The 72,089-nt window shown below is 38.5% G+C and overlaps 1 protein-coding gene across 1 annotated transcript; it reads right to left on the bottom strand.

Moving 5' to 3' along the window:
• Positions 1-39,478: 39,478 nt before the first annotated feature.
• Positions 39,479-41,375, bottom strand: LOC133793809 (putative pectinesterase 63). The gene is made up of 4 exons (XM_062231081.1): positions 40,821-41,375; positions 40,085-40,291; positions 39,751-39,995; positions 39,479-39,644 (listed from the first exon to the last, which is right to left on the bottom strand). The coding sequence occupies exons 1-4, from the start codon at positions 41,331-41,333 to the stop codon at positions 39,479-39,481; spliced, it is 1,131 nt and encodes a 376-aa protein (XP_062087065.1). The 5' UTR covers positions 41,334-41,375.
• Between the last annotated feature and the right edge of the window lie 30,714 nt (positions 41,376-72,089).

Here is a 72,089-nt window from a genome sequence, read left to right as displayed (position 1 = left end):
TGTTTCATAGTCCAGTAGACAAGAAAGTGTTTGGCTCTACAAATGCAACTTTTCTGGATAACGACTACATAATGAATTTCAAGTCTCATAAAAAAATAGTATTAGATGGAAAAATGATAAACTATTGTTCCATCCTTACTGACGCAAGTCGATGATAACAAGGTACATTCAGAAACCACTAATCCAAGTCAGAAAGTTACGATGCCTCGTCATAGTGGGAGGATTTCTCGGAACCCGGTACCTATGATATGGATAGTGAAACCCACAAGTTGGTTGGGGACACAAGTAACAATGATTCGTTGGCCTTTAAATAGGCAATGGGTAAGTCTGAAAGGGATTTTTGACTCGAAGCCAAGTACCAGGTAATAAAGTCTAAGTACTCTTAATTTGTCTGAGATCTTGTAGATGTGCCATTGGACTTTAGGCCCATGGGGTGCAAGAGGATCTATAAAAAGAAGAGAGGAGCTGATAGAAAGGTCGAGACATTAAAGGATCGACTTTGTGTTCCACCATTGAAGAGGATCCTAATCTGAGCTTGAGGTAAGTTTCTAGCCATTGAAACTCTAGCTTTGCCTTATTTTTGTTTTAGTTTTCAGCTTGGTTTTCTAATTTGGTTAAGGGGAATTGATGAGAGTTTGTGGCTAGCGTTCTTGGGGTTGTGATGCCTAGGACATGTGGGGATGGTTTTTGAGTTCATTTGAGACTTAAAATGAGGTTTGGAAGCATTTGATTCAGGTTGGAAATGAAGGAATCAAAGGGGAAAGTTTCAGGGCCATTTCTGGCTGGGTGTAGCGCCATAGCACCCACTAGGGGGCACTCCAACGCTACTCAGTGTAGCTTTGGGTGGTTTTGGCTCTGCTTAGGGCACTGGGGCGCTAGTGGGGTAGCGCTGGGGCTCTACCCTATTCCATCAGATTCCAGTTTTGGGCATTTTTAAGGGTTTTTGGCTCGGGGATTCAATCCTTAAGGCTCGGGATCGAATCTAGGGAGTGAGGTCTAGGTCAAAACCCTTTCTTTGTTGATTTTCTTTAATGGAGGTTATAATTGGTTATGACTAGGTAACCTCTAAGGAATCAAAAGGTCGATCGTTCTCAAGGGTCGAACTGTTACTATCCCTCGCTCGAACTAGGGGTAAGAAAACTGCATCCTATATGTGACATGCATGGTTGTTCTTGAGGCATATTGAATGTTTAAATGTGGACATTAATTGTATATCAAAAGCTTAGCAATCCTTGCTCACTTGTGCATGAGACTAACTATATAGTCAAAATTGGCAATGGTGTCAGTATTAACTGTAAAGCTGTGACTCATTAGTTAAGTTCGGCAGTAGTACTGAGCACTGGTCACGTGGTATTGACTCATAAGTCAAGAATGGTTTTTGCGTGTTTAACGCAAGCTGACAAAGATTAGAGCATTGAATGACTCAAATGAGTATTAATGCCGGACTGACCTTAAGTTTGATGAAAACCAAAAAGCGCTTGTCTAGCCTAAGGCTAGTCACTTAGAGCCAGGGCCAGAGAGCCCCAATGACGGTTTAGTCACATGGCCTTGGGTGTTGAGCCCGAGTGACTTACCCAACAGTCACTCATTTGATTGGAGCCAGGTCCAGAAGGTCCAAGTGACTGAATTGTCACATGGCTATGTTTGCCGAGCCCCGTAGTGACTTGCTCGTCAGTCACTCAATATGGTTTACTAGAACCTCAAGTGTTAAATCACTCATCTGATTAGAGCTATATGCTCTTTCATGGTTAATGTAACCACTAAGTGATATTCACTCATCTGTTCAGGGCTATAAGCTCTGTATGATTATATTGATAATCATTTGCTAATATTTATATGCAGTATTAAGTTTTCTTGCTGGGCTTTGGCTCATGGGTGCTATGTGGTGCAGGTAAAGGGAAATAAAAACTCACCCAGCCTTGAGTGGAGAGCTTAGGTGGTGATGTGTACATATGCGGACGCTTGACCACCACGACCAATGAGTTCTCGGAGGAACTAGGGGGTTTACCCTATTTTTTCCGCTTAGGTCGGGGGGTTGTAAATTTCAAACTGAACTGACCATTTTGGATTGTAAATAACTTGTAAATGCTTTTATGGGCCCATGAACAGTTTTATGTTTTAAATAAAATATATCATTTCCTTTTGATTGGTTTTACACCTTATCCTATTAATGACACCTAGATGCACGTTTATAACCAAAGAACTCGATTAGCGAGTTAAGCACGGTTCAAAGTTCACAGTAACAGTCTTGGAGTAATCAGGGCATTACAACATTACTCTTAAAATTAAGTTAAAATTAAAATAATAAAACTTTATTGTTGTTTTTAAAAAATAAAAAGTGGAAATTATATTAAGAATTTGATAATTATTAAATAACATAATAATAATTATAATTAAATATTTGATTATAAAACGAAACTTTATAATACATTCATAACTAACAATAATATGTTGGCTTTTATTGATCAAATAAGAGATTATACGCAGTGGAACAACAATCAAATTGTTAATTTAATCCCATAAGATTTCTAGATCTACTTCTTCACATGCATGTATATATTGAATCCAAGACATGAATAGAAAAAAATACCTCAGGTCCTTTCTTGCTGCTATCTTTTTGTATGGCAAAATCCTTGAGATCTCACACCAAGATCTTCCAAAATGTTCTCAGCACACAAAGAACGAGTGTAGGCTCGCTATACAAAATAATAGGCAAAATCTATTTATCAGATGTTCTCAACACATGAGATCTGATAAAATTTGGACCTAGGTTTTGTGAAGAACAATCACTTTTGTTTGTATCACTGTTCTCTTTCTCTGAGAGAGATTTCAAGATATTTTTCTATCCCTGAAAAGTTATGTTCTGGAAAAAACAGATATCCTATATTTAATATATCCAATATATTAAAATAAAATCTTAGTTATTTTAAACAATTTGAAAATCACTAATCAGTTATCAGATTTTTGTTTAAATAATAATATTTTAATCATATTACAATATCTCATTATTTATTTAATATTTAAATAACTAAAATTGTGGAACCAAGAAACTGTTCTGAGTCTCTTATGCGTGTAGCACATGCCAGTGATGGCATGTGATTTTTCCCAATTTTTATTATTATTTAAATACCAAAAATCCCAAAAATAAATTAATTCAAAATTAATTATATTTTTGTTAAATCAAATAATTAATTAATTCTTAATTAATTAATTACACATAATTATACAATAATTATGTTTGATACATAGAAAAATATTTTACTTATCAAATAAGTCCTTTTTGCCCATTTTTGTATTTACCTTTGTGAGTGTTTGTTTGAGCCATTTCGGGGACCATGGACCTATAACATTAAGCTCCAATAAATTGAAACTAAATAATTAAACTCTTTAATTATAATAGTTAATTTATTAATTCTGATATTTCTCCACTATAAATTCAGAATTGCACTCTTTATGTTATAAATATAATTTTATAAAAATCTTATCTTAAATCGTCCATTGATATAACCATCTTACAATAGTTCAACCCATAATTAATTAGTTCATAAATTAGAATGGAAGAATTACCATTTTACCTTTCTAATTTACTTCTTATTCCTTAAGTATCATCAATTCACTAGTGAATAATTAATCTATAATATAATTATAGATTTGAGCTCAAAATCATTCAGTTTCAGAATTAACTCTTAAGGGAGCTAATATACGATCCATTAGGAAAGATTAGATTCCGTATTGTTGATACATGGTCCCAGCCATCCATGATATTAAATCTCTAAAACAAAAGTCATTAGCCTCATTCTTTGAAGAGACCTTAACGAATAAATCAAAATATTTAATAAACATGAACAAGAGTTCATGAACACTCAGGATTTAGGTTGATCTATAAATGATCATTAGTTATGATATGAATTACAAGTCTTTATTGTTAAATGGTTTTTGTATAAAGACTTTAATTCATATCTATCCATGTCATATATAATCATATTATATAAAACACATTTACCGAGATGTCTTACCACATCAATAGTCCGAATCTAGATTATTTGTATCATTATGATACTCAGTAAACCGTACTTACAACTTTGATTAAAGAATTCCATAACTTTAATTTGTTGTTGTTAACTATTTTTATTCATTCATGTGATCTTAATTCTCTCGTACTAATACAATATCACATCCTCAATAATGAATATGAAAATTTTCTGATATTTACAAAATTATTCAAACAATAATTTAACAATCTAAATATAACAATAATAATAAACCATTGTATTTATTTATTCACAAAAAAAAATAAATGTCTTTTACATGCTTTTAGGACACACTCCTAACATAATATATATTTGTAACGTCCTTCAAATAAGGACTGCAACACTGTGTAGTTTAAATAGTGCTTAATTCGTTAATCGAGTCATTTGAGTTTAAATCGTGTAATTAAACTAACTGCAGGTTTAGGTACTAAAAATTTCGATCAAAGTAAACAATTTATTAAAAATGTTTAACTTCCATGCATGGAATTCCATTGTAATTAAAAATGGTTACAAATCCAAAAACAAATACAACAGCCGACCTATGCGGCAAAATCAGGGTTCAATTCTAGTTCCAATTGTCAACCTCGGCCGTGGCGGACGAGCAGGCCGCATATGTACACTCCATCCCTGAAGCTCTCCAACTCATGACTGATCCAACCTTTTCTTTTGTTTACCTGAACCAACTAGCACTCATGAGCCAAGGCTCAGCAAGGAAACATAATCATACTTATAAGTAGTACATTAGCACATCATAGATTTACAACTAACATGCCCAGTAACAATAATCCTAATAACACATGCAATTTAACTTAGCTGAGAGGCTACAAAGCCACACTAAAGCACATCTCCATCTTTCATACAATTGGCCCTAAAGCTGGCCAAGAGAGTGTGATGTTAACATTTTCGGTGACCTTAGAAGCATTCAGGTGTGTGTCTCGCTTCTGGATTGGCTTAACCCAATCGGTCAACGTTTGGCACGTTACCACCACCCTCAACTCCTGGGTGAAGCCTTTAAACTCTCAACTAATAAGCTGAGTGCATCAACCCTTTGGCTAGTAAGTCAATTCCTTTAGAGTTCAACTGGTAAATTGAGTCCTTTAACTTTCAACTGATAAATCGAGTGCTTTACCTTTGACTAATAAGTCAAGTCTTTGTTTTTTACTGATAAACCGCATTTGCATCGTCAGACTAATGAGTCGGATTCGTAATCTTCGTCTGATAAGTCGAGTCTTTAAACTTTCGACTGATAAGTCAAATCCTTTCATCCTTTGACTGATAAGTCAAGTCTTTCAATCTTCCACTGATAAGTCGAATCCTTAAACCTTCGACTGATAAGTCGAATCTGTAGTAAAACCTTGACTATTGAGCCAGGCCCTTTATCAAATAACACAAACAAATCTTCAGCTTATAAGCTGAACTTTCCTAACCCGATATACAAATTAACAACCACAGGGTTACACAAGTGTGTGTCGCACTCCTTCTTGTTTGTATGGCATCCGAGCCAGTCAAGTGCATGTCGCACTCCCTTTCTATTTGTTTGGCATCCGAGCCAGTCAAGTGCATGTTGCACTCCCAGGGTGGCCCAGCCATGGGGGCCCACAATCCATGTGTATAATCTCAACTCATAAGTCGAGTCTTACTGATCCTCGACTCATAAGCCGAGCCTTACAAGCCTTCGACTTATAAGTCCAAGCTTTAGGACCCTCGACTTATAAGACGAGTCTTTCGAAGTCCATTGTGCCCTTGACTAATAAGTTGGTCCCCATTTAACATCCTAATAACCCTCTGGTTTATAAACCGAGCTTCCCAGTCACAACAGACAATAACATATCTCATATAAGATACATATCAACATTTACAATGCATTATAATACATTCAAACATCAGTCTTAGGCATAATCATAATTATGCGCATTTCAGTGTACTTAACCAGATATTCACAACATAATTATAATCATGTTCATTAACAGGGCCAAAGCCTTAATCATATCTATAGTCAGCATTGACTAAGCTCCAATCACGCATTCACATAATGGGTGCATTTTTCTTACCTTCGATCCAAATGCAAGTTACTAGCGACACCCTTTGAGTACGATTCCTGATCTGAGCCCTTAGCGATGACCTAGTCACAACCATAATAAGTAATTCCATCAAAAACGAGTGATTAAAGGCTTTCAGTCTGAGTCCCAGCTTCCGGAACATCGAATTCTACCCAGCACGGAAGTAGTTACGATCCCGAGCCCAAAAGGTTAAGTTTCCGACCTAAAAACACCCCTAGGGCCAGAAATCCCCTTAAGGGTCGCGGCCCTACGGACCCATGCCGCGGCCCGCCTCTAAATCAGAGGCTCGGCCTCCCTGGAAAACCAACACGCGCCGCGACGCTCCCCTGAGGTGCCGCGGCCCTCCTCTGCCTCCGAGCCCACCTGACTCCTTCTTGCTGTTAGGAACGAGTTTCCTAATACGCAGCGGAATGGTGGTGTGGTTGGCCCAGTGTACAACAAAAATTTTGTAACATATTTAAACTACCTTTAAATATGCGGATCCATTAATATACATACATTAATCATAAACAAGATAAGGATAGAATTCATACCTCTTGATGCCTATCAAGTATCCTTGCTATCTTTTCGTATTTAGAACGATCTTCCTATCCAAGCCGCTCCCACGTACTCACACCAAGATCTTCCAACGCGTTCTCTACACCTCAAGAAATGTGTGGGCACTTAGAGAATGAAGGATAGTTTATTTGTGATTCTACTTGATGTAGTCAACTCATGAGATCAAGATAATAGGCCTGAGAATTGGTTATTTATTTTCAGGGAGAAAAAAAACTATCGTTCTATTTTTCACAGAGCGAATGTTCAGAGTTGTCTCACACATCACTCAATATTTTTTTGATTAGTCATACTTAAAAGAAAATATTCAAATTTTAAAAAATAAATCTGTAACCATTTTACAATTTACTTTTTAATTAATTAATTATTCTATTAATGAAAAAAATCCAAAAACCAAATTTTGAATTATCCATTAATTAATTAATTAAATAAATAAAAATAAAAATCTCATCCCTGAAAATTTCCCTACACGCCACACACAATCCATTGATTGTGTGTGCACGTGTAGCTTCCCTAATTTTAGGGATGTTGGTTTTTCAATTTTTATTTAATTATTTATTCAAACTACTTTCTCAGATAAGATCCAACAACCTGGTAACTAATTCAAATTAATTATCTTTTTTATTAATTATCAAATATAATTAATTATTTGAATAAATATTAATCTTTTAAATTCAAATCCAATTTGAACTTATCAGATTAATATCTCTCACTCAAATAAAGATATTTAATTAATTCTACCAATTAATTAAATCCCAAATTTTCGAAAATAAATATTTAATTTATTATAATTTCAAAAATCATAATTGATTAATTATTTAATTAAATTTCGAAATTAATTTAATTATTTAATATAATTTAAAAAATTATGCAATAATTAAATATTAATTAATTTTGTTAACTACAACTAATTTGTAATTAATTAATTAATCACTATTATCATATAATTGCATTTTTGGCCTGAAGAACAAATTTCTTCTTAAATATGTCTTTAAACTATTTTCTATTCATATCAACTCTTACCTTGAACAGTGTTGATAGAGCCGCTATGGGGACCTATGGACCTATAATTGTAAGCTCCAATAAATTTGAGATTATTAATTAAACTCTTTAATTAAATAATCTCATGATTATTCCACTATAAATATGAGACTCCACTCTTATAATTATAGACATTTCATTTACTGAGTACTTTATAATCATAAAGCATCCATTGATATAATCACTTCATACAACTTGACCCTCTAATAATGGTTCATAATTAATCGGGAATAAAATTACTGTTTTACCCTTTTAATTATCTATTGTTTCCTTGAGTACCATTGAATCTACTAGTGAAGGTTAATTCATAACTAAATTATGAATTTGAGCTCAATAACCTTTCAGTCCCAAAAGTCAACCCTTAAGAAAACCATCATTCAATCTCTTGCGAGAAGGCATAGATTCCATATCTGTATACTATGTCCCCAGCCATCTACATTAATGAGTTCCCAAAACAAAATTTTCTAGCCTGATCATTCTGACAGACCCTGACAAGTGAATCAAAGAACTCATATAACATAAACAGGAGTTCATAGTAACTTCAGGATTGAGATCTATTTGTATATGATCATCGGTTGATATATTTAATTAATACTTCGAAACGGTATTTAACTAAGTATTAATAAACAAATCTGGTCTAGTTCTATATATTCTCTAATATATAAAGCACCTCCACTAAAGTGTCCTACCACACTAGTGATCCGGATCTAGATCACATGTATTCATTATACTAGTGGACCGTACTTGCAGTAATTAATCTAAAGATTCCATAACTTTATTTTACTCCGAACTATTCAAGTTCATTTATCTCAAACACAATCCTCCCGTACCAATACGTGTTTGAGATCACATATATGAACTTAGGAATTTTCCTTATATTTACTTAATATTATCACAGAATAATATAGTCCATAAAATATATGCATAACAAATTCAATTAATTTATTTATTTCATAAAACAATGTCTACTACATATGCTTTTAGGGCACATTTCCAACACTTGCTCCATAGGGTCGCGTCACTCCAAGAACAAAGCTGCGGCCCAGCCCTTCGAACCCAGATTTTCTGAGTTTTTCCCTTAGTCGAACCCAACTAGAAACCATGTAATTATACCCCAATCTTCCAATTAAATCCCCAAAGTCAATATAGTTCTTTCCAGCAGCAAAACCTAGCAATTACTATACTAAAAACTCATCAACAGCTTAGAGTTCACCCTTCAAACTACTAGGCATACAAACACTTAAACTTCAAACAAAACTATAGAATTTCCAAGAACCAAGCCAGGTTTTAAGCTCTTACCTCAAAGATAAAATCACCCTGAATTGAATCCCCAACTCAGCCAATCACCCCCTTCAATTTCCTAAGCTTGGCTCTCCAATTTTCCTCAAAAATTCTTCCCAAGCTCCATGAAATAGAGAGAAAACGAGAGAGAGAAAGAATGATGCTGTTGAGAGCTTCCTTTTGGTTTCCTAAGTCCTCTCAAAGGTTCCCAGCCAACCAAGACACATATGTGCCTAGAAATGAACAAATTGCCCCTTGCCATTAGCCTATTCTTCACATGCTCCCAAGGGTAATTTTGTCCTTTGTCTCATACCCCGCTACTCACAATTTACGTCCTATAATTCCCGTTACTTCCCATGTTCCCACATGTTTACCAATAATTTCCCATTACCCTCTAATTCCCGGTAATGTACTAAATTACTAAAATACCTCCAAGCTCACCCCGAGCCGGGTATTAAACCCCGTTGTGACTCTTCCGCTAACTTGCTCATCAGGATTGCCTCACGTCGAGTAACCCAAATATATCCACATAATAATGTGGTCTCAATCACACAAACACATATTTACATTTATACCTTGAACATGTCAAATGACTAAAATACCCTTCTTATAAGAAACGGACCCCATGCACATATTTAATATTCCTAACATGCAAGCATGATTATATTATAATATTATTATCATAATAATACAATTATTGCCTCCCGACCCCCTAATCCAGGCATTAAGCCACATTAGGAAATTTGGGATGTTACAATATTCATAAAATTTGATAATATATATTCCTAAAATTTAATAATTTATTCATAAGATTTCACAATTTACTTAAAAAAAATTAGTGTTTTGGTGATAAAAAAATTATTAACAAATAAAGGTAGTTTTTTTATGATTATCACATTGTGATAATTTATTTTCCACTTGAATTAGTTATGACGATTGACAAGAGTTTGATAACTAATAGACGATATAACTCTGATGTATTTTGAATGGTGTATTCAAGCATTTATACAAATGGCCAAGAATCATGTGAATGCTTTGGGAGAAGTCAAATGCCCATGCGTTCAATGTGTCAATATACTGAATCAGAAACTGGATGTGGTGGAGGCTCAAATACATAGATTGACATACTCGAACAATTAGCGCATATTCTAGTTCGTTTGCTGGGTAAATAAGTCAGTTTCGGGGGTGTGAAAAGAAAGCGAGATCCAAAAGAGCTTAATTGGAGTAAAAAGAGTATTTTCTTTAAACTTGATTATTGGTTTGGACTTGAATTGAAACACAATTTAGATGTGATGCATGTAGAGAACAATGTTTGCGACATTTTACTTGGTACTTTTCTTATGAATGAGAAATCTAAAGACACCATCAACGCACGAGTATACTTGAAAAATTGGGGTATCCGAGAAGAGTTTCATCTCAAGGAAGACGGTACGAAGTTGATCAAACCATATCCTATGTTCTCTTTCACACCGAATGATATACAATTTTTTTGTCAGTTCGTAAAAGAAGTTAGACTTCCTGATGGCTTCGGCTTAAATTTCTCTAAGAAAGTAACTGACAATGATGGCAACATTGTTGGGTTGAAATCTCATGATTGTCACATTCTTATGCAATGTCTGTCACCGATAGGAGTTCGAGCCTACTTGGATAAGTTTATTTCTAAGACAATCATTGAGCTTTGCAATTTCTTTAAGCAAATTTGTGCTCGTACATTGGCTGTGAAGAACATGGAGAATGCAGAAGATCAAGTGATACAAATTTTGTGCAAGTTGGAGTTAATATTTCCTCCAACTTTTTTTGACATAATGATTCATTTAATTCTACATTTACCGCAAGACGCTATCATTGAATGACCAGTTTGCATTAGGTGGATGTATCCGCTTGAGCGATATATAAAGAAGTTGAAAAATTATGTCAGGAATATGGCGTGTCTTGAAGGTTCTATAGCGGAGGGTTATGTTGTCGATGAAGCTTTGACTTTTTGTTTGCAATACCTTCAGGGCGTAGAGACTAAATTCAATCGGCTGGAAAGAAATGCGAATATTGTTATTCCTAAAAGACAGTTGTTAGTTTTTGAATCACAATGTCGTCCAAGTAGCAAAAAGAAAATCATACCCTTTGACTATCTTCATCGGAAAGAAGTGGAGTGGTTTGTACTCAATAATTGCCCTGAAATCCAACCATATACGAAGCAGAGTGGTCATACTCTATAGATGGGTTGTTTGCGACAAGTGCAGTCAACTGAGTGTACTGATGAATTATGTGCTTTCGCAAACGGGTCCAATCCGAATGCATAGTCCAACACTGCTTGCATTGTTTACAGTGTAAAGTTTTCGGTACATAGTCATGACGAAAGACGTACTACTCAAAATAGTGGAGTTTCAGTGTCAGGAACCGATGATTTCACTTTCTATGGCCAACTTGAGGAGATTGTAGGGTTATGGTATTCCTATGGTTACTCGGTAGTATTGTTTCGATGCAAATGGTTCAACACCAATGCAAGCAAGGGTCGAAATATGACTGAGAAGAGCATAACTAGTATCATGATTAATTCTTAATGGTACAAGAACGAGAAGTTTATTCTCGCCACTCAAGCAAAAAAAGTTTTCTACTTGGAAGATCCTTCAAGAAACAAAAATTGGAAGGTAGTAGAAGAAGTCAATCATCGAAAGATGTGGGATCATCCAAGTATCGATGATGATAACGAGATTGATGTCGTGCATGATAGTACTTCATCAAATTTTGTACTCACTATGGAATTATGAGAGTTGGAGATTAGGCATTTAGATTGAACTGGTCACACCAGCATAATTGGGGAAACGTCTCGATCTGTTTCGGAAATGGATGATGTTTTCATCAATGACGATGATGATGAAGAAATTAGTGAAGATGATTTAGAAAGTAAAGATGATGATGTAGGAATCAACATTGATGAGGAATAATATTTTCTTATGCATATTCTTATTGTATGTTTAATGTGTACGTTTTAATTTCAAGACTTTTCCATCAATATATGACTTTTCTCAAGAATGTTAGTTTTTCAATAGTTTCAAATGCATTACCGAAATTATTTAAGTTATGTAATTAACCTCCAACTATAACCGATTTTAAGTTAATAATTATTTAAACTACAAAGATATGTCTGTTGCTGTTGCTCGTTCTCATGGCGGTGATGGAGCGGGTGATCCTCCTCCAAATCCTACACGAGTTCCTACTTCCTGTGAGATAGGTAATATACTATAATTATTCTATGTTATTATTTTTGCAGCGGCTGCCACAAAAAGAAGAGGTCGTTCTTAATCCAAAAATTTGCAGTAGCTCGTCAACGACAATAAAAGTCCATTGGCTCTACAATTCAATTTGGAGGAGGGAATCTACAAAGCAGTTTGTGATTTTGGGACCTTGTTTATGAGACTTATTGGTAACTTTATTGGTCACCATGTCCCGTTATATTATGACTCGTGACAGAGTCTTCCAGATGAGCACAAGATTAGATTGATGCAAAAGATTGAGGTAAATTTATCAACTTATTCACATGTAATGTTTTTTTTTTATATAATTTCAAAATTCTAACCATTTTTTTTAAGGAATTTTTCATTATTCCCCGAGATCTACCTGAGTGGCGACTGATGGAGACTGGGATTGAGCGGGAGTTTCATGATTGCTACAAGGATAGAAAAGGTCGCAAGAAAAAAACACTTTGATGAATATGGGGGGTATGATGATATCAAGACAACTATAAAGAATCCGCCGGAGGACATGGACAACGAGAGTTGGCAGAAGTTGTTTGACCTTTTCACCACTCCACAGTTCATGGCAAGCTCAAAGGAAAATGCTGCCAACATAGCAAAACATAAGTATCCAAGTCTCCATGAATCGACCTTTTATGCTTCTGCTCGATTTAAGAAGGTAAATAAAAATATATAGATAATTTGAAATATTTTAAGTTATCTTAATAATAATTTCAATACTTAACTGATATTTTGTTAAATTTTGTTTTCTAAAGATGAATCTTTAGACTAAGGAACTGCCCAACATTATCGATACGTTCCATGACATGCACAATCATCTGACACGTGGATGTGTGAATATGAATGCTAATGATGTATATGTAAGTAACTTTCTATGTTTTGAATATATGTATATTATTCGATTATATTATGTATTAATTGTCTTGTTTATAATCTGTAGGATGCCTTGCAGCAAGAAGTCCAGACCCAATCCCAATCTGAATCTTCAGCAGGAAGTGCCACTGTCAATGAGACACAAGTCGTCTCAAAGGTACTTGGTCAACGCCGTGGCCATAACCGAGGTATTGGACTAAAATTTACGGGCACTAGTATCTTTGCCTCAGGCGCCACCAGATCCTCTTCATAATCAGAGGCATCACCATTTCCGTCCACCACAGTCGGCCCTCCAATGGTACCACCCGAGGCTTTCCAGTCCATGGTTCAACACTTCAGTCAAGCCATTATAACACAGAACAACAAATTCCAGCAAATGCAACAATTTTTGCAAGCAACGAATCCGAACATCCAAGCTCCACAATTTCAGCTTGTCAACTTGGACATTAATATGATATAGTCCATGATGACGAACTTTCAACCATAACAACCACAACCACCACAACATCGCGACGATGATGATGACTTTGGAATTGATTTACATGACATTTAGTTTGATTATATTATTATTTTGAACTTATTATTATTTTGTGTTGTTTTTTATTTTATTTTGGAGACTATACTATTTATGTTTTGTTTTGTACATTTTGGAAGCTATGGATATTGTTAAATTAGTTTTATTATTTAGTTAATAAATTGGTTTTATTATTTAATTAAATAAATAAATTTGATTTATTTAATTAATATTTAATATATTTTATTAAATATAATTTAATTAATTTTTTTAATAAAAATTATATACCTACAGTGACGACATGTCGTTGCAGTAGGGTGCTCGCTGAACACGAAAATATGAGATTTCTTATAAACCCACACACTCTATAGCGACGACATATCATCGTTGTAGATGTTGGCGGTCGATGGACCTACAACGACGACATGTGGTCGCTGTAGGAGATTTTGAAATTCAAATTTTTAAATTTTGCAACCACATACAGCGATGACATGTCGTCGCAATATCGTAGTCCAACCGAAAAAAAAGATTTCCTACTGCGACCAACATGTCGTCGCTGTAGTAAAATACTACTGCGACGATTGCGTTTTTTCGGTGCTATATTTTTCTTGTAGTGTTATACGTGAATTTTAAATTTAAGTTTGTTGGTAGGTTTTTTTTTTTAGAAGAAATTTGTTGCTAGTTGATAGTTGATAGTAGATTATATATATTATATGTTGAATATGATATTATTCTAATACGTGAAGTTTAAGTTGAATTAAACTTTATTTAAGTTATAAAACATATATAGTTTTATTATTTTTAAATAATTATTATTGTAAAATATCTCAAAAATATCATATCTTAATTTGTTTAATTAAGTTTGTTGCTAATTTTTTTTGAAAAAAAATTTGTTGCCAGTTGATAGTAGATTATATATATTATATATTTAATATGATATTATTATTATAATACGTGAAGTTTAAATTTAAATTTAATTAAACTTTATTTAATTTATAAAACGTATGGTTTTATTATTTTTAAATAATTATCATTGTAAAATATCTTAAAAATATTATATTTGAATTTATTTATTAATTTAATTTAATTTATGTTTACTAGATTAAATATAAAAATATTCTATTAAAATAAAAATATAAAAAACTCTTAAAACTAAAAATTATCCTTATCTATATGTGAGTACTTAATTAATTAATTATATACATTAACAACTATATATATATAGCATATGTGCAGACAAGCATCTCTGATGACGAGTATACTGATCGACATGCGATAATATATATGCTATAATGTGTAAAAGTTTGTCATCACACAAAATATTAATTAATTAAAGTTTGGATTTATACTAGCTTCTATGTTAAGCACTTATAGTTATAGATCGAGAATTTTTGTGTACATTTTAATGTGACATAAAGTTTACGAAATCTCACACAAATCTCATCATATGATTTATTCTTAGAAATTTTGTTCATTGCAATATTTGTGGGGTCTGCCCTGTCCGCATATTATTATATCCATCTATTTTATAATGTCAAATGTAGCATTATTGTTTTTTTTTATTATTTAGTTTCATATATTATAGCATTTGTATATATACTAAACTTTTTATTTTATTCTATTATTTATATAAAAACAAGCTAGAGAGACCGGCCGAACGTTGTCTCAATATTTATAACAATTAATTAGTATTTGTTTTGGCGGTTACATATAATAATATTAAAGCAATAACACTAGTTGGTAAGTTATTTTAGGAAAGCATTAAAATCCAAAATCTCACAAACGAAAGGCATGGCCTGCGAATCTGTTAATAATGAACCATACATTATCCTATTATTGCCATTAATTTGAAACAGTAGTTCGCTGGTACTACATGTATGTTTTCATTCTCTTTTCCCTTTATACAATTATTTGGGTATATATAATTATACATAGGATAGTAGACTAGGGTTTCCGCCGAGATCATCGGGGAAGAGAGAGAGAAGATCAATCATAAATGAAAGCGGCATATATGCATGTATATACATGCATGTGTTGACGATCATGTATGTATATATTAATTGCTTGTATAGTAGTGTATATAGGTGGATAATGTAAGAAAGTTTCAATTTTGACACTTTTTAAGCGGTTCAATTTGACGAAGGCACATCTCATAATTAATTAGTGATATTCATAATATTTATTAAATTCAAATAAAAAAGATTTGATAGGTAGAATTAGATTAATAGCAATACACTACGTATATATCACACTGATGAGAAGTAAACAACCAATAATATATAGTCTGAAAAAACTTTGAATATAATATATATATAGCTCATGCATGGTGGCGGTAACATGGCATATTAGAGTTGATCATTTTTCGGTTTGAAATATTCTTCCCTTGTCTAGATAAAAATGAATGGAAAATAAGTTTGTAACTTCGCACACAGACTATTTTATTGTATAAAATGGTGGAAATTAGATCCTATACTTATTTTAAATGATTCATTTTAATTTTTATCCACTATTTTTAATTCTTATTTTAGTACTCAAATTTTTAATTAATGTACCCATTATACTCTTTCAATTACATATTTTTTTTTCTCTTTAAACACACTACAATTAGAATGTATTTCTAATTTAACTATAATATGACACATATAATACACATTACAACAATATTTAGAATCATGTACTCAAATAAAGATAATTTGGGAAATCTCATAATAATAATAGATAAAATTCAACTAAATATATTTAGTGTCTAATTTTAGTTAACTACTCCTAAAAAAAAGGATAGTTCTCAACTTTTCCCTATAAAATGAGATAAAAGAGCGCTTGGAATAATTATAAGCAATGTGAGGCCCATATATAAGGAGGGACTGGCCCGGGACCATATATACTTATGGCCTCTATGTCTACATCTTCTGAAGGCATCTAGCTAGGTTCCAGAGATATTCAATTGATCATGATCTGGTTCTGGTCAGTGCTAGATAATATTGATCAATTAGTAAAACCTGAGGTCTACGGTTTTTTTTTAATTGACAATTTTTTATGGTTAATTATTATTGTGTAACTTGAGATATATATGAATCCTTTTTTAGTGTACTCTCAATCACCATATCTTCTTTTATCATTTTAAATTTCAAAATATATCATCAAAATGCTATTTTTTCTATTTTAAACAATTTTTTATTTTACACCATTCATAACTTTCTCTATTTCTTCTATAATTATTTAAGTATTCTATTTTTTAATAAATTTCATGCATTTTAAATATATAATATCAACATATGCACATATAAAAAAAATTAAAAACTAATTAATAAAATAAATTTAGAGTAATGAATATTGTTCCACATGTGAAGGAGTTACTATTCACTGCGGTAAAAGAAAAAGTTAAATAAAGCGTATGATGTATGCTTACATTTGACTTATTTTAATACTTCTCTTTCCTTGAGAATTTGATTATTTTTTTGGAGGAAAACTACGATAATTTTTTCCCCGTATTAGCAATTTATTGATATATATATTTTATTTAATGTATAACATGTTTTATACTTACCTCTTTATTTTAAATGACATAAAAAAGCCACGTCATTAGTTAAAATGAAGAAGTATAAGATAAGTGTGTTTTTACTTTTTGGTGATGATTGTTGCTACAAGGAATATCTTGTTTATATGTCTGGGGCCTTGGGCAGCCAATTGCTGCCCAGTATGGACGTATGGTCAGTTTCTGAACCCAACTTCACTCGTTTAGCAATAGCTTAGCTAGCCTCATCTTGTTTTGTCGGACCAAGTATGTACTGGCTACATCATTCGACAGATCCTACTTGCTAGACTTCAATGGCCCCGGCCCATAATTAAGCTACAGATCTTAAAAAAAGAAAGGAAAGGAACTAGAGGATATAAGGTCAAGACTCATTCCTCTAGATTCATTTTAAAAATTTGATTGGTTGTAGCAGCTATGATATCTTATCAATGACTAATTTGGTTTTTTAGAGCAATCCATCCAATTATCTTATCAAAACTTTACTTTTTTTCTATTTTACCTCACAATTTTACATTACATCCTACATTACATTATTTATATTTTCTTTTACATCATTTAAATATTATATTTACAATTATTATTTAATAGTTAAAGTTAAGCAAATAAAATTAAAAAAAAATTAATAATACAAAATTAGCTAATAAGAGAGAAAAGGAAAAAAAGATAAAAAAAATGTTTACATATTGATTGAAGCTTAGCTACATTTTAGTGTAGAAACCATTGGTTTTAGTGCAAATCTATTATAGATAAATATTTAAAGGAGCCAATGGAGACAACAATAAGCCATTTAGCTAATTTTTTTTTTTTAATTTTTAGACTAATTTATTTGTTTTGTGATATATATCTCTTTGCTAGATTAATTTAAAGAGAAATTATAGGAAATGGCTCAAAATAAAGCCATCAATAAGTTAATGTCATCATTTTTAAAATTGTAGATAAATGACCCTTTTACATTGTTGATTATCTAAATTGCCATTTTTTTTATAATTTATTTAAGATTGTATGACTTTAATATAGTGGTATATGTATATTAGTTTTGTTTAATTAGTTTTTATTTTAAAGTTATATTGATTTTTTTTAAGTTTTTTTATAGGTTGTTGGTATATTATTTTTCAATTAGTGTATATGTTTTTTGTAGTATGATATATAATTTTTTTTTTGTGATATTTAATTTCTATTTTATTATACATAGTGGTAGTATATAATTTTGTATCATGATATATATATATATTTTAATGGTAGTATATAGCTTTGTTAGCATAGTATATACATTTTTGAGTATTAATTTTGTAAGTTTTGATGGTATATTATTTTTCAACTCAGTATATATATTTTGTGGTATAGTATATCATTCAACAACCCATAAAAAACGAAAAAAAATCTAAATAATTTTTAAATAAAAACTAATTAAACAAAACTAATATACATATACCATAATATTAAAATATTTAGAATAAAATAGTAATTTGTTAAATGGTGTATTTGGTAATATGTGATATTAAATAGATGATTAGGCTATTTTACTACAAAATAAAAAATATTGACATTTACTTACTTTCACACAACATCAAGAGTCATTTTGCACCATGCCTCTTTAATTGTTCCTTTCTATGAGTTTGTTTGGTTAAGCTTATGCTTTTGACTTTGGGCTTCTCAAAAACTCTTTCTCAAAAAGCAACAAAGATTAGCTTTCCCTCAAAGAGTTTGTTAGAGACAAAATTTAAAGTACATTGGATATCTAACCAAGTACTTAAAGTGCTTTTAAGCTTTAAAAGCGAAAAGGTCACTTTTAAAAATCTAGTCAACCAAGTCCTATAAAATAGGGAGTGGTTGGACCTTCACTTTTCAAGACACACTTCCTGTTTTGGCTGTTGGACCTTCACTTGGCTAGAGTACTAAGTGTGTTTGGAGTTACTCTTATAATAGATAATCCTGTATGAATTTCAATGATAAATTAAAATATTTAAAAACTAAGAAACATATCATACACAAAACAGTGTAAAATAGAGTTTAAAAGAGAATTTCTTTTTTGCACCCAAAAATAGTTAAAAATGGGGCCTATCGTAATTGATTAGTGCATATTTTGAGTATCAATTGAATTTTTTTTAAAGTTAATTTTTTGATTTATTTTAATTAAATATATATGTACTCTAAAGAATGTTGGCAATCCTTCCAAATGAAAAAAATAGATTTAAAAACTCAAAGATATAACAAATTATTTAATGGAAGTCTCATCCAATTTTACAATAATTTATATGTGTTTCACCCATTAACTATTTTTTTTCTCATTTTGAATAGATTTTACCTACCATAGGAATTTTTATAAGCCTAAAAATTTTCAATGATATTAAATAGATCCAACATTATTCTGGTGATTAAATTTAGTTTGAATGCAAAATCAAATAGTGTGGGAATGAAAAAAAATAACCTTATCATATATATATATTAGGTGCAAGCAATGTGTGCAATGCACGCTTACTTAGTTTTAAAATTGTAAACAATATCTACAATTTTAATAAAAGCTAGTTTACTGTTTTTAAAAAATATATATAAATATAATAGAATGAATTATAGTCATATAGTGTATATAAATATTTATATCAATAATCTCTACAACATTTAAACACGTCGTTGACATAAATATATATATATTTACATGGCTACATGACATATATATATAAAATACAATAATATTTAAAAAGAAATTAATAATAGAAATAAAATAAGAATAGAAAAAGTCATAGTGTAAATAGTAGTATACATGTGTAATGCCCTGGTTACCCTAGAACAGTTACGGTGAACGGTGAACGGTGAACTGGAAATTTAACTCGCTACTCGAGTCATTTGGTTAAAAATGTGCTTCTAGTGTTATTAACAGGCTAAGGTGGAAAACCAATAAAAAAGAAATGATATATTTTATTTAATGCATAAAACTATTCATGGGCCCATAAAATAATTTACAAGTTATTTACAATTCAAAATGGCCATTACTGTTTCAAATTTACAACCCACTGACCTAAGCGGCAAAAATAGGGTAAACCCCCTAGTTCCTCTGAGAATTCCTTGGCTGCGGTGGTCAAGCGGCCGCATATGTACACATCACCATCTAAGCTCTCCACTCAAGGCTGAGTGAGCTTTTCTTTCCCTTTACTTGCACCACATAGCAACCATGAGCCAAAGCCCAGCAAGAAAACACAATATATCATGAATATAGTATCAACAATGATCATAACAATCATTCAGGACTTCCAGTCAAAAATAAATGAGTGACAGTCGCAAGAGTCACCAAAGTGGGTTTCGTTCCCTCCAGCCATGTGACAATAGGGCCATCGGGGCTTTACAAATAAGTGATCCTTTCACTAGCTTAAACATGATAGGTGCTTGACGACTAGTCACCAACATAACCTACCTCGTGACCATGGAGTCACAGCCATGGGATTCCGCTCCCTAGCCATGTGACGAGCTGTCACCTAGGCTTTTGACCCTGGCTCTGAGTAACTAGTCATAGACTAGACAAGCACTTATAAGTTTCATCGACCTTGGGTTTGGTCCAGCATTAATTCTCCTAGAGTCATTCAACGCTCATATCGATTAGATCTAATCTTTAATCGACCCTGCGTTCATGACGCTTATGCCGTTTCTGACTCTCAGGTCAGTAATACGCGACCAGTGCCGATTCTGAATAATCAGTGCCATACACAAGTAAACAAACTCTGCTAGCATTTAATATGAAATCAATGTCCACATTTAGTAACCAACATGCCTTAACAAGAACCACGCATGTCATATACACAGGGTGCAGTTTTCTTACCTCTGGCTCGAGCGAGAAATAGAACAAGAACGACTCCTGAGAACGATCGAACTTTTGATTCCTTAGAGGTTACCTAATCATAACCAATTATAACCTACATTAATGAAAATCAACAATGAAAGGGTCTTGACCTAATCCCACTCTCGGGACCTCGAAACGTACCCACACTGTGAGTAGATTCGATCCCGGGCCTTAAGGATTGAAACACCGAGCCAAAAACCCTTAAAAACACTTAAAACGAGATTATGAAGGAACAGAGTAGCGCCCCATCGCTATTCTTAGAACCCCAAACAGCCCCAACAGAGCACTGGGTAGCGCTATAGCGCCCCCTGGTGGGCACTGTAGCACTACACCTAGCCAGATCCTCCCTTGAAACCTCTTCCTTCGACTCCTTAAATTCCAACTCAATTCCAATGCTTCCTGTTACACCCAGATTTCGAGCTGTGTTAAATATGACCTCGAAAGTTGGATTCGTAAATAAGCGGACTCATAAGGATGGAAACATGCTCCAGGATTGTATGTCGAGCCTACAGGATGTAGACGACCTCGAGTATGGTGACCTCGAAGTATTCATGATCTCGAAAGATAGCTCCGGGAACACACTCATCTTCAAGGACGCCCTCGGATCAGGGGTCCCGAGCTCGACGCACGTACGATCTCGAAAGCCATGTGGCCTCGGGAGATGTTTCTAGCTCGGTAGACGACGGGAAACCTGGGAAGCTAAAGCCTTAAAGATACGCGATAACCACCTTGAATATCTACAAGTGTTATAAATATGAGATGTAATCCTCATTTATTATTGTAAATCCCCTAGAATCGTGGGATATTATTTGGTCAGTTATACGTCTCCTGGTCTTCAGGGGACGTTTCCTTTTATATCTGATTATAGGCATTTAAATCCATTTATTTTATTTATACAAAAAGAGTAACTACCCAAAATATGTGGGATAGTATTCTGCAGCCTTCTCTATAAATAGAGAAGCCATGCACCATTGTAAAGGACCGAAATTCTGATCCTTGAGAGAAAACTCTGAAGAATTCATTCTTGAAGAATTCCTAGAGATAATCTTGAGTTTAATAACAAAGACTCGTGGACTAGGCAGATTTAACTGCTGAACCACGTAAAAATCGTGTGTTTACATTGTTTATTTCAATTGGCCATTTTCAGTTATTGTTTACGTGCTCTTCTTTCACTGTTTGACGAAAAACGGCGTCAACAGTTTGGTGCTTTCATTGAGAGCCTTAAGCATTCATCCCTAAGAAAATCATGGCCACAAACAATCAGAACACCCTTGAAGAAAATTACCCAAGACGTCCTGGAAAACAACCAATGGGGAACCCGGACGTTGAGGAGAGGAGTGGGTCTTCTGATTCCCGGGGACCACCGCCTCCACCAAGGGATGAGGATATGTACTACAATCCTGAGCGTTACGTTCCTATTGTAGAACTGGAAAACCAGCAGTTGAAACAGCTGTTGGCAGAGGCCAACAAACGGAATGAGAAGTTAACTAGGATAGCCGCAGAGGCGCAGGTGGCTCAGCCCCCGCCTCCGCGCGAAAACCAAGTACCTCCTCCAAGGGACGTGCATGTTCCTCCCCGGAGGCCCTGTGGGCGTCCAGGAAAGGATGCTGCCACAAGGAGGCCGACTCAACCTCTGGCGCCAGCAGAGCCATCTGCTCCTCCTAGGCCCCAGAGGAGTACCCGAGCTCGGGTCCCGCCTAACCCGTCTGTGGAAGTACCTGCGGGAACTGAGAATAACCGAACCCCTGCAGAGGCTCGGACTCAGGTACCTGGGAGCGCACTGAACGCGACTGACCCATCTCGGGCAAATTCTGGACCCTCTAGGCCGCGACAAGGGTGGCAGCCACCGTCGCCTATACGGTTCCCTCCGTCACCCATAAGATATCCTTTGCCACCCCGCAGAAACGCTCAACCTGTTCGAGATCAGGATCAAGGGCGTACGGGGGAAAGACAAGGAAACAGGGAGACTAACCAAGAGCGGAGAGGCGCACCATCTGAGAGAAGTCAGACGTCTCGGTCTCGCGCTGCAGAGACGAGGCGACGTGGGAAGAACCCATCACGAAATAACCGAGCAACAAGTTTCACAAGTGATGAATCCGGAGAGACCAAGTCCGTCAGTAAACACGATCGAGGTCGTAAAAATACTGGGAGTCGCAAGAATCGTCCCGACCTGCGAAATCATCTGAATCAGAGCAGGGGGAATGGAGATCAAACAAATCCGGATCTGAGGGATCGCTTGAATAGGCATAGAGATCCCTCGCGGAGACGTGAACCTGGAATCACGATCAATGACAGTCAATTCCAGACAGCACCTCCTACTGACCCAGTCCAAGAAAGAATTGATCAGCTCGAAAAAGCCTTTAGGCTTTTGAAGAATGAACGAGGATTGGGTCGATATGAGGACTCTGATGAGGAGCTCGAGCCGTTTGCTCCCCATATTTTCAACACTTAATTTCCTCAAGGGTTCCGGATTCCTCATGTCCCAGCGTTCGAAGGAAAGACCGACCCATGTAGTCACCTGAGTACGTTCAACACTATTATGAGAGCCAGTAACGTGGGTTACGAGCTCAAGTGCATGTTGTTTCCAATATCATTGGCAGGACCTGCCAAGAGTTGGTTCGAAAAGTATAAAAGACACTCAATAACTTCGTGGGAGCAGTTGTCTAAAGACTTTAAGAAGCAGTTCCGAGCTATGATGGGAGTCAGACCAGAGGCATCCACCATAACTAACGTCCGACAACAGCCGGGCGAAACACTGAAAAGTTACCTGACAAGATTTAATCTGGAAGTCGCCCGAGCTCGGGACGTGGATGACAGTGGGCACCTAATGGCCATCCGAGCTGGTGTTTTACCCGGAAGTGCCCTTTGGGATGACATGCAAGGGAAACTGGTGAGGTTAATAACCAAGTTTAACAGACGAGCGCAGAGATTTGTCAATGTAGAGGAGGCGAGGTCAACGCTCAAAACAACCTCGCAGGTCGAAACTACAACGATAAACGTCAACTCTGCCTCAACCTCGGCTGACCCAGCAGCTCCACAGCCTACCTCGGAGAACCCATCCAAGAGGAAAAAGAACGAAGGAAGTAATCCCGAAGCTGAGGGAGGAAAGAAAAAGAAAGGAGAGAGGTATTTCTCCGTGTATAAAGTGCACACCGAGCTCAACGAGTCTCGGAAAAATATATACCTGGCTAATGAAAACCAGGTCCCCTTCAGGCGTCCGGACCCAATGAGAAATAAAAAATCCAAGAGGGATTCCAGTAAGTATTGCCGGTTCCACAGAGACACCGGCACACAACTGATGAATGTCGACAACTGAAGGACGAGATCGAAGGGTTGATCTCGAGAGGTTACTTCCGGCAGTATGTCAAAAACTAGAATACTGGTCAGACGGCCGCGAGCCAGAGAGTAGTCGCGCCTCCGACGACACAAAATAATAACTCCCGATCTCGGGAAGAGGACAGTCCCCCCCCGATAGATGGAGAGGACGTAATAACCATCTCGGGAGGGCCTCATCTCGCAGGAGGGGGCAGGAATGCCCAAAAGAGATATGTTAACGAGCTTAAGACAGGGGACGAATCTCCTTATGAACCCGAACCTAGGGCACCTAAAAGCCAGAGGATTGAAACACAACCCATAACCTTCACTGAGGAGGACGCCTCCCATGTTCAGTTCCCACATCATGATCCGTTGGTTATTACTCTTCAGCTCGCCAACAAAAGAGTCCACCGAGTTCTCATAGATAATGGGAGCTCAGTCAACATCCTCTATAGAGCAACCCTCGAGAAAATGGGACTCTCCCTTCGCGACCTGAAGGCATGTGCAACTACTTTGTACGACTTTTCAGGAGAAGGAACTGCCTGCATGGGATCCATTGAGCTCCCCATGACCTTGGGAGACTATCCAGTCTCGGTGACCAAGATAATGGAGTTCATGGTGGTAGACTTGCCATCTGCCTACAATGTGCTGCTCGGGAGACCCGCCTTGGTCGGGCTGGGGGTAGTTTCATCAGTGAGGCATCTGGCCTTTAAGTTCCCGACCCCTAGCGGAGTCGGGATATTAAAAGGGGACCAACTGGCAGGGAGGGAGTGCTATAGCATCTCTTTGAGGAGAAAGAAGCAAACGAGCGCTCAGGGACTCGTTATCATACAAAATAAAGATGGAACGGTCTTAGAAATCGACGAGGAGATTGATCCGAGGATTGAGGAGAAAGTTGACCTCGAACCTCTAGAGGAGCTCGAAGAAATTCAGCTCGAGGAAGCTGAACCCTTGAGAAAGGTGAAGGTCGGGAAACACCTCCCAGATGAGACAAAATAGCAATTAATTTGCTTTCTGAAGAAGAACCAGGATGTCTTTGCATGGTCACACTCAGACATGGTGGGGATAAGCCCGAATGTAGCGAGCCACACACTAAACATAGATAAAAGCTTCCCCTCGAAACAACAAAAGCGAAGACAGCTGGACGAAGACAGAAAGAGAGCATTAAAGGAGGAAGTTGACAGGTTAAAAGCAAACCATTTCATTAGGGATGCTTTTTACCCTGACTGGGTGGGCAATCCGGTGTTGGTCCCAAAGCCCAATGGGACGTGGAGAACCTGTATTGACTACTCAGATCTCAACAAAGCTTGCCCAAAAGATTGTTTTCCACTTCCAAGGATTGACCAGCTCGTGGATGCCACGGCGGGGCATGGCCTGATGTCATTCATGGATGCCTATTCTGGATATAACCAGATTCCCATGCATGCCCCTGACCAAGAACATACGAGCTTCATCACAGATAAAGGGCTTTACTGCTATAATGTCATGCCGTTCGGGTTCAAGAATGCTGGAGCCACGTACCAGCGGCTCGTAAACATGATGTTTTCAGAACAAATAGGGAACAACATGGAGGTTTATGTTGATGACATGCTTGTAAAGTCTCAACTCAACAAGAACCATGTTGATGATCTCGAAGAGTACTTCGACGTGCTCAGGAAGTATAACATGAAGCTGAATCCTCAAAAGTGCACTTTTGGGGTATCTTCGGGAAAATTTCTGGGCTTTATTGTGAACTCCCGTGGAATCGAGGCTAATCCCGACAAAATAAAGGCCCTGATCGACATGCCATCACCTCGGAAGCACAAAGATGTCCAAAGCTTGACTGGCAGGATGGCAGCCCTAAGCAGTTTCATCTCGAAGTCAACAGATCGTGGCCTCCCTTTCTTCAACTTATTGAGAGGAGGTAAGAAGTTTGAATGGACAAAGGAGTGCGAGCTGGCCTTTCAGGAGCTCAAAAAACACCTAGCAGAACCGCCCATCCTATCAAAACTTGAAACGGGAGAAGTATTGTACCTATACCTCTCAACCACCGAACACGCAATAAGCGCAGTGCTCATTCGAGAAGAAGAGAGGGTGCAGAGACCCGTTTACTACATCAATAAAAGATTACTGGGGGCAGAGTCAAGGTATCCACTGATGGAGAAACTCGCGCTCAGTTTAGTTCATTCATCCCGTAAACTCCGCCCCTACTTTCAGACACATCCCATCCATGTACTGACAGATCAACCACTTAGGCAGGTCCTGTCTAAACCAGAAGCTTCAGGTCGACTTCTTAAATGGGCTGTTGAGCTCGGACAGTTCGAGATCACCTACCATCCAAGAACGACCATTAAGGCACATGCGTTGGCAGACTTTATAGTGGAATGTACTGGTATAGCCGACGACGAGGTAATAACCACGTCCCACGAGCTGTGGAAACTTTACGTCGATGGCTCGTCAAATGAAAATGGAGCGGGGGCAGGGGTTATTCTGACCACCTCCACAGGGAGCAAATTTCACTCCGCTTTAAGATTTGGCTTTAAATCATCAAATAATGAGGCCGAGTACGAGGCTCTACTCGCGGGACTACGAATAGCAAACGAGCTTAAGGCTAATGCTATACATTGCTATAGTGACTCCCAGCTCGTAGTTAATCATATTTTGGGAGAATACCAGGCTCGTGGCACAAGAATGGCAGCTTATTTGGAGAAGGCAAAATCTGCATTAGAGTATTTCGAGTTTTATGCAATCGAACAGGTTCCCCGAGAACGAAACTCAAATGCAGATGCCTTAGCTTGACTCGCCACCTCCGCCGAAAATGAAGAGCTGAATGTTATACCCATAGAACACCTATCAACACCCAGCATTAGTGAGCCGGAAGAGGAAGATGTGTGTATGATCGAAACAGAGCCGACCTGGATGACCCCGATATTTGATTACCTCGAAAACGGAATTCTTCCAAAAGATCAGAATCAGGCTCGAAAGTTGATGTATCAACTTCCTCGGTACACCATTTTAGACGGAAAACTATACAGAAGGGGATATTCCATGCCATTGCTTAGATGTGTAACCCCCCCCCCCCGAAGCTAAGAAAATCATCGAAGAAATTCATGAAGGGTTCGGCGGAGACCACACCGGGGGGCATAGCCTGTCCAAGAAGATCATACGCCAGGGATATTTCTGGCCAACCATTAAAATGAATTCTTTCGAGTATGTGAAGAAGTGCGACAAATGCCAGAGATTCGCCACGATACCCCGAGCTCCACCATCCGAACTGACCATGTTGACATCCCCATGGCCTTTTGCGGTATGGGGCATCGACCTCATAGGCTCTCTCTCGACTGGCAAAGGCGGAGTAAAATATGTTGTAGTCGCCGTTGATTACTTCACGAAATGGACGGAGGCTGAACCATTGGCGACCATAACTTCGAAAAAGATCCTTGATTTCGTGGTAAAGAACATCGTATGCCGATACGGAGTACCAAGGAAGATCGTTTCCGATAACGAACCCAGTTCGATTGCGATTTGTTCACCAACTTTTGTGAAAAGAACAGCATAATAAAAAGTTTTTCGTCGGTGGCTCACCCTCAAGCGAATGGTCAGGTCAAAACCGTTAACAAAACTCTCAAGAGTTCTCTAAAGAAAAAGTTGGAGGAAGCAAAGGGACGATGGCCCGAGGAATTGCCTCAAGTCATTTGGGGGTATAGGACCACATCTCGGACATCAACATGACATACCCCGTTCTCTCTAGCATACAGCTGCGAGGCAATGTTGCCCATCGAGGTCGAAATCCCAACGATCCGAACTCAAATTTACGATCAGAATTCAAATCACACTCAGCTCGAAGAAAACCTAGACTTGATCGAAGAAAAAAGAGAAGAGGCTCAGCTGAGAAATGCTGCTTACCAGCAACGCACTATCAGATATTTCAACAAGAGGGTTCGAGATCGAATGTTCGGAATGGGAGATCTGGTGTTGAGACGCATATTCTTAGCAACCCGAGATCCAGCAGCTGGAGTGCTCGGGCCGAACTGGGAAGGACCATACCAGATAGAGTCAGTCATTCGACCTGGCATATACAAACTTGCGAGATTGGACGGGAGCCTAGTACCGCGAGCATGGAATGGCGAACACCTTAGACCTTACTATCAGTAGTGTAGGAAGTGTGTTGCCTGTAACCATGATTTTCTATATGTATTAGCTATATGTCTGTTTTTGAATTACATCAAATAAAAGATCTATTTTGTTCAATATGTATTCTCTTTTTGTTTTTTATTTTTGCAATCTTTCTTAATTTAATAACCTATGGTCACACTCATAGGATATTAAGGGCATCATTGGTATATATACCACCAGCTTAAAAAATAAAAAATATATATAAAGTATTTGGATGTAACCAAGTACGCGAGCTTAGATAGTTCGGACATAACCGAATTATAAAAAATTATTTGGATATAACCAAGTACGCAAGCTTAGATAGTTCAGACATAACCAAATTATCAAAAAGTATTTGGATGTAACCAAGTACGCGAGCTTAGATAGTTCGGACATAACTGAATTATCAAAAAGTATTTGGATATAACCAAGTACGCAAGCTTAGATAGTTCGGACATAACCGAATTATCAAAAAGTATTTGGATATAACCAAGTACGCGAGCTTAGATAGTTCGGACATAACCGAATTATCAAAAACCTAAAACATTTGGAGTTAACCAAGTACGCGAGCTTAGATAGTTCGGACATAACCGAATTATCAAAAACATAAAGTATTTGGATGTAACTAAATACGCGAGCTTAGATAGTTCGGACATAACCGAACCATCAAAAACCTAAAACATTTGGAGTTAACCAGATGTGCAAACTTAACAGGTTTGGAACAAACCGGCCAAAAAATTAATCGATGATAAGTAGGAACCTAAACCTACTTCGAGATGAGTCGAGATCGAGGCTGGAATATCTTAAAGAAAAATGTTTTGAACTCTTAACCTCGGAGCAAAAACTGAGGATGAGGAAAAGTGACTAAACAAAAAAGATATAACCAAATCATATACGTTACATACCATATAAGTACTTCTGGGTTCATGGTTAAAGTAATATCCGACCTTGATAAATAACGAGGTCGGAAGCGGATAATTCGAACAAACTATGCATGAATGCATCGAGTTTCGAACCTAAAATCCAAACTATGTTTGTATGAATAAATAAACATAACTGATTCATCAACATAAAATGTGCAAAATATTTCGAGCCAAGAAATGTAAAGCATGTAAAAGAATAGTTAAAGAAATTGTATCAGCTCCGTGGGCATAAATTAAAATAATTACAAAATAGGGGGACGCAGCCCCAATAAATGATCTCCCCGAGGTCAGACTCAAGGAAGAGGAGTCTCCTTGGCCTTCTCAGCATCAGTAGCACCGGAGCCCCCAGGACGAATAGCATGACTATGCTCCTGAGCTCCCTCCGAAACGGCGTCCCGAGCAGCCTTTTCCTTCTCGAGCTGTTCAGCCTCTTCCTTCTCGAGCCGAGCATTCCACCTTTCAAGAAGCGGCGGCTCATGAGGACCTAAGAAGCTGGTGTCCAGATCTTCATTGTAGGCCCACATTCGGTACATAGCAGAGTCAACTGCTTGTTCTTTCTTCTCTTTGTACTCGGCAAGGAGACAAGCTTTTGCATCCTCCATGATGTCGAAGGTGGCAGCCTTGTCCTCTTCAAGCTTCTTATTGGTCTCACGAAGCTGGGTGATCTCTTTTTTTATGCTCCTCGAGCTCAGCCTTCAACTTCCCGAGCTCGGTGGCCATACCCTCACACTCCTTAACTCCCGCCTCGAGCTTCGCATTCGCTGCCTTCAGATCATCGCTCGCCTTGAAGTGAAGATCTTTCGCCTCCTAAGCATGAGTCTTGCTCGAATGGATCTCATGGTTTAACTGCTAATTGAGCTGAGCAGTGAAGGCAAGAGCCTGAAAAAGAAATAAACCACCATTAGCTCTAGGTCAGTATGATTACAAGTAGAAACAGAAGGAGTATAGAAGAATGCTTACCGCGGTAGTTTGCTCGATACTCTTCTCATAAAGAGTAATGCAGTCTCGGGTATCATTTAAGCACTGCCACTGGGGAGCTTCGAGGCTGCCATAGCTCTGGCCGATCCGGGACATGACATCCGAGACCAACGTGGATCCATGGGACCCAGCAGCATTGTCCACTGCATATGAGTCCATATGGGTGGAGATTGATAGCTTCTGAACTCGGGAAGCAGAAGACCTTTTAGAAAGCGGAGCAGAGGATGATTGACCCACCACAGGAAGTTGGGGCTCAACCATGATGGGGGCACCAACCAGCGTAGTCGGTGCCACCGCAGAGGCGACGACCTGCGATGATGGCGCCGTCGTGGAAGTGCCGGCCTGAGTAGTCGACGCAGCAACAGAGCTCGGAACCGGCGGAGCAAGGGGAGGTGTTTTCTTGGACCTCTTAGAGCCTTTGCCCGGCTGGCCGGTCTTCAGCGACCCCGCCCTAGGGCGTTTGCTCCTCTTGGCACCAGCAGTGTCGATGAGGTTGTCAAGGTCGGATTCCATCTCGCCTGTACAAGTCACAACACGGTGAGTAAAGTGAAGCACACAAGTTGTTTCAGTATCACAGACATAGAGTGATGATAGAAGAAACCTAACTGGAACTCTCCCCCGAGCTCGAGCTTGGGGACCATGAAATTCCCCCGTCTTCAGAGGAGGCAAGGGGAGTGCCTTCCCTATAAGTAGGTGATAACCTCGAGAGGTCCCTATAATCATTGGTCCGGTACTGCACAGCTATCCCATTCCACACCTCGTCTGTGGTGTACATGGTGTCGTATTTCCCGAGCCCACTATCAATCCTATGGACACAGTCATCTACCCAACTCCATATGTAGAAGTGGTATCTATCATGTGGGCACGAGACTAACCTATTGGGCCTGTGTTTTAGTAAAGTGGGGGACCACATTCTCGAAGTAGGGAGGACTTTACCTTCATTTGAATCCGAGCTCGAAGCTTCATCATTGGCCTCATTCCCAGATCGCGGACTCCTCAGGCGAACTGGGAGTGATGGCCTCGTTTCTCTCCTCGGAGGAAGGGCGCCTGTGGGCAGTGGCACCTCCTCCCAGTGTTCATATTTTTTATTGGACCAGTCAGAGGTTGACTGGCCCTCTCCCAACAGCCCACAAGCTCGGAGCTTGCCCTCATGTAATAGATACGAGAGAGACCTCCTGCCATAAGGGAGTTGGAGCAAGGCCTCTCTGTGCCCTTTCATTGCGTCATCGGGGGTGGGACGCTGAAAATTAGCTGAAAGGCGAGACACATTTAAACTAAATATGGATTTAAGAACTAAAGTCTCGAGCACAGAAATAAAGGTAAAGAGAATACTTACGAATCTGCCTGAACGAATAATGTCGAGACGGGGACAGACCATCTGTCCAGAAGAAGGCCCTTTTGAAATCAGGCGGGTGGTTGGGAAAATCCTCAAAAACCTTCGTCTCCTTGGGGTAGCTCGAGAGGTAGAAAAATCCATCCCCTCCCCGAGCTCGGGAGGGGTTACTTTTTAAACAAAAGAGATATAAAATCTCTTGAGGTGAAGGTCCTTTCCACCCCAGCTCGTGGTACAAGGACCTCAGGGCAGACAACACCCTGTACGAATTGGTGTTAAGTTGGAACGGAGCCAACCCAACGAAATCAGTAAAGTCTTTGAAAAAAGACTTCAAAGGCAGCAGTGCTCCCGCCCTCATATGCTCCTGGCTCCATGCCGCATATTTCACTGTGGCGTCGCGGCCACCAGGGGCGAAGCAGCTCCGTTCATGACCAGTCGGAGCTCGACACTTCAAGGAGCCCGACAAACCAAGGCCATGGAAAGCCAGGATTTCAGTTATTTGACTGGTTGTGGTAAACGAGATCCAGTAGAGCTCGGCCTCGAACATCTCTCTCCTCGACTGCGAGGATGAAGGTTCCCCCATTAGTGAAAATTTGAGCTCTCCGGGGTGGTATGCGACAGTAACCTTTAAAGCAGGATCGAGAGGAATCGGCCTAGGACCTGAATTGGATTATGGATAGATGGCCTCCCGAAGAACTCTCCTCTTCCCCTCTATGACTTTGTCTATCTGACGGCGGTAGTGAGCTCGAATGTCCTCTTGCTCGCGCGCAAGCTCGTATTCTCTTATCCGACGTTGATTCCGGGCGAACAGCGGTTCTGGGCTCGGAGATTTTGGCTCGTAAGGGATTGCCAACAATGACCCCCACCGTCTTTCCAGATTCTGTGACATCTAACGAGAAAGAAAAAATGGTGAGGGCCATGCATGCAAGAATCACGAGCTCGATGGGATGAGCTCGGAGAAATAGGAACAAGACAAACTGTTATACGCAGATTTCGAGCCGTAGCAAATATGACCTCGAAAGCTGAGTTCGCATTAAATGGTCTCGTGAGGGTTAGGGTATGCTCTACGATTGTAAATCAGAGCCTGCAAAGTATGGTACAGACCTCGAATATGGTGACCTCGAAATGATCTCGATCTCGAAGGATAGCTCTGTGAGCCCCTCATCTTCAGAAACAACTTCAGAGCAGGGATCACGAGCTCGATATGCCATCTCGAAAGAAATGTCAGCTCGGGAAGTGTCAATGGCTCGCACAATGACATGAAGCCTTGGAGATACGCAATGACTACCGTGAATATCTACAAGTGTTGTAGATATGGGATATGATCCTCATTTATTGATGTAAATCCCCAAAAATCGTGGGATATTATTTAGTCAGTTATGCGTTTCCTGATCTTTGGGGAACGTTTCCTTCTATATCTGATTATTGGCTTTTAAGGCCATTTATTTTTATTCACAAAAGAGTAACTACCCAAAATATGTGGGATAGTATTCTGCATCCTTCTCTATAAATAGAGAAGTGATGCACCATTGTAAAGGACCGAATTTCTGATTCTTGAGAGAAAACTCTGGAGAATTCATGCTAAAGGATTGTTCAGAGATAATCTTGAGATTAATAACAGAGACTCGTGGACTAGGCAGATTTAACTGCTGAACCACGTAAAAACCGCGTGTCTGATTCGTTTGTTTGTTTTAGCCATTGTCTTTAATTGTTTACGTGATCTCTTCTTTTATCTGTTGACGAAAAACGGCGTCAACAGTTTGGTGCTTTGATTGAGAGCCTCAAGCATCCATCCAAGAAAGATTCATGGCTACAAACAATCAGAACACTCCTGAAGAAAATTACCCAAGGCGTCCTGGAAAACAACCAATGGAGAACCCGGACACTGAAGAAAGGAGTGGATCCTCTGATTCCCGGGGACCACCTCCACAACCAAGGGATGAGGACATGTATTATAACCCTGAGCGATATGTCCCTATTGTAGAATTGGAGAATCGGCAGCTGAAACAACTTCTGGCAGATGCCAACAAACGTAACGAGGAGTTGACTAGGATAGCCGCGGAGGTGCAGGTGGCTCAGCCCCCACCTCCGCGCGAAGACCGAGTCCCTCCTCCAAGGGACGTGCACGTTCCTCCCCGGAGGCCCCGTGGGCGTCCACGAAAAAATGCTAACACAAGGAGGCCAGCTCAGCCTCCAGCACCAACAGAGCCATCAGCTCCTTCTAGGCCTCAGAGGAGTACCCGAGCTCGGGTCCCGCCTAATCCACCTGTGGAAGTGCCTGCAGGAACTGAGAACAACCAAGCTCCTGTCGAGGCTCGGACTCAGGTTCCTGGTAGCGCACCAAACGCAACCGGCCCATCTCGGGCAAATTCTGGACCTTCCAGGCCGAGACAAGGACGGCAACCACCGTCACCTATAAGGTTTCCTCCGTCTCCCATAAGATATCCTTCACCTCCCCGCAGGAACGCTCAACCTGGTCGAGATCAGGATCAAGGGCGTACAGGGGAGAGACAAGGAAACGGGGAGACGTTCCAGGGGCGGAAAGGCGCGCCATCCGAGAGAAGTCAGACGTCACGATCTCGCACTGCAGTGACGAGGCGACGTAGAAAGGATCCACCACGAAATGACCGATCGATGAGTTTCACTAGCGATGAGTCTGGAGAAACAAGGTCTGTCAGTAAACACGACCGGGGTCGTAAAAATACTGGGAATCAAAAGAGCCATCCCGACCTGCGCAATCACCTGAATCAGAGCAGGGGAAAGGGAGATCAGACAAACCCGGATCTTAGGAATCATCTGAATGGGCGTAGAGATCCCTCACGGAGACGCGAACCTGGGATCGCGATGAATGACTATCAATTCCAAACACCGCCTAAGGACCCAGTACAAGAAAGGATCGATCAGCTCGAAAAAGCCTTTAGGCTTCTGAAGAATGAGCGAGGAAACGTTCGATATGAGGACTCCGATGAGGAGCTCGAGCCGTTTGCTCCCAATATTTCTAACACTCAGTTCCCCCAAGGGTTCCGGATTCCTCACGTCCCAGCGTTCGAAGGAAAAACCGACCCATACAGCCATCTGAGTACGTTCAACACTATCATGAGAGCTAGTAACGTGGGTTACGAGCTCAGATGTATGTTGTTTCCAACATCATTGGCCGGGCCTGCCAAGAGTTGGTTCGAGAAGTACAAGAGACATTCTATAACTTCGTGGGATCAATTGTCTAGAGACTTCAAGAAGCAGTTCCGAGCTATGGTGGGAGTCAGACCCGAAGCATCCACTTTGACTAACGTCCGACAACAACCAGGCGAAACATTAAAGAGCTACCTGACAAGATTTAATCTAGAGGTCGCCCGAGCTCGTGACGTGGATGACAGCGGGCACTTGATGGCCATCCGAGCTGGTGTTTTACCCGGGAGTGCACTTTGGGATGACATACAAGGGAAACCGGTGAGGTCGATAACCGAGTTTAACAGACGGGCGCAGAAATTCGTCAATGTAGAGGAAGCAAGGTCAACACTCAAAGCGACCTCGCAGACCGAAACTACAACGATAAACATTAACTCCGCCTCAACCTCGGTTGACCCTCTAGTTACACAGCCTACCTCGGAGAATCCTTCCAAGAGAAAAAAAAGCGAGGGAAATAATCCCGAGGCTGATGGAGGAAAGAAGAAAAAAGGAGAAAGATATTTCTCCGTATATAAAGTGCATACCGAGCTCAACGAGTCTCGGGAAAACATATACCTGGCTAATGAAAACCAGGTCCCCTTCAGGCGTCCGGATCCAATGAGGAATCAAAAGTCCAAGAGGGACTCCAGCAAGTATTGTCGATTTCATAGGGACACCGGCCACACAACTGATGAGTGCCGACAGCTGAAGGACGAGATCGAAGGATTGATCTCGAGAGGTTATTTCCGGCAGTATGTCAAAAACCAGAATACTGGACAGGCTACTGCCAGCCATAGAGTAGCCGCGCCTCCGGCAACACAGAATAATAACCCCCGATCTCGGGATGAGGATAGGCCTCCGCCGATAGATGGAGAGGACGTAATAACCATCTCGGGAGATCCTCATCTCGCAGGAGGGGGCAGAAATGCTCAAAAACGATATGTGAATGAGCTTAAGACTGGGGACGGGTCTCCATACGAACCCGAACCAAGGGCACCAAAAAGCCAAAGGGTTGAGACTCAGGGCTGGAAAATCGTTCACTGTCCACAAAAGGGCTGCCCGCATCTTGAACATCCTGTTGGTCGTACTATCTCTTGTATCAACTCCGTTAACCCACAGATCCTTCAACTCATCCACCAATGGTCTCAGAAATACATCCATGCCCTTACCGGGTGATTTTGGCCCAGGAATAAGGAGGGTCAACATGAAATAATTGTCTTTCATGCACAACTAAGGTGGCAGATTATAGTTTGCCAACACCACAGACCACATGCTGTATGCAAGGTTCATGTTGCCAAATGGATTAAATCCATCAGCAGCTAAGTCCAGACGAACTTTTCTAGGATCCCTTGAAAAATCAAGATGCTTGGCATCAAAGTCCTTCCACGCAGAGCCGTCCACCGGGTGTCGCATCACCCCTTCATCTTTTGATTTCCCGGCGTGATGCCATATCATGTGTTTTGCTGTAATCCTTGAACTGTATAATCTATTCAACTGATGTGTCAACAGAAAGTAACACATCACCTTGTGTGGCACTTTTTTTTCCTTTCGTCATTTCGGAAGTAATTCATCTACTACTTCCGCATACTGGACATGTCTCTTTAGATGCATGCCTATTGTAAAATAAGCAGCAATCATACTGACACACATGAATGGACTCGTATCCCAACCCTAATTTTTTTAATCTCTTTTTCGCCTCGTAGTACGATCCGGGGATTTTGTTTTCCTTAGGAAATGCAAGCTTTAACAACTTCAGCAATTCATCAAATATGTTGTTAGGCATCTTCTCTCTAACTTTTAGATGCAATAACATTGCTAAAAAGTTCAGGGATAAAATCCAATCACATCCAGGATACAACTTCGCTTCAATCTCCTCAAATAACTCATCATAATACTGATTCCCACTGGGATCCCTTTCTACTTCCTCAGTTGTTGGTAAAAGGAAGTCTTCCACAACGTGAATCATCTCATCGTCTTCATTCTCATCAACCACCTCATCAGCAACAATTTCTTCCACCTCACCATGAAAAATCCACTTATCATAAGCTTGATGAAAACCCCTATCGAATACGTGTGCCCGAACTACATCTAAAGATTCAAATCTATTATTATTGCATCTCACACACGGGCACCTAATTCTTCCATCAGAATCTTTATGTTCCGACGCCATCCTCAAAAAAGCTTGCAGACCATTCCAATATTCTTGACAACCACGATTTCTCAATGTTGTCCAAGTCTTGTCAATCGCCATCTAAAGTGTTATAAGAGTGTGAGTTTTAGTAATGTGAATAGAAATAGATAACAAAGAAGATTTGTTATCATTTCTGAAATCTTATGCAATATTATAATATCTTATGCTATTTTATGATGTTTTATTAGATAATGTTATTTATAAATTATTAAAAATTGATCAAAAAATAAATGATTATTTATATAATTATTTATTCTTAATTTTTAAAACTTTTATTAAATATAATTATCAATTTTTATATTCATGTAATTTATATTAAATAATGTTATTCAATAAAAAAATTTAAATTAAATTATTTAATTAAATAATATTATATCAAACTTTTATTATTTAATTAATTAAATTATTAAAAATTAATCAAAAAATAAATTATTATTTATATAATTATTTATTCTTAATTTTTAAAACTTTTATTAAATATAATTATCAATTTCTATATTCATGTAATTTATATTAAATAATGTTATTCAATAAACAAATTAAATTAAATTATTTAATTAGACAATATTATATCAAACTTTTATTATTTAATTAATTAAATTATTAAAAATTAATCAAAAAATAAATTATTCATAATTTTTTAAAATTTTATTAAATATAATTATCAATTTCTATATTCATGTAATTTATATTAAACAATGTTATTCAATAAAAAAATTAAATTAAATGATTTAATTAAAATTTTTTATATCAAACTTTTATTATTTAATTAATTAAATTATTAAAAATTAATCAAAATATAAATTATTATTTATTCTTAAATTTTAAAATTCATATTAAATATAATTATTTAATTAGACAATATTATATCAAACTTTTATTATTTAATTAATCAAATTAATAAAAAACAATTAAAAACAAATTATTATTTATTCATAATTTTTAAAATTTTATTAAATATATTTATCAATTAATTTATTAATTTTTCCTCGAGAAACTTAATATATTTATTAATTTTTCCATTTAATTGTTTTTTATAAAATAATATATATATATTTAAACATTAGTGAAATAACTATTGTTCATTGAAAATAATTCATCAAATGGTTTCCTATATTCTCATTTTTTTTAAACAAAAAATAAACAATAATATCAAAATGTCTCAAGTCTGTGTAATACATATTGAATATGATTTCTTAGAAATTGTATTACTTACAATTCTCAGAACACAGAGAAAAAAAATTTGATAAGATCCAACCAATACATAATTGATAAAAGTTCAATTTTAGAATCTAAAAATTACAAAATATAAACATTGAAATTTTGTAATAAAAAATAATAATAAAATTCCTTTGCAACACCCAACTACTAACTGAGAAATAAAAACGAAAAAGAGAGGAAAATGGACAAACAAATCAATTTGACGATACATACATATTATTAACATATATCCTTCATTTCTAGAATGTACTTTATATATATTATCCTATATCAGATAACACTATAATTAGAGTCAATATATTTGAAAAATCTATCACGAAACGTCCTTCCTCGAGAAACTTGAAGTTTGGCTCCAAAGTGAAATAGATGCCATCTTGAGTCAATAAAGAACAAATAACAAGATAAAACCTCTCTGCCACAGATAGCACTAATTTTAACAAGGGCATTATAGAAATAGGAGCTATGTAGCAACTGAAAATGAAATTAACTTATGATGAAGGCGGCGACTGTGGGTGTTTCTCGCCGTGGGTGATGTTTCCACTGGTTTCTCGGCGGTTTCGTCTGGTTAGATAGAGCAGACGGAGAAGAGAGAATGTGAGAGGCGAGGAAGAAGGGATGCGATGAAATTTTAAACTGCTCAAGAGCATTAGCGGCGGGGCTCGTCGCTATTATTAGTCCCCGTGACTAATATTATTATTAGCGGCGGGTAGTCCGCGGCAAATAACAGTAATTACCCGCCGCTAATATTATAAGCGGCGGTAAGTCCGCGGCTAATAATAGTAATTACCCGTCGCTAATAATAATTAAAAAATTCCCAGGCTTTTTTTATTACGTCTATTGGCAGCGGACTATACGCCGCTAATAATCGTATGTCCGCCGCTAATATATATAAATATAGATATTTTATATTTTTTTAAATACTCAAATATTATTAGCGGCGGACACTCTTGTCCGCCGCTAATAGTCTCTATAATGGCGGCGGACTGAGCCCGCCACTAATGACCACGCCGCAAATGCCTATAATTGTTGTAGTGATTGTTTGTGAACAAGTTCTTTATATGAAAAACATATGCATATTAATGGCAAAAAATAAAAGTGTTCGATCGATCATATATGTAAAGAACAAATTTTGATTTTGAGTTAATTAATTGCACAATAATTTATCTAAATTATTATTACAATTATAAGTCATGTGCTCAGTTTGGCTCCTCTAGCTTCCACGTACCCTCCTCATAATCAAAGGGTTCAACCTTTGAGGTTGGGAGGTTGGATAAGCCACTTGTTGCCTTGGATGAAAGTCATGCTCATGAAAGGTTTGATTTGTTCATCAGTTAGTATCTTTGCATACTTAGCGCGGCCAGAGGTGCTCGCTCCCGGTCCCATGCACTTGTACTCCCCGTAATACACATCCCTACATGGAACAACGACATGTCGTTTCTTTATCAGTACGTAGATAGCAAAATAATATAACACACATATACCAACATATAGAATAGTAGTATAGTAATAGTACGTACTTGTTGCCCTGAGCTTGAATAGGCCACATGCCGTTAGACCAGCCATTAGCATCGATATGGTTGCCCATGTATGTGTATGCAAAGACCACTCTGGGCATCTCCTTCCAAGCCCGGCCCAAGTAAGTGTCACCGTTGGCTATGATGTTGCAATGAACGAAGGTGAACCCACTTTCTTCCGAAACCCTTTGTCTTGCTTGTGCTGTTATCACTCCTGTCTGTGTGGCAAGCGATTTTATGGTTGTGTTCTACGTACAAACATAGATTTATATAGTTATCAGTTAATCACGTAATAATATTAATCACTATATATACAGTAATAATTATATATATATACCAAGTAAAGTGATTGTCCATTGCCGAAGATGAAGTCAACGGTGCCTTCAACGTAGCAATCCCTGAAGAAATGCCTGCCCTTATCATCGCACAAGGTGTCTTGAAAGCCTACGAATTTGCAGTTGTGGAAAGCTGCTTTGTCTCCTGATATCCTCATCGCCACTGCCTGTTCCCCGTTCAATTTTCCTTTCGGCATTGGAGACGAATTCTACATACCAATTCAATTTAATTAGAAAAATTATTATTGTTAACTTGTATATTTAAGTATTCCCTATAGTAAGCGATGACGATGATATAAGGCCTCAATTATTATTTCATATAAATTTAACGCAAATAAATGTTATTAACTTGCTAGTCACTCCCATGAATTAATGATGAAATGTGTATATACGTCTCCAAATCATTCTCCCGAAAGACATATATATCAGTTTCATAGTTATATACCATTATATATATCCAAATTAATTGAATATAAGCAAACCAAAAGATATTTATAATTAGGAATGCTAAAAGTTGCGTGCACTACTTCACAAGATAAAGGGGTTTCGTTTGGTGTTTTGTTAATAAAAGTGTTGTAAGATTATAATTATGAACCATTTATATAGAAAAAAAATACGGTGAATTAATTCTACGTTTCGTAGTCATGATCAGTTCCATGATGGCCTCTAAATCTAATCATATCATATTATCAGTTCTTTTGTGTATTATAATATTAAATAATGTATAAATATACCTACCACGAATGCAACATTAGCAGCAACGAAGTAATCGGACTCAACCGCCACGGTGGCGCTGTTCCAGGTCCCAAACTTTTCCGCCGTGCCGTCAAACGTGATGACGGGCACATTATCCTCATCTCCGTACAACGTCACGAACGGCTTCGTCCTATCCACCATTATATGCTCACGGTAAACCCCGCCACCAATCCAAACTATTACCCGCCCCGTGTTCCCCGACGGAATACTTTTAACGGCGTCTGTGATCGTCTTGAAATCCCCCTTGCCGTCTTGGCTCACCTTGATAACCTTAACGGCGTGCTCCGCCGCCGTCAGTTGCTTGTCAAGGGTTAATTTATTATTAATTGTCTCACTGAGAGTGGTCTTGTCTTTCTCGTAGGCTCTCATGTTGTGATCAATCCAACCGTCCAGCTTTGATTGCTCCGACGGAATAAAGCTTGTTTCGGCGGAGGTCGTAATTACCTGTAAAGCCAGGACGACTCCTGCCACGAAAAGTATCACTTTCAAAGCCATAACTGTTTTATGGTTTTGATGCAATCTTTTACTACTAGGAAGCTTTTTGCTGGGGATGGTGATAAAAGATTAGAGCCTAGAGCTATTATATTTATAGTGGTGTTCAGAGGTAGTGGCTCATGAAGTTGTTCGTGATTTTCGTGTAACGTGTGTAGTAGTGATGGTCATCATGCTATAGAAAAAGACCTTTGTATCCAAACTCCTAAAAATTAATTTAAGAAATTTGTACCGGTTTCGGGGTACTTTCGGGAATAAAAATATGTGTGTTATTAGATTGTAGTTGTAGGTTAGTTTGTTAATTGTTATTAGTGTGGGTTGTGAAATGCTTAATCTTGGAGGATTGTATTGTGCTTCACTAACTACAACGTGTGTTTAACATAAATCACACACATAAATACCTAACTGGGGGATTGCATAAATGGCATTTAATTTGTTCCCCTTTTCTCGCGGTTTTATGTTAACATATACACGAGATATAGTTTTTGTTTTATTGTTTATAACAAAGATTTAAAACTATAGTGACTCGATCATAATTGTAATTATTATATATATTCAAAATCATTTTCCTAAGAATAAATTAGTAGATTGGATTTTACTGATTTAGTAATCTATAATAAGATATACTTACAAATCTAGTGTAATATTCTATCTAGGATATGGACGAAGTAGATAAGATGTGATGTATTTTGTTATATTGGACTGCACCGATATTGATTATTGATAAGATAAGTAAGTATCATTATTATCTACTCTAATCATATCACAATATTGACCATATGTCAATTCAATCTTAATTCTGAGTGATTAATATTCGGCTAATTATTTTATTCAAGTCTTTTGATTTTTCGTTACCAGCTTACCTTACGGAATAACTCATACTTACATATTGGAGATTTACTACTATACTTGAGTGGAAGTATTTATCATGGACATAAAATCTATAGCTTCTGTTTAACATGAAACGATGATTTCCTTTAATAGCATAGTTCAAGTGTTAAATGATAAAATACTCATTTCTGTAATTAAGTTTACGGAAATATCATTTACAAGGAACTTAGTGGGAGTTAAAGATAAAATACCAATGAGGAGTAAAAGAGTAATTTGCACTCGTCTCATTAGTAGATCATCTATAGAGAATTGAATGACGGTTATGGTTACAACAATGGATAACGTATTTGCATCTAGTGTAAAACGTTATATGAATTCAAGAGTGTAATTCTAAGTTTATACACTACAAGAAAATTTAATATTAGAAGAGGAACAATTAGATGCGGAATGAGTTCGCCTGTAGTGTGCAGGTTTTTAGAGGCGGACAAGGAGGTTCGCCGCTAATAATGAGTAAATTTTTAAAAAATATATTAAATTTTATTAGTGGCAGACTTACCATTATTAGTGGCGGATAGTCCGCCGCTAATACACCAAAGGAAATGCCCGAGAAAATAACCGTGCTTTATTTTTAGAATTATTAGCGGCAGGTAATCACTTTTACTAGAGGCAGACTATCCGTCGCAAATAGTATTAGTGGCGGGTAACCACTTTTTTTTAGAGCCGGACTACACGTCGCTAATACTATTATTAGCGGTGGGAGAATAATAATAGCGGCGGGTCTCGCCGCTAAATACTTATGCCTATGTTAAAAAATTTACACAGCCCCTCATCCGTGTCTCTTCTTTTCTTCGAAAGAAATTTTACAGTTCTTAGAGAAATTCTTTCTCTGAAAGAAATTTTTGCAGCAATTCTCTTCTCCAACCAGGTATTTTTTTTATTATCTAAATACGTTTTCATCTTTCTTTCCTTTCGATTTTTTTTTATTTTTATTTTTTTTGTTTTCGGGTGGTGTAGTGGTACTAGTGCCCTATACGCAGCCACAACACTCCTCCGAACAATCTCCTACAGCCACATCACTCCTCCACTCCTCCACTCCTCCCAATATTAATTTGTTTCCAATCATCATAAATTTGTGAAACTTGAAATGAGTTAATTGGTTTTTTCTTGTGCTTCTTCTTGGTGTGTTTTTGTTCTTTGGCTTTGTGTGAATTTTTATGGGTGTTGTATAAAAATCACTACAAGATTAACGGATATTAGCAGCAAGAAGGTCCGCCGCTAATAAGGTTCGTGTCCGCCGGTAATTAGAATTAGCGGCGGGGTTTCGCCGCTATGTCCCGCCGCTAATTATTGGCTGCTAATAAGTATTATTAGCGGTGGACTGACACACCTGTCACTAATAACATATTATTACCAGCTAACAGTATCGGCGGAGCCCGCCGCTAATACATGTGTCAGAGGTGACATTATTAGGTGCAGGGTCCGTCACTAATAGTGTTTTTATTATATATTTTAAAAAATTTAAATAAATTAATATTTATTAAATTTAAATATTTTTAGAAATAATTCATAATAAATTTTAACAAAATAACAATCTAATTAATTTAAACATAACTAACATTAAAATTAATATATAATTTTAATATTTATTAAACTAACTAATATCACTATTGTCATTAAAAATGAATACACTATCAATTTAATTAAAAAAACATAAACTAATAACTAAATAAAATCATTAAGGTCAATATTGTAATTATCATCATCTTCAACATTTTGTTGTGGCAGCGGTGTCGGCTATGTCTGTGGTGGTGAAGGAATATAAGGCTGCTGTGAAGATCGTCCAAGCGTGAGGTCCCCAAACTAATCCCAAGGTTGTGGCTATATCAGGGTGGATAAAAAAGGTTGCTGCGACCCGCCCCCAAACTCACCATATCTAACATATGTTGCTGCGAGGAACCCCCAAGTTCACCATATCGAGAAAATGGTTGCTGTTGCGACAAACCTCCAACCTCCTTATACCTAACATTAGGTTGCGGATGATGCATCGATCCTCCTTGAAAATTGGTAAAGTTAAAATATAGTGGAGGAAACTAGGAAGAGCATCCAAACATGTACTGATTTTGATACTGCGGAGGTTGTTGCGACAGAACATGTGGCGGATACTGTGGATGAGGTTGGTACTGCTGCTGTGGTGGTGTATGAAGGTCAGGATGGATAGTGTTACTCTGAGAAGACGTACCACCTTCAGATTGTGATGGCAAATATCTCTGTAGAAAACTATCAAATATTGGGTTATACAAATTACTGGGTTGTTGATGTGCCACCATCTGAATCGTCTCACGCATTGCCTTCATCATCAGAGCCATAGTAGCCATACCTTCATTAGGCGTAGGAGCAGTATGTGCTTGGGACTGACTTTGATTTGTAGAGTTGGAGGTTGACTTTCTCACTTTCCCTTTCATCCTATAACCCACTCCTTTTTGGTAGTCAGATCTCTCTCCGAGTACTTTACTTAGTATCTCGTATTGATCGACTAAGGACGAATCAACACCAGATACATTACTAGACCCCTCACTCTGCTGTTGAGACTGCCTATCAAGCTGTGACCTCTGAAGCTCCGCCACCATTGTTTCCTATATAAAGAAAACATTAGAAACAAAAAATTTAGATAATTTTTTGAATATGAGAACATAATAATATTCACTTACATAATCTTGTTGAGCTGCCTCGTTGACAAAAGTTTTTGTCAATTTTTTCATATGAACATCCCTCCAAGTATCAACAACATGGATATCTGGGTGCTCCTATACAAATGTAAACAAAATGTTTTAGAATTTACTATCTCTTGTATCAACTTCGCTAACCCACAGTTCCTTCAACTTATCCAACAATGGTCTTAGAAATGCATCCATGTCCTTACCTGGTGATTTTGGCCCGGGAATAAGGACGGTCAACATGAAATAATTGTCTTTCATACACAACCAAGGTGACATATTATAGTTTGCCAACACCACAGGCCACATGGAGTATGCGAGGTTCATGTTTCCAAATGGATTAAATCCATCGATAGCTAAGCTCAAACGAACATTTTTGGGATCCCTTGAAAAATTAGGATGCTTGACATCAAAGTCCTTCCACGAAGAGCCATCCACTGGGTGTCGCATCACCCCATCATCTTTCGATTTTCCGATGTGATGCCATATCATGTGTTTCGTTGTAATCCTTGAACTGTATAATCTATTCAACTGATGTGTCAACAGAAAGTAACACATCACCTTGTGTGGCACTTTTTTTCCTTTCGTCATTTTGGAAGTAATTCATCTACTACTTCCACATACTGGGCATGTCTCTTTAGATGTCTGCTCATTGTAAAATAAGCAGCAATCATACTGACACACATGAATGGACTCGTATCCCAACCCTAATTTTTTCAATCTCTTTTTCACCTCGTAGTACGATCCGAGAATGAAAGCTCTAACAACTTCAGCAATTCATTAAATATGATGTTAGACACCTTCCCTATAACTTTTAGATGCAATAACTTTGCTAAAAAGTTCAGGGATGAAATCCAATCACAGAAAGGATACAACTCTGCTTCAATCTCCTCAAATAACTCGTCATAATACTGACTCTTACTAGGATCCCTTTCTACTTCATCAGTTGTCGATAAAAGGAAGTCTTCCACAACATGAATCATCTCATCGTCTTCATTCTCATCAACCACCTCATCGGCAACAATTTCTTCCACCTCACCATGAAAAATCCACTTATCACATGCTTGATGAAAACCTCTATCGAATACGTGTGCTCGAATGACATCCAAAGACTCCAATATATTATTATTGCATCTCACATACGGGCACATAATTCTTCCATCAGAATTTTTATGTTCCGACGCCATCCTCAAAAAAGCTTGTAGACCATTCCAATATTCTTGACAACTACGATTTCTCAATGTTATCCAAGATTTATCAATCGCCATCTACGATTATATAAGAGAGTATAAAAAAGGGAAGAAAAAAGAGCAACTGTCCTAATCCTATCATTTTAAAAAGTTTTATTATTTTAAATGTTTGATGATGTCTTATAAGAAGTGTTATTCATGGACAAACTTGAGTTTTATGATCTCTTATTACTTAATTAATTATTCTAAAATTAAATTAATTTTCTATTTATAATTACCAAATTAATAAATATAATAAGGTAAATTAAATTTATTTATAATAATTACAATTATATTAAACAACCATAATTTATTATTTTAATTTTTTTTATAAATACTAACATTTTTTTATTATTAATTTTATTACTATAATTAAATATAGTTTATTGTTCAAACATTAAACTAATTATTAATTTAATATAATAAGAATAAATTAAATCAAGTCAAGTGGTACGTGTTTTAACAGTATTGGACTATATACAAAAAAAATATCTTTATAAAAAAATTGATCAATTAGTCACTATAAAAAACCTATGAAAAGAGATAAATGCCAAGAATTTAAAAACTTGTCTCCAAACTTGTGAAATAAAAGGCTTCTTCAACACCATCACCGCAATGCACATTGATATCAATATATAAAACACAAGCATGATGATTAAAAAGCTCCAAAATTCCTAGGGTAAGACCAATGTCACAAAATAGGTTGTTCCACCTGCGTACAACTTCTGCTAGCAAATGTTATTGACTTCAACACTATAGCATTTAGAAATGATATTAACAGAGCCAACAAACATCATAATAAGATGACAACAAATAACAAGCCAAAGATTCCAGTCTCTTAGTAAAATAGATGATAAGAAGTCATCTTTGGTTACAAAAAGAATGGTAAAACTAAAATCATGACTACATCCAATGATTCCACTCTCTTACAGAAAGAAAACTTTGGTTGTTCCTTTCAAGCCAACGTTGCCAACATAGAGCTAGTTTTGAAGATTGGTCATAATAGAAAAAGATTTCGATTGAAGAGTAACAAGATAGACTTCCAAGAAAGCAATAACGTGATAATTTAAATACAAAAAATACAGTGTAAATAATAAAAAAAAACACAAACACACATATATATGTATACATATACCTCAGAAGTTAGGATGCCAAGAGAGAGAAGGGGACCAAAGGGGGCACACACCAAACCCAAAAGCTTTCCCCTTTCACACAAAAAATAGGGAACACAATTAGTTTTGCAACAATGAAAAATTAGAAATATATATATATATATATATATGTATGTATATTTAGACACAAACCTAATTGAGAGAGAGAGATAGCTAAGATATATATTTACCACTAAAATGAGAATGAGTGAGAGGCCTATTAAAGAACATACTAAGAGAGAACCTTGTCACGAAAAAAAATATTAAAATAAAAAACAGAATAATTAAAAATTAACAAAAAATGTATATATATATATCAAACTCATGTATAATATTTATCATGAAAAGAGCGAGCATTGTAGGTGGTTACTACAAAAATTTTGGTCTGTAGACAAATTTATGCCATGCACAAACTCTCACTTCTTCCCCAAATTAGACCCAAATTTTAAAACTGGAAAGTTTTGCTCCAGAAAGCAAAGCATATCATTCTTGAAGCATAAACATAAACAATAGAAAATAATAGAACAATGATTAATTCAAAGACTAAAACTTACGCCTGAGAGGTGTGGATCACTAGTTGCCATTCCAATTAATAGTAGATGCAAGAGAGGAAGGATCGGGTCTGCCGTTGCCTGAGAGAAGAGAAGAGAAATACTGAGAGGGGAAACGAAGAGAAGAGCAGAAGGAAATTGGGCTGTGAAAATTTTAAACCGTAAAAGTATTATTGGAGGGGCCCCCGCTATTAATGTTGTCCGCCGCTAATAAAAGCGATTACCCGCCGCTAATACTATTAGCTGCAGATAGTCAGCCGCTAATAATGGTAAGTCTGCAACTAATAGATATTATAATATTTTTTTAAAATAATTAACACATTATTCGTGGCAGACCCCCTAGTCCGTTGCTAATAACCTGTACAAGGCGGACTGGGTCCGCTACTAATAGTTACACTGCAAATGGAATTAATTGTTGTAGTGAATGGTGTTTGGTGGTTTTGGGAGTAGATTGATAAAATTTTCTAGGAAGTGTTTAGTTGTAGTATTTTTATTGATTAAAAAGCTTAAAGCTGGTTGGATTTACATGCCTCTGTTTGTTCGATATTGGAATAGGAAAATAAGAGTTTTACTTATTCGGGGAATACCCTTTTGGGAAACAAGCCATTTGGATAAAACTTAGCTTAGAAACTATCATGGAATGAACCTATACGTTCTTCCTTTAAGGGGTTGGGCAAAGGTTTATATGAATTTTGTATTGCACACAAGTAATAAAATTAATGAGTAACCAGTGGTATAGTGCAATAGTATAGTGATGTGTTATAAACTAAATTTAATTATAGTAATAAAATTATTAATAATAAAAAAATAATAGTATTTAATAAAATTATTAAAAATAAATAAGTTATGGTTGTTTAATATAAATGTAATTATTATAATTAAATTTTTTATCCACCCCGATACACCCACAGCCTTGAGATCAGTTTGAGGACCTCACGCTTGGACGATATTCACAACAACCTTATATTCCTTCACTTCCACATACACTGCCACTGCCACCGCCACCGCCACATCTGTAACGTCCCAAATTCCCTAATATGGCTTAGTGCTTGGATTAGGGGGTTAGGAGGGAAATAATTAATTTAATGTGTTATTCATGATTATATGTATGATTATGTGCGTTGTATTATTATAAGACTGTATTTGCATATATGTGAGTCGTTTCTTATAAGAAAGGTATTTTCGTAATTTTGGTCTGTTGAGGGCGTATTTATATATTTATATGCATGTATGTGATATATGGGTGATGCCACATTATTATGTGATTACATTTGAGTTAATCAGCATGAGACGATCCTAGGAAGCAAGTTAGCGGTTTAGTCATAACGGGGCCAAATACTGGGCTCTGGGTGAGCCTAGGGGTAACTTGGTTCTTAGTACTTTACAAGGAATGAGCGGGTAATGGAGAATGATTTGATAATTATTTGAGGATATTAGGAGTGACGGGAATTGTGAGAAATTAATTATGATTAACGGGGTAAGTGGAAAATGACCAAACCACCTTTGGGTGGCTGTGAGAGGAAAGGTTGGCCCTAGGGGCATTTTAGTCATTTAGGTTTAAGTTAGATAGACTTGGCGAAGGGGAAAGCTGTCCAAGGACTATATAGTGTCAGATATGGGCTTGTTGAGATACAAGGGTCGGATATGTGTTTCGATGGACACTGCTATGAGATGGGAGATTCTGGATAAATCTCATACTACTCCTTACTCTTTGCATCCAGGCATTACGAAGATGTATCAAGATGTGAGATCGCTGTATTGGTCACCTGGGATGAAGAAGGATGTGGCAGAATATGTGGCTAAGTGCTTGATATGTCAACAGGTCAAGGCTGAGCATAAGAGACCAGCAAGGCTATTACAACCTTTGGACATCCCAAAGTGGAAATGGGAGGACATCACGATGAATTTTGTGGTGGGGTTACCCAGGAATGTGGGTCAACATTATTCGGTGTGGGTTATCGTGGAATGATACACCAGGTCATCTCACTTTTTACTAGTGAGAACAACATATACAGTTGACTAGTACGCAAATCTCTATGTGAGAGAGATTGTGCGCCTTCATGGGGTACCAAGGTCGATCGTGTTAGATCGAGACCCCAAATTCACTTCCAAGTTTTGGGGAATTTTGCAGAGGGCCATGAGTACATAGTTTAAGTTTAGTACTGCTTATCATCCTCAGACTGATGGACAATTTGAGAGGACAATCCAGATATTAGAAGACATGTTGTGAGCATGTGTGTAACGCCCTACTACCCAGGGACTGTAACATGTGTATTTTAAATAGTGCTAAACTCACTAAACAAGTCATTTGGCCAAAATCGTGTAACTAAGTGTGATTAAAAATTTATGGTTAAAATGTTTGGTCAAAGATACAAACGTTTCACTAAAACGTTTACTGTATACATGGGATCCCAAAATACATTTAAAAGGTTAATTACAATAAAAGAGTTACAATCTGCCGACCTAAGCGGCAAAACAGGGCTTGACCCTAGTTCCTTTTTAAACCCTCAGCCGTGGTGGTCGAGCAACTGCATATGTACACATCATCACCTAAGCTTTCCAACTCAAGGATGGTCCAACTTTCTTTTACCTTTACTTGCACCACATAGCACCCGTGAGCCGAGGCTCAGCAAGAGAACTTAAACATGCTCATAAGCAGTTAATAACATGTCACCAATTCATAATAAGCATGCCTATCAGTAAAAACCCTATTCATGCATGCAAAAAAGTACAAATAAATGGTTATGGGAACATTCTGGGGCTTGCAGCCCTAATTAGATAACCATGGGGTCAACCTGGGATCCTTTGCCTTGAATAGATGATCGTGGAATCATCCTGGGGTCCTGCGCTCTGAATAGATGACCATGAAGTCAACCTGGGGTTCTGTGCCTTAATAGATGACCATGGAGTCAACTTGGGGTCTTGTACTATGGATAGATGACCATGGGTTCAACCTGGGGTCCTGTGCCCTAGATAGATGACCATTGAGTCAACCTAGGGTCCTGTGCACCAGATAGATGACCATAGGGTCAAACTGGGGTCCTGTGCCCTGGATAGATGACTGTGAAATCATTATGGGGACCTGTGCCCTAAGCCATGTGACCATCAAGTCACTTGGGCCTTCTAGCCCTGGTTTTGAGTAACTAGCCAAGCGCTTTAGTATTCTTCGACCATAGGGTCGAACAAGCGTATAATGTTGAGTTGATTAGATCTAATCATATCGACCAGCGCTCGAAGCGCTCTTGCCGCTCTTGACTAATAAGTGAGTGCTTTACTGTAACACCCTACCACCTTAGAGTCATTACTAAGTGAGTTTAAAATGTGCTTTCAGCTTGCTAACCAAGCATTTAGCTCATAAATGTAACTAAACTATATTAAAATCACATAATTTGAAAATGTAATAGTTCACTGAAAATTATAAGTGTTTTACATTAGGGATCCCAAAAATACTGTTTATAAATATTTACAACTCAAAATGTGTTTAAAGTCGACTAAACGACAAAATAAGATTCATTACAAAGCAACTTCAAAAAAAAAAAAAACTCTTGGCCATGGCAGCCAGGTAGACTAGACATGTACGCGTCGCCTCACACTCTCTGTACTCATGGTTGGCCAATATTCCCCTTGTCCTTACCTGCACCACAGAGCACCCGTGAACTGAAGCCCAGCAATAAAACTCCACACAAATAGATAACATAGGCATATCAATCACATAGCATAAAGAAAATCTGCCAATAGGCTAAACACACATACGACCGTGCCATCCCAGGCGCTTTACCAGGCCCTGGGTTCGCGGTCCATACCGTAAGGATATCCCAAGTATCCTTTAGGGTCTTACCTCGACAACTCGCACTCCGCGTGCTAAACGCTGCTCTCGGCCCCCTTTGCCGTTCTCGGCCCTTGCCATTCTCGGCCTTCATTGCTCCCGGCTCTCGCCGATCATCCACATAATTTCATACATAGCATAATTAATCAAGAACTTAAACATGTATTAACATAATCAATGGGCTATGCCCTGCGTATACTCATATAAGGCCGTGCCCTACAACACAACTATGGGGCCTCGCCCTACTCTATGGGTACAATGGTTTTCTTACCTATGTCCTAAGCTTCTTGAGCACCGAAATCTCGAGCACGGTCCTCTAACCCAAGCCTCGTTGAAAACCTACTCACAACACACACATAGCACCCTCATTACTAACCAATTTATATTCATCTCCCAGAACCAATCCCGAGATCTCGGGACCTCCCGTTTTCCACCACAAGGTAGCGAAAGCATCCCCCGAGCCCCCTGAGCCAAAACCCCAAAATCACATTTTCCCCATGCCTAGAAATGTCCTAGCGCTGTGGCACTAACCAATAGGGGCCGCGGGGCCCAGAATGGTACCCTTCCTCTGATGCATACTAGCGTCGCGTCACGGAAGAACAGGACTGCGACGCCTATACGCGAACCCAGAAATCTGGGGTTTTCCCCAACGTTTTCCCGAGCCAAAACTCTTCCAAATCCACCTCAAGACATACCCAAGTCCCAAATTCAGTAAAAAAACCCCAAATAGACCATAAGGCAACCCAAAAACATCAACAACTAGCCTATACACACATTCAAACCCATGATTCTCAAATTGATTAAAAACTTCACAAAACTTAAACCACCCTTCAAAAATCTTAAACCACACCAGCAATTAACTTCAAGGATGCAAAAAATTCTTACCTCAAACTGAAATTCGACCTTGAGCCACTTTCAAACCCAATTCCAAGCTTGACTCCCTTGATTTCCAATCTGAATCTCACAGTCACTAAGCCACAAACTCAACTTTCAGCACACAACCCAAATTCTCCAAAACATGCAAGGAAACCTAAAAATCAGATATGAAACCTTACCTCTGAATTAGCCTTGGCCTATGCTTGATTCTAATTGCTTCAATTCAGCCTTGAATTCTTTCCTTAGCCTCTAAGATTTTTAGCTCTCTTTCACCTTTCTCTACTAGCTTCTTGGTTCCTTTAAACTTCCAACATAAAACATTCAGTTTATGCCTAAGTGAAATAATGTATATGACTCTCTGCAGCCAAGATTATCCTCTCCTAAGGACAAATGACCCAATTTCCCTCCTTGCCAACTTAGTTTCTTGCTAACCCTCAAGGGCATTCTAGGCTTTTCCTTAATCTCTTGCAAGAATACCACTTTCCACTTAAAACAACTATCCTCAAGAGTTACCTATAGTTACCCAGGTTACCAAAGTGCCACTAACCATTGCTCAATAATTCCCACACTCAAGTTATTATATACCCAAAATACCCCTAGGCTCTTTCTGAGCCGGGTATTTAACCCCGTTGTGACTTTTAGCATAATAGCTCCCTAGGACCGTCTTGGAACGTGCATCACAGTTATATCACCACCCACATGTGGTATCAATCACAACATAAACAAATATTACATTTATGCCCTCAGCGGGCTAGAATTTACAAATATGCCCCCAAAAACCAAATGGGGCCCACATGCATATTTAATTCACCTAAACATGCATTTCTAATCACGCATTCATTTAATTCACATATTAATAAAATATAACAATTATTGCCCTCCAGGCATGCTAATCAAGGCCCCAAGCCTTATTAGCAAATTTGGGTCGCTACATTTACGACTAGTGCTCAACGCTATAGCTGTTCTTGACTAATAAGTCAGTGCTTCCTCAATGAGGTAATGGAAACATGCATATATCATATGTCAAATATTTAGATCTAAGACACTCAACACGCTTAATCAACAATCACAAGCATAATCATAATCATAATCATGGACATTTATAGAGCTCAAGTTGTGACCAATTCCATATTCAACATTCATGCCATGCCATAATCACATGTATCACATGCATCATATACTGGGTGCAGTTTTCTTACCTTTGATCCAAGCACATGTTACAAATAAATGACCCTCGAGCACGATCCTAATTCTGAACTCCTACCGATAACCTATTCACAACCATAGTATAAAATCCTATCAAAACAAGTAAATACAGACTTGCGGACCGAGTCCTAGCCTCTGGGACGTCGAATCCTACCAAATCGGATAGTAGGATCGATCCTAAGCCCTTAGGTTTAAGTTCCCACGACTAAAATCCCAACCTGGCCAAAAATGCACAGGCGGGCTGGGACTTCGTTCTGGGGGTCGCGGCGCGCCTCCCAGACAGACAACCCTCTACCTGGGCTTTAGGGTACAGGCCATGACTTTCCCCTAGAGTTGGGATGCGCCCCTCAGGCAGAACCCCTCCTGATTCTGGGTTCATGCTGGTCCCGACTTCCAAGAACAAGGACGCGACCCAACCTCGAACCCAACCATTTTTTTCATTTTTTCCCATTTAAAATCCTCTGAAAATCTATCCAAACATATTCAAATTCCGAAACACAAAGTTTCCAAACACCCCAATGGCCTAAAACCATTAAAAGCTAAATTGTAAACAACTCAAAAACTCATCAAAGCATAAAATCCAATCAAAGCTTAAAAACTCAAAACTTAAAACATGGATTACCTATGATTAAGTTGTTTCCCAATTAAAGCCTCCAGGTAATAAGCTTCTAATCTTCTCTAAAATCCTTAAGACTCTAACATTGCTTGAATCCAAGTCCTCAAACTCGAGTTTCCTTTGAAAATGCCAACGATGTCAAAAAGAGAACGGGAGAGAGAGAGAGAGAGAACGTACTGAACGCTATTTTTATGTTTCTGACAAGTTACTTCAAGCTTAAGTAACCTCAAGCAAATCCTAATGCTTGGGGTCCCAAAGACGCCCCCCGAAGTAAAATAGTCAAAATTCCCAGAATTCCCTCCTGATCTTACTAACTCCCAATATATCATCACATAATCATTCTCATTACCCAATATCCCGGTAATGTGCTAAATACCCAATATACCTCTTAAGTCGCTCCGAGTCAAGTATGGGTCCCGTTGTGACTTTCCCATTAACTTGCTCCCTAGGATCGTCTTGTGCCAGTAACCTAATTAAACATATCCACATAGTAATGTAGTACCACTCACATGCCACATATATGCCAAATATACCTACAACGGGCCAAATTACAAAAATTGCCCTTTTAAACAAAAATGGGCCCACATGCATATTTAATACACCTAAAAATGCATATAAAGTCATATTATAATATAACTCACATATTCACATAATGGTGCACATATATATCACATAATCATATAATTTCATAATTTTCCATCCTGACCCCCTAATCAAGGCCCTAATCCTTATTAGGAAATTTGGGACGTTACAATGTGTTCTGGAATTTGGTGGGTCCTGGAGTAAGTATTTGCCTTTGATAGAGTTTTTCTACAACAACAACTATTAGTCGACAATTGGGGTGGCTCTTTATGAGATGTTGTATGGTAGGAAATGCAGGTCTCCCATTCATTGGGATGAGACAAGAGAAAGGAGATACTTGGGCCCTGAAGTAGTTCAGAGGACCAATGAGACCATTGAGAAGATCAGAGATCGATTGCTCGCTTCTCAAAGTAGATAGAAAAGTTATGCTGATCCCAAACGTAGGGACGTGGAGTTCCAAGTGGGAGACTATGTCTTCCTTAGAGTCTCGCCATGGAAATGGGTGAGAAGATTTGGGAAGAAGGGCAAGCTGGACCCCAGATTCGTAGGTCCATTTGAGATCCTGGAGAGGATTGGTTAGGTGGCCTATATGTTGGCCTTACCACCGACATTTTCGGCTGTGCACAATGTATTTCATATTTCAAATCTTTGAACGTATGTATCAGATGTGACTCATGTGTTGAGTTAAGAGGATCTGGAGCTTGAGGCAGATCTCTCCTATGAGGAAGAGTCAGTCCAGATACTAGACAGAAAGGACAAGGTCCTGAGAAATAAAACTATACCATTAGTTAAGGTATTATGGAGGAACAACAAGGTCGAGGAAGCGTCATGGGAGCTGGAGTTAGATATGCAGAGTCAGTATCCTGAGTTGTTCAGGTAAAACTTCAAGGACGAAATTCCTGTAAGGAGGGGATAGTTGTAACGTCCCAAATTCCCTAATATGACTTAATGCCTGGATTAGGTTGTCAGGAGGGAAATAATTGATTTAATATGTTATTACATGATTATGTGCGTTGTATTATTATATGACTATACTTGCATATATGTGGGTCGTTTCTTATACGAAGGGCATTTTTGTAATTTTGGTCCGTTGAAGGTGTAATTGTATATTTATGTGCATGTATGTGATATATGGGTGAGGCTGAATTATTATGTGATTATATTTGAGCTAATCTACATGAGACGATCCTAGGAAGCAAGTTAGCAGTTTGACATAACAGGGCCAATTATTGGGCTCGGAGTGAGACTAGGGGTAATTTGGTACTTAGTACATTACTGGGAATGAGCGGGTAATGGGGAATGATTTGATAATTATTTGAGGATATTGAGAATGATGGGAGTTGTGATACATTAATTATGATTAATGAGGTAGGTGGCAAATGACCAAATTGCCCTTGGGTGGCTGTGAGAGGAAAGGTTGGCCCTAGAGGCATTTTAGTCATTTAGGTTTAAATTAGATTAACTTGGCCAAGGGGGAAAGCTGTAGAATGAACCAAAGGAAATAGGAAAAAACAAGTCTTTCTCTCTCACTTCTCTCTCGACCATTCTCTATTTTTTTTTTCTCGGTTTAATTTTGAAGCTAAAATTAAGGAATTGAAGCTAAGTTTGACCTAGGTTCTAGATTGGGTGAAGCTAAGGGGAAATTCAGTGATTGAGGTAATGATTCTAAGCATGAAATTTGAAGTTTTTATTCTATTTTTATGTTGTATATAAGCTTGAAAGTTTGATCATGGAATTGGGTTTTGGTAGTGTTTTAAGTGTTATAAAGCTTGAGTTTTATTGCTGGTTTGATTTTGGGAATGATTGGAAGTTATTTGTGGTGAGTTTTGAGCTAAGGAAAACAGGGGTGTTGGGTTCGCGGGGTCAAGTCACGGCTGTATTCTTGGGCATCGTGGCCTGAGCGAACTGTAGAGCCAAGAAGAGGCTCTGTCTAGGTAGCGCGCCGCGACCCAAGCCCCCCCCCCCCCCCCCCCCCCCCCCCCTCTTGGCACCCAGACATAGGGCTTTTTTTCTGGGAGGTGTTCTGCGACCCTTGGGGGTAGGTCGCGGCCCGTCTGGTTCTTTTTTTGGCTAGACTTGGTTTTAAGAGCGGGTTTTCAAACCTTAAGGCTCGAGATCGAATCTATTACCCGTTTTAGTAGAATTCGAGGTCTCGAAGGCTAGGACTTGGTCTGGGAACCTTTTATTACTCTCATTTTTTTTATGGGATTTCATATTTGGGGGAGATTAGGTTACCGCTAAGGGCTCAAGGTCAGGATTATGCTCAAAGGTCGCTCTTAATTATTTTACGCTCAAGCCAGAGGTAAGAAAACTGCACTCATTATGTGATATACATGATTATTGATGAAGCATGTTGAGTGCTCTATTTATGGATATTTGTTGCATTATGAAGCTTGGTTGCATTGTTTACTTGAGAAACACATTGACTTATCAGTTAGAAACGACAATAGTGTTGACCGCTGGTCGTAAGGCTCTGACTTATCAGTCAGGAACAACAATAGTGCTGAGCGTTGGTCGTATGGCATTAACTTATGAGTCAAGAGCGACAATAGCGCAGCGAGCACTGGTCGATATCTAATCAACAGAGCGTTACATGCTCGTTCGACCCTATGGTTGAAGAAAACTAAAGCGCTTGACTAGTTCCATGGCAAGTTACTAAGAGATAGGGCTAAAAGGCCTAGGGTGACTTGATGGTCACATGGCTAGGGCACAGGACCCCAGGATGACTCCACAGTCATCTATTCAGGGCACAAGACCCCAGGATGATTCCACAGTCATCTATTAAGGGCACAGGACCCCAGGATGATTCCACGGTCATCTATTCAAGGCACATGACCCCAGAATGACTCCATAGTCATCTGATTAAGGTTGCGAGCCCAATAATGATTCCATAATCATTTATTGATACTTCTATGCATGTAGTAATAAGTTTTCTTGATGATACTTGGCTCACAGGTGCTATGTGGTGCAGGTAAATGAAAAGAAAAGCTTACCTAGCTTTGAGTGGAGAGCTTAGTAGACGACTTGTACATGTGCGACTGCTTGACCACCACAACTGTTGATGGTAAGAACTCGCCAACTAAGTTAAGTTGGAAAGAATTGCAAGATCAAGATTATCACTAGTAAAGCCTTAGAAATGTAAACATCAACTGAGAATAATTGCAGAAGAACAATGGTGAAAACTGTTTGTATTCAATATGATGCTCTTGCTACAGTAAATTTTCCAACCCCCCTTCAGGTGGAGTTAGAGTTCATTTTATAGTAGGCTCTAATGGCCCTGGGTACATGGTGGTCCAGGAGACCAAGGGGTACATAAGTACTCTGTCAAGATAGTGGTTTCAGAGGATGTGGTCGTGCATCCAGTACAGGGGAAGGTGTCAGGAGGATATCTCCACTACTTGTCCGTACCCATGTCAGAGGAGTGGTGCAGGTGGTAGTGGTGTCGACTCTGACTCCTGGCCGTAGACGTACGGGCCATAACTCCTATCCTAGCATTCCCACTCCCCCACGGGTATGGGTGTCTGTACTTCAACATACAGGGTCTTAAGGGCCGTACCCAGTACTAGATGGTACAAGTATGTTCCATTCGACTCGTACCTGAACCTCTAAGCATTGGGGTCTCAAGGTATTGGGAATGGGACACTTGGTGCATGTAATGGTCGTGACGTGAGGCGAGGCTCTCGGGTCCTTGTCATGTGATGCCTGAAGCACCCTGAGGTCACCCATGAGCATAGGTGTTAGGCATGTGGCCTTGATAGATGTTTAAGGGTGCAAGGCGAGACGCATTCCTCGCGAGCCCCTTGGTGGTGCGGCTCCCTTGATGCGTGGCCTCACTCACGTGGCCTCTTGGTGGCGTGGCTCTCATGCCACTCAGACTTTGATGGCCATGGCGTGGCTCCTGCCCCTTCGCGAGGCCTCCCTCGCGTAGCCTCTTCCAAGCTGCGCACGCGCCCCTTTGTGAGGCCTCCTCCGCATGGCCTCCTGATGGCGCAACCGAGCAGGATGAATGGTGTCTCGCACTTGGGTGGATGAACAAGGCACGGTTGGATCCTTGGCCTTGCGTGGCCGAGGTGTGACGCCAAGAAGGGCCTCGCGCGGGCGAGGCGTGACGCTGAGACGGGCCTTTTGTGGCCGAGGTGAGACGCCGAGAAGGGCCTCGCGCGGGCGAGGCGTGACACTGAGACGGGCCTCGCGTGGCCAAGGGTGGCCTTGCGTGGTTGAGGTGTGACGCCGAGAAGGGCCTCGCGTGGCCAAGGGTGGCCTCGCGTGGGCGTGCTGAGAGTGAAGCGGGGCCTCACGCCTGGACATGGCCGAGCGAGGCAGGGCCTTGCGCCTAGGCGCGTCTTGGATCTTTTGTGGGCGCAGAATATTGAGCATCCACACTTGCCCCCAAGTCTAGGAGAGGACCTTTAGGTGATCTTGTAGACTATTCTCCTTGACTCTTATAAATAGGCCTTCATGCAAGGCCTATTATTTACACCTTACTTCATTGGCTTAGTGGTTTGGAGAATCCTCCCTCTTTTAAGAGGTAAGAGGTTCAATCCCCCACACCCTCACTTTTGCCATAGTTTCATTTGTTTTATTTTTTCACTTCATTTTCATCATTCACCCTTTTTTTTTGTTTTTGTTTTTTTTTTTTATATATATACGCTAATTTTTGGCATGTCTATTTGGAGGCTAACACATCTTTCTGGTCTATTCTTGCAGGCGCGTACCTTCGACCCTTTGGTACTTTTTGGCCCTCGACCTCCTCTTGATCCCGACAACATCTTTTCTGCTTGAGGTATATATTTATATTTTTTTACATTCATCGGGTCCAAATTAGCATTACTCGGGATGGGATACCTTGGCTTGAGCTTGTAGTGAGTTTGACCATATGCATGCCCCTCTTTTTTATACCCTGTAGTAGGCCATTTAGGACGTTTGCATCTAGAGATATTAAGCCTATTCCTTTGTGTTTTGTATCCATCCCCTCATTTATACGTGAACCCCTTTTCGCTTTCGGGACGAGGTCTCATGGACAGTGACGGCCCGTCCGACATACCTCCGGGGGTTGAGTTTATTGACCTGTCCTCAGACTAAGAGTCCCCTGAGGGCAACCCTCACCAGGACTATGACTCCTTAAGGCAGGCCCGCATCCGCCACCTTGAGTACATGGCTGAACTTAGGCGTAAAATTTGGGTGGTGGAGAGCGAAATTGACTTGGTGTCGAGAGGAGATGAAGCACCTTTCCCCCCAGACTTTAATAACCATGTAGCGAGCCTTAGGATGGCCCTCTTAGAGTTGCAGAGGGAATTGGAGTTTATGGAAGAACACCTTCCGCCTGAGCCTTCCAGCCCACCTTCGCCTGATGACTGTCATGGGGCTGCCTCTGCTTCTCCTCAGCCCTTAGTCTCAGTTTTTCCTAGCTTAGCACTTTCGCAGTCGCTCCCTCGATGGAAGACTCTTGCTAAGAAGAAAAAATGGAGGCTCAAGTGTTCTGTCTCTTCCTCACATTTTTCTTTTGATTTTGCAGATATGCCGAGGGCAAGACGAAAGGTATCTACCCAAGAGCAGGATGATGCCCCTTTACTAGCGTCCGAGCTGGTGTCGCGTGTGTCCGAAAACAAACTGGTGGACATCATGAATCATTATCGCGTCCCCCCAGATTATGCTCTATACGCCCCTTTGGAGGCATGCCGGGCTGACCGCCCTAGGCCTGGCTTCGTGGCACTCAGTGAGCACATTTTGAAAGTGGGTGGTACCATCCCGTTACACTCGTTCTTTGTTGCGGTCCTCAACTACTTCAACCTTGCTCCGCTTCAGCTGGCACCCAATGGCTGGCTGACTTTGAGCTGCCTTTTCATTGCATATATGAAACTGTTGAAACGCGCCCCTACGACAACTGAGGTGCATTTCCTCTACAACCTTTTGCCCCTTCACAATTCAAAAGGCTTTTAATACTTACAAAAAGCCAACAACGGGGCCTCTTTGATAGAGGGTTTGATGTCTAACCCGGGGGCTTGGAAGCGGGACTTTTTCTTCGTAGAAGGCCCACTCTCCGTCCGTGAGCATTTCCGGGCCACTCCCAGTAAGTACTCTGAGCATCACTTCCTCTCCTTTTTTTTTTCGTTTTTGCAACTTATGGTTTCGTGCCTTACGCTCACATCGACTATGGCGCGTATTATGCAGAGCAATTCGCCGAACCCGTCGTCGTCGGGTCAGAGGCGAAAGACATGAGAAGGTTCCGCTATCATCTCGTAAGTACTTTAATGATTTTATTATTGTATTTACGTATCTCTGTAATATCACATGCATGTATGATTTTATGATTATTTTTACTATGTATATTATTTTGAATATATATATATATATTAATAAGGAGCATGCTTATATAAGATAGTACAATTATCTAACAAACTTAATTTATGAGCACATATGATCCTGTTGACTATAGTTTAATTGGATTATATTAAAAATATTATTATTATGTTTAATATATTGTTGTTATTTATATGAACTTTATGTCACAATTAATATTAACTCGTATTGTTACAATGGCAACAACTAAGATGAAGTTAAATCCTCTCAAATGTTCCTTTGGAGTAGGATCAGGGAAATTTTTGGGGTTCATTGTTAATTCAAGAGGAATCGAGGCCAACCCCGAAAAGATCAAAGCCCTGATCGACATGAAATCGCCGGTGAAAATCAAGGATGTGCAAAGTTTAACTGGAAGGATTGCCGCACTATGTAGATTCATTTCCAAGTTGATGGATAAATGCGTCCCTTTCTTTAATCTACTTAGAGGCAACAAGAAGTTTGAATGGACCAGAGACTACAAACAGGCCTTCCAAGCCTTAAAAGCCCACATGGCACAGTCTCCTATTTTATCAAAACCCATAGATGGAGAAACTTTGTTCATTTACCTGGCGATCACCGATTTTACTGCTAGTGCGGTACTAGTACGAGAAGAAGAAGGCGTACAAAAGGTGGTTTACTATGTTAGCAAGAGGTTTATCGGGTCGAATTGAGGTATCCTCCCATCGAAAGATTAGCCTATTGCTTAATTTTAGCCTCAAGAAAGTTACGTCCTTACTTCCAAGCCCATCCCATCACAATCTTAACTGACCATCCCCTTCGGCAAGTTCTGCAAAAGACGGAGGAGACTGGACGCTTATTAAAATGGGCAGTCAAACTCAGGCAGTTTGATATCACATATTCACCACGAGCAGCAGTAAAAGGAAAAGTCTTGGTTGATCTTATCGCTGAATTCACTGAGCTCCCAGATGACGAGCAGTGCGAAAAACCTAGTACGCCTGAACCCCAGGTCGAAGCTCCTTCGTGGAAGTTATTCACGGACGGATCGTCCAACGATCTCACGCAGGGGCAGGGGTGATATAGGTTCGATTTCACCGCATCAAACAATGAGGTCGAATATGAAGCACTACTCGCCGGACTAAGGTTGGCCAAAGACATGAGTATAAAAGTGCTTGATATTTATAGTGATTCACAGCTGGTAGTGAATCAGGTCTTAGGGGAGTTTCAAGCACGGGGCCTGAAGATGATGGCCTATCTCAATAAAACCAAAGATCTATTGGCGCAATTTGAGAAGTACACCCTCCAGCAAATACCTCAGGATCAAAATTCAAACGCAGATGCCTTAGCCAAACATGCGAGTGCAAAAGACGTTGACACTTTAAATATAGTACCAGTGGAGAGATTATGCGAGCCGAGCATACGAGCAGATGAAACCAATATGGAAATTCGGATAGAAGATACATGGATGGCACCGTACTTGGAGTATCTCACAAATGATGTACTACCAACAGATAGAAACAAAGCCAAGACTCTTCGAAGACAGGCTGCTAGGTATATACTGGTCGATGGTGTTCTTTACCGAAGAGGATACTCCATGCCATTGCTCAGATGTATTACACCAGAAAAGGCTAAAGAATTGATGAGGGAAGTACATAAAGGTTTCTGTGGGAATCACGCTGGGAGGCAGAGCTTGTTGAAAAAGATTCTGAGGCAGTGTTATTTCTGGTCGACTATGAATGAAGACTCAATAGAGTTTGTGCAAAAATGTGATAAGTGCCAGAGATTTTCCAAGATCCCACGCGCCGCTCCCAACAAGTTAAAGCAGATGCAAAGTCCGTGGCCCTTTGCAGTGTGGGGAATCGATTTAATCGGATCATTTCCAACGGGAAAGGGTGGAGTAAAATACGCAATTGTAGCAGTCGACTACTTCACAAAATGGGCTGAAGCTGAGCCTCTTGCTACCATAACGACAAAGAAAGTTCTTGACTTTGTCATCAAGAACATTGTTTGCCGATATGGTTTTCCTTGAAAAATTGTCTCAAACAACGGCACCCAGTTTGACAGTGACTTATTCATAGACTTCTGCAAAAGGCATGGAATCGTCTAAAGCTTTTCTTCGGAAACGCATCCACAAGCAAATGGGCAAGTCGAAGCAGTGAATCAAACACTTAAGGATACCCTGAAGAAAAGGCTCGAAGAAGCTAAAGGAGCGTGGCCGGAACAGTTGCCTGAAGTACTCTAGTCGTATAGAACTGCTCATCGAACAGCAACATGTCATACCTCATTTTCCTTAGCATACGGGTATGAAGCTATGTTGCTAGTCGAGTTAGATCCGCCCTCACATCGAAGAATTACATACGACCAGGACTAGAATAGCCAACTATTGATGGAGTCCCTAGACTCGCTTGAGGAGAAACGAGAAAAAGCCCAACTCTGAGTAGCTGCGTAGCAGCAAAAAGTCGCTCGGTATTTTAACTCAAAAGTGAAAGAAAGAATGTTCAACTTCGGAGACCTAGTACTTGGATAAGTTTTCTTAAACACCCGCGACCCAACTGCTGGAGTACTCGGACCAAACTGGGAAGGACCTTACCAGATTGAAGAAGCCCTTCATCTAGGCACATACAAATTTGCCCACTTAAATGGAGATCTTGTTCCACGCTATTGGAATGGAGAACACCTGTGCAAGTATTATCAATAAATAGTCCTTTCTAAAGGACTGGTTTGTAACAATTTTTACTTTTTACAAGTTTTGAAAAAGGGTTAGCCATGTTGTATGGCTAATTTCTTATAAGTGTAAGATCTTTTCAAGATCACTCGTAAAGACATGTTTAGTCCATTTTAATATGAGAATTATAAGGGACTGTGCGCAGCCAGTCATTCTTGCCAACCTTTGTAATTTTTTACAAGTATTTGTTCACTATGTGTTTTGTTTTGCTGTATTCTAATTCTTACATTTTATACCGAGAAGTAATGTTCGCACAGGTCGTGGTCAAGGCAAGTGACCAAGGACTTAAAGCTCCTCAGTCACTTGGGGGGCATATAAGGTACATCGATAGCAAAGCATACCAAGAGGCATGTAAACACATGAACAAAATAAGCATGCTACGGTACTTAGAGTATTTTTCAAATTTTATATTTTGTTAAATCAAGCCAAAGTACTATGCTAAGTTCGGTCATGCGAACAGATGTTATAATAAGCAGAGATATTATAATATCAAACGGAATTCTTTTACACCATAAGCAGTAATGCTTGGATGTAACTGTTCAAAGTAAAAGTAAAATGGTTGCCCTTGCAGCAATAGAAATTAATTGTCTTTAAAATACGACCTGTGGGTCGTATAGTTGAGATAAAAGAATTTTTTTTTTAAGGAGCTGGAGGATCCTGAGAGTCTTGAGGAGTACCTTGGTCGACGGAAGGGCCAGCGCCAGCACCAGCACCGTCTATCCCCCCTGCCAGGGAGATCTCTAGAGAAGCATGCATTTTGGCCTTTTCCTCTTCTTCCAGCCGGGTGGCGCACTGCGCCATCAGAGTCCTCTTCAAGCGTTCGGATAGGTAGTTGAAGTTAGCCTCTCGGTTATGCTTCCAGAATTCGTCGAAGTAGAGGTGAGTTTCCTCCTTGTACTTCTTCAAATCCCTCGCCCCGGCCTCCTTGAGCTCCCGCACTCGTTGTCCAAGCTCCTCCGCCTCCTGCCTGCTGGCAATCAGATCAAGCTCAAGCTGAACACACTCTTGATGGTTGAGATTGGCGCTTTCCTTGAACTTTTTCTTGGATTCGTTGGCCTTCCTCAAGGTTTCTCGGGTAGCCAGCAGCTCCTTAGTCAGATTGGCTTTGTCCTCGCACAGTTGTTCTTTCTGCACGGACAACTCCTTTTTGTCCTAGAGCAACTCGTTGTTTACGGCTTCGAGTTCTTGCTTGCTCTCGGCGAGCCTGGAGTCAAAGTTTCTTCCCCGAGACACCAGCGCCCCAGTATGGCACCAGCCAATGGTTAAAGTTAGCAGCCCCTGAGAACAAATAGAAAAGGATGTATGAAGTAAAGAAGGGGAATCAAAGATAAATGTTAAGGCAGCATGAATTGACTTACGCTAACTATCTCATTCAACCCTCTATTGAGGACTTGATTGGCCTCCATAGAGGCAGTGTCAGTAATGGCTGCTTGACTGCGTTTATGCTTGGAGAGTTTGTATATCCTATCCCTAGCAGAGCAGACCACGAGGCTAGGCAGGGAGCCTTCGGGCTGAGTATTCAGTGCCTCCCTGTTAGGAGCCTTAGAAGAAGGCTGTTGGTCAGCAGGAGTGGGAGCCGGCTGCTCGGAGGAGGGTGGAGGTGGAAAGTTCTCCTTCAAGGGATTAGCAGTTGAAGGATCATCAGTTCGAGCCTTCTTTGCGGGTGTCTTGCTGCTCTCCCCTCGGGCCCTTTTGTTGTCTTTATTCTGGCCAGAAGAAGTAGCAGCAACCTTGTAATGCTCAAAGACATCGTCGGAATCCATATCTGCACAAAACAAAACAACACGAGCAGTAAGACTAAATATTCACGCAGGGTAAAAGAATGAAAGTAAAAAGATTATAAGAAAGATTAAGAGGTTACTTATAGAGGCTGAAGTATAACAAAAAGTGGCAATCATGACTTTCCCTTTTTCAAAGCGTGGGGGAGTGTATAAGTCGTCAAATTGGTTTCTTGAAAACTAAAAAGGCTTGATTAGACATAATTAGGTCACGGTTTTCAAAAACGCACGAGGACTCTGACAGATCTTGTGGGGCATATGAACAGCTGTTTTCCTAAAGTTTATTTATTGTTGGTCGCACTAAACAAACTTGGGGGGAAAATGTTATCCAGTAAATAGATATGGTTGACATGGTAGGCGTTTTCAACACGTGGCTGACACCTGGCAGAAGTCTTGTTCGACCATCGACCAGAAAGATATACGTGGCGCAATGCTTGAACATTATGTACGACCAGCTTGGTCGTATACTCGATATATTTAGAGAAAATCTTATGCAGTTATGATCATATCCGAGATTGTCTCCTATGATTTCATGAGTATCCGATTATTTAGGAAAGAATATCTGTAACTAATTCATGTAATCGTCCTTGAGCCTATAAATAGAGAATGATAGCTCAAGGAAAGGGACTTTTTGGCTTTTGCTTAATTAATATTACATACTTACGAGAAAATTAGAGCTATTGTATTAAGATTGTATTATGTATCTCTCTTAGGTTTGTGAAACTCGAAGAACCCTAGTTCTTTGATCACCCCTTTGAGATCTCATATCAATAAAAGCTTAAGTGGACGTAGGTCATTACCAGTTTCTGGGACCGAACCACTATAAATTCTTGTGGCCTTTATTTTTTTTGTCATTATATTCATTCCAACACATCCATCCACATCAAGCATTTTGACTCCGTGTCAGTTGACTAAAATCAGGGTCAACAATAACATAAGGTTTGATTAATATTGCTGGTTATTAATATGATAATTATTATAACCTAAGGTTTAGATAAAGCTAATAAGAATATGACACTTGTCATGAGCATGGCTATTCCTAAGGTTTAGATAGAGCCAATAGGAATATGACACTTGTCATATGTATGATTATTAAGGAATTATTATTTTAATGATAAAATAAGGGAAATATAAGACTTAGTCTTCATCAGAATTTGTTAGGAGCATGACATTTGTCACAATTTTTTTTATTTGAGATTTAGATAATTAAATAGATTTTTCGTAATTTTAGGGTACTGTAACTTTCGACCTATTTTTGACCCAGTTATGTTATGAATTTTGAATAATATTTATTTCTAAAAATTTGTAGATAATTGAATTGTATTTCTAACGGTATAAAGAGAGTCTAAATCGGAGTCCTACAGCTCCAGATATGTTGATTTTACTGCAGATGAGTTTAGAGTTACGAGATTTAGGGAATTAGAAGTTATGATTCTATTTATTTTTATTATTTTTGTTTTAAAAATCAAGCTTTGACTCCTTAAATCTCTCTGAACAATTTGACCAAGTCCTAAGCCTTTGGCTGAAGGATATTCAAATATTTTCAATTAAATTCATTATTTTTATTCAAAGCCAAAAAGAAGATTTTTATTCTTAGAACTCTATAAATAGGACCTAGCACCAAGCCTTTTCATTCATTCTTTAAGCATTAATCGGAGCCTTCCAGGTGCTAGTGAGACTATAGAGTGATAAACACTTGGGTTGGGGTTATAAGCTTAATCATTATAAGTAAGGTTATAATGTATTTCAGTTTTGAGCTATAGTTCGGTCATAGAAGCATTCAAGGTATTCCTATTCTTAGTTCCTTTCAGTATTGTTTCATTAGTTTTATAGTCCTAACTCAGTCTTCTCTATTCTTGGTTAGGCATCTAAGTTCTTCGAACTTGAGGTTTCTTGTCGGTAAGAATATTCTCAATGGTTTTTAGTTCATTCATCTCTTTCTTTTAGAATACTCACCTCTATATTAATGGTTTTTAGGAGTGTTCCAAAATCTCGATATGTTGGTAACGAAAATAGGATAGTTTTATATGCTTATATGTTATGATAAGTTATGTTATAGTAATGTTATGTTTTCTTATGTTTCATGGTTATGATTTACCCTACCTCAGATATTAGACAGGGGACGTAGATGGGTTATCATAAACCTACCATGTGATCTAACCCACCTCAGATATTAGAAAGGGGACGTAGATGGTTTATCACATGTTTTAACGGCCATTAATAGCATAGTCTTATATGATGTACGTCTTTATAGATATATGTTATATGTTTATAGCTTATAGTTATGTGTATGATTATGTTTCATGCTTGTAGTAGATTTTCCTTGTTGGGCATTAGGCTCATTCCTTTATGTTTTATATGTGCAGGAAAATAGTTATGGCGGCGGAAAGATTCTTGGCAGCTTAGGGATGTGTATTGAGGCAGGATGAAATTGAAGGACTGAGCGTTCGATTAGAGGATGAAGTTTTTTTTAGTCTTTTAGTTATGATTTCTATGTATTATTTTTCCACACTTAATTTTGTAACAAATTTATTTAAGTTATGTTTTGTTTTATTTTCAAAACAATGGGATCCCATATCCTAAATGAATTTTTATGTATTTAACCTTTACTTTATAGTTTTTTTTTTATAAAGTTATGGTTATTTCATATGTATGTTTTCTTCATATTAGTATAGTAGTTATTAATGGTCCAAGGTCTAGAATAGTTGGGTTGTTACAGTTGGTATTAGAGAAACGGTCCATTTGCGTGAAGTTCTCCTTGATACACACGCTCAAGCTCCGAATCTAACCGCCAATGTAAGTGCTTATGTTATAGTTGTTATGATTATGTGTTTAGTTAACGTTTTAGCCTTTATGTTTTCAGTTAAGAATATTTGTAAATTAGTTTATTTTCTTTATTTATTTTATTTATTATCTTTGCATTTATGATTGTTTTTTAGTGAAAACCTTTTTCTAAATAAATATCATTGTTATTTTTGAATGACATGTATGAGTTTGATTTTTTTCTATAATCATAATAGATAATAAATTTAATAAATAGTGACCAAGTTCGATGAGGGTGGATACAAATCAATGGACCGGGTTCTATATTGAGAGTTAGGGGGGGGCATAGTAGTGGGAACGATTTTACTGATCCCAGCCCTCCCTCAATATGGTTAACTTTGGAACAACGATGAGTTTCGAGCTTGAGAATTAAGTCATATGTGGTGATTAGAAACAGAAATAGTAAATTATAAAGATGGCTTATTTTTCTAAGTTTATAAACACACCCTAATTATATAGAAGGCTCACATATTTTGTTCATAAGAAGTCATTATTAATAGGTCTGAGTTATGTTTACTTGGATTAAGTTTTGCCTTAGAACCTATTAGGGTAAGTTCTAACATGTTCTCAACTGTTAGAACTTTTGGTAAAGATGTCGCTCAGAAGATCTGCTCGCAACAACGCCAATGCCTTAAGCGTCGCTCCCGAAACTTATGAAGCCCCTCCAGTTCGCAGAAAGGGAAGGTGTGCAACCAATGCTATTGCTAAAGAAAGAGCGCCGCCGCCACCGGTTGACAACATTGTAGAAATTGCAAGACTACGAGAGCAAGTGGAGGAATTACTACAGCAACAGCGACAGCAGACTCAGCCTCCACCTCAGCCGCAACCACAGCCTCAGCAGATGGCTCAAGTACCCCATCAAGTTGGTCCTTATGGGGCATGGCCAATGGCGAACTATGCGCCTTACCCAGCTCAGCACATGGAGCCAATCTACGAATGGCTTCGTAAGCAACACACTCCAAACTTTGAAGGGACAACAAACCCCTTTGAAGTAGAAGAGTAGCTCAGAAATGTAGAGCCGATCCTCGCGCATATGAATCTCGGCAACGCGGACCGCATATGCTACGTTTCGTCTATGCTTAAGAAGGATGCTAGAATATGGTGGGACTTAGTTCAGTAGACTAACGATGTCGCCACCATGATATGGACAAGATTTGTGGAGCTGTTCCACAAGAAGTATTACAACTCGGCAGTCATCGCGACTACGGTCGAGGAGTTCGCTAGTTTGAAGCAGGGCAACTTAACAGTAGTAGAATATGCTCGGCAGTTCGACTATATTTTTAATATTTTAATCATTATACATATATTCAATAAAATAACCGGAAATAAACTAATTGGATAAGAGAATGGCAACTATCCGTGCACCTATGATAAACTAACTAGCTGAACTTCACGTATGTCGTGAACCAGTGAGAGACGTCGGTAGCGTATGAGTGAGACACTGAGAAGAGAGGGAGACTGACTGGGTGAATGTGTGAGGAAGAGGGAGAAGCCTTGCGCTGATGAGCCCTTGCAACGCCCGAAGCCGTCACCAAGAATCACCTAGCCTGAAGCCTTGCGCCGCCGTCGTCCATCGTCGAGGAGATTCAGGTGAGCCCCTGCCTTGTCGATTGAGAAGAACCCAACTGCTTCTCCTTTCTTCTTTTGTAGCAGCTAAAAAAGTTAACTAACCCTAACACTAAAAATCCCCAATTCAATTTTTCAATAAAAAACACAACCCCAATTGAAAAAAAAAAATTGTGTCTCTTATCCTTTCTTTAATTAAAATTTTTTAGGGCTTGCATTGCAAGTCCTTAATACTCTGTTAGGGCTTGCAAAGTGAGCCCTTAAAAGTCACTAACCCATTTTCTTTCCTCATCATTTTTTAGGACTCACATATATTATTAGGACACTAATTGTGAGTCCTAATTTTTTTTTTTAAGTACTCTCAAAGAGTGTCCTAAAAATGACAGACATTTTTAAAGACTTGCATTAAGATGCGTGTCCTAAAAATGTGACTTGTAAGGAGTATTTTGTGGTAGTGTTGAGTGCACATATAATCCCCTCCATAAAACCATTTCCTTATTATTATTATTGATCGATTAGATTTTGTCTCATCATTCATTTTCAAAACTACAAGGAAATAAACAAAAACAACTCGTTCGAAATACTATAGTTTATAATTACTACGTGTAAAAAATTTAATGTTTTATAATTATTGTGTCAAATTTTTTATGTTTTATGCTGGGCAGTGGGTACCATGAGTAAAAAATTGGATATGAACGAATGATAAAAATAAAGAGACATATTTACACTACAAGAAAGAAGGCTTTTGCAATATAATAGAGAGACTTTTTCCGGCGCAATTCACCTAACGCGCCGACAAAAGTCAATGTGAAATTAATGTGCTGCACGTTTTCAAGGAGGTAGGTGGTCAGACTTTTGCTGGCGCGTTTCGTTGCGCCGACAAAAGTCTAAAAATGCGACGGTAAGGGCATGCTTATTTAAACGACGTCGGTTTGAACTAGGGTTTCTCTAATAGACTTTTGCCGGTGCATTTTTAGAATTTTGCCGCGCAACGAAACGCGCCGGCAAAAGTCATAATGATATACCACAGCCGCCCGAGCCTTCTTCCCTATTTTTTTTCAATTTCTCAATTTTCTCTCATCTTCAACATTTTCTTCTCTTTTTCAACGACACCACCCCCTCATTTTCCCTCTCAAGGTAAGCTCAAGGTAAGTTATTTTATTTTCCCCATTGTTTGTTTGTTTTGCCCATGAATTTTCCCTCTCATTCCTTTTTTTTTTCTCAGTTGTACACTGGACCACCACCAGCCGACCGGACCCCCCCGCCACCACCGAACCACCACGCTGACCGGACCACCCCGCCACCACCGGACCTCCACAAAAACTAGTATATACAAATATATATTTATATTTATGTTTTTTTTTCTGTTTTGTATTTTCTTATTTTTTATTTATTTATTTTTCTTTTCTTTTCTTTTTTTATTTTTGTTTACATATGATTTAATTTTTTTTTCTATTTCTATTTTTTTTTCTATTTTAAATTTTAGAAAAAAAATGGTACAAGAAAAAATTATATTTTATGTTGTGCATGATAGTATAGTAAAAATCATTAGATTAGATGATCTAATATAATCTCATAATTAGAAATTAATCTAATTAGTATTCGATTAATCTTAAGATTATGAAATTAGATTTGGTATTATAATAAGATTAAATTTTAGCAATTAAAAACAAATTTATGTTGTGCATGCTCTGGGAATATTCTGTATATTGATCTAGTAATATTATGTATATTTTTGTGTGTAGTTTGCAGGATTTATAAAATTTTGGGATAGTTTAAAATATAGCTGTTATGCTGCCCAAATTTTGTTAGTTTTAGGAAAATTAACATTAATTACAAAAAATATAGCTGTTAAAATTAATTATTATTTTAATGCTTTATATGTATTTGTTTCTCTTAATAACAACTATATTTAAGTTACTTTTATAATATATATTTTTTGTATTTATTAATTTTTTTTGTAAAATTAAAAAAACAGATTTGAATAT

Source organism: Humulus lupulus, chromosome 8 (assembly GCF_963169125.1).
Source record: "Humulus lupulus chromosome 8, drHumLupu1.1, whole genome shotgun sequence".
Classification (NCBI taxonomy): Eukaryota; Viridiplantae; Streptophyta; class Magnoliopsida; order Rosales; family Cannabaceae; genus Humulus; species Humulus lupulus.
Note: the sequence above shows the minus strand (reverse complement) of the source record. Positions and strands in the feature narration are given on the sequence as shown.

Excerpts from the sequence above, each read along its gene's own strand:
- LOC133793809 (XM_062231081.1), bottom strand. The coding sequence starts at position 41,333 with ATGGCTTTGAAAGTGATACTTTTCGTGGCAGGAGTCGTCCTGGCTTTA. Across the intron at positions 39,996-40,084 it reads ATGGACAATCACTTTACTTG|AACACAACCATAAAATCGCT; the intron begins GTATATATATAT and ends GTTTGTACGTAG. Across the intron at positions 39,645-39,750 it reads ATTCAAGCTCAGGGCAACAA|GGATGTGTATTACGGGGAGT; the intron begins GTACGTACTATT and ends TGTTCCATGTAG.